The sequence below is a fragment of the Bos grunniens genome, chromosome 3, assembly GCF_055505025.1.
Source record: "Bos grunniens cultivar Pamir isolate PY7600 chromosome 3, Bosgru_T2T1.0, whole genome shotgun sequence".
Taxonomy (NCBI): domain Eukaryota; kingdom Metazoa; phylum Chordata; class Mammalia; order Artiodactyla; family Bovidae; genus Bos; species Bos grunniens.
This window is the reverse complement of record NC_141167.1, coordinates 102,896,452-102,968,540: the sequence shown is the minus strand read 5'-3', so window position 1 is coordinate 102,968,540 and position 72,089 is coordinate 102,896,452. Positions and strand designations below refer to the sequence as shown.

Genomic DNA, 72,089 nt, shown 5'->3' with positions numbered 1-72,089 from the left:
CAGGCATTGCAGTCTGGAGTTCTTCCACAGGAGTGTAATGAAGACCTTTCTCCTAAAGAAGTCTTAAAGGATGTTAGCTGTGTGCTGTGCTCAGACGCTGAGTCGTGTCCAACTGTTTGCAACCCCATGGACTGTAGCCCACCAGGCTCCTCTGACCATGGGATTCTCCAGGCAAGAGTACTGGAGTGTGTTGCCATTTCCTCCTTCACTGGATCTCCCCAACCCAGGAATCAATCCTGCATCTCTTGGGTCTCCTGCATTGGCAGGCAGATTCTTTACCACTAGGGCCACCTGGGAAGCCCAAAGGATGTTAGAGGCATTGGCAACTGAGTCTGCCACATAGAATAAGAGATAATTCTACACTGCTGGTGAGAGTAAGACTAGAGCCAATAGGCACAAGTTAAAAGGAAGATAATTTTACCCAATTTAAAAAGAAATTCTCTTTCGATTTTAATAGTACCCAGAGTCCACTGCCTTAGGAGGTAGAACCCTCTTCATCACTAACCTTGCCTAAGAAAAGACTGCATGACCATTAGTCAGGATCACTACAGACGAACTTTTACAATGAGATTTGAGTTAGATGATTTCCAAGTTGAACTAGATGATCCAAGTCTATGATTCTATAATGTAAGGGTGCAACCTCCCAGATAACCCAGAAATCTCTACCTTGGTCTTCTTGCCAAGTGGTTTCACAGCCTCTGTCAGAACCTGGTTTAAAAAAAATAAAGCTCTGAGATCTTGTCACTTCTGTGCCTTACTCTCACCTATGGTATAGCTGGATGAGTTTGTGGTGAGTCAGACAAGAAATAAAAGAAATCAAACCTCAGATTTAATCCCTCCGTGTGTCTGAGCACAGAACCAAAGGGCTTTAGAATCACATCAAAGCTGCTCTCCTGAGTGGGATCAATGATTCATGCAGCCATGGTTGTATGCTTGCTCTGAAAACAGTAGAGAGAAAGAATAGTGTCCACACACATTCAAACACCCCTTCACTAGTAGCTCTGTGTTTCAGCTTCTGAAATTTCATCCAACTCTTTTAGAAAACATCTGTACTCCCAACGCTATCAATCTCATCAGAGAGTTAAACTGACATATATATAAACCATATTTTCTAATTCTTCTCTCTTCACTTGTCTTTGAAGTTCAAAGGAAGGACTGGCTACTTTTAGAAAATTTCTTTCAAAAGTAGGTAGGAATTTCCACAAGGCCAGGGGCCATATTCAGGAGACAGAACAGGAGAGAGCTTGAATTAAGATTCAGAAAACTCCTCTTTAGGATTTATTCCTTTTAAGAGAAAACAAACAAAAGCCAAAAGGCTAAAGAGCCATTGCCCCATAGGAATTAATGAGTTTTCATGATAATTTGATTAAATAAAACCTTATAAAGAAGCCAACAAGAAACTAGAGTAAGGGAAAAAAGCTAGATTCCTTGACTTAAATGAGTCTCTACCAGTTCAAAATATCTTGGCCATTGATAAGCAAAAGTCATTCATTTCCTAATTTATTCATTCATCATCAAATATTGAGTACTTACTATGTTCCAAGAATCATCTAGGCACCATGGATACAGTGGTTTAAAAAACATAGAAAACATGGTTCTTGTAGAGTTTACATCCTAATGGAGAGACAATAGGAAATAAATTAGTAAAATTCATATTACATGAGATAATGATAGGTGATAACATGGTGGGGGGAAGGAATGCAGGAAGATAAAGAATGTTGAGTGTCACAATTTAAAATAAGGTGATCAGGGTAGGTCTCCTGAGAAAGTAATATTGGAGCATAGACCTAAATAAGGTAAGGGAAAGAAACTAATGAATATCTGGAGAAGAGCATTCCAGGCAGAGGGAACAGCAGCTGCAAAGGCTCTGAGGCAGCATGTTGCTAAGTATGTTCAGAGAATAGTAAAAGTGATTAGCAAAATAAGTAAGGGGAGAGTCACAGGAGATGAGGTCAAAGAGGTCATTCTGTAGAGTCACTAATCATGTCTGGTAGGCTGAAGGATTTGGGATTTTCCTCAGAGTAAGCTGGAGAGAGCCATCAGATGATTTTTGCCTCAATCCTTTCCCATTTCCTGCACACACCTAGACTTCTCTCTTACGTGTTTGGAGCCTACAGATCTGGACCAGAAGATACCCCACGTCTGTGCAGGCTGTCTTTTAACTCTTGGTCCCTGTGCAATGATCCTGAAGTTCTGTCACCTGGGAGCAACATTCTCAGGGATGTTGCATTTGGTTAACCAGCATGAGCCTACAAATGTGTGCCTGCCTCAGAATCTCAATATCCCACTAAGCCCCTTTTAGGGAGGCAGAGAAGAAACAAAACAGTTTTTAAAGTTAAAACTTTAAGGAGTTTATAATCCAGTTAGAAAATCAAACAAATACACACACACAGACTTTGGGGTGATTGCAAAGCAAACTACTGATGCGTGTAAAATTCAATTATACTACCCTATACCATAACACATGTATAGCTCTCTTACATTCTCCCACATAAAACGTCTATCATTCTTCGAAGTAATTATAACTTTGAATACCTCACAGGCAAGGAAACTAATGAGCTCTAATTAGATCCCTGGAAAGTTCCAAACAATTAACTTTCAGCAGAGCCAGGACTTGAACCCAGATCCATAGAGTCTAAGTCCAGGACTCTGCACTGCTCCACAGCTGGCCATCTTTGATAAACAACTAAATGCATAAGGGACTCTCTAAATAGGAATAATCAGTACCTTATAAAATTAACCAGATCTTTGGAGGAAGAGCTTTGAACCAAGTCTCATATTGATACACGGAATGGACGTGGACTGACATGAAATGGAAAAGGGCAGGAATCCTGGACATCAGGTATAGGTTGAGTAGAGACACAGATAAGCATCTGTGCAGCATTAAATGCAGGAGATAGGAAACAGATTAGGAACCTGCAGGAAGGCTTCCCAGGTGGCGCTAGTGGTAACGAATCTGCCTGTCAATGCAGGAGACATAAGAGATGTGGGTTCATCCCTGGGTTGGGAAGATCTCCTGGAGAAGGGCATAGCAACCCACTCCAGTATTCATGCCTGGAGAACCCTATGGAGAACCCTATGGACAGAGGAACCTGGCGGGCTACAGTCCATAGGGTCGCAAAGAGTCAGACACAACTGAAGCAACTTAGTACTCACATACCTAAGGAAAGGGCCACTTTAGGAAGTGACTGAAGATTATGTAGAAGAGGGGTACTCACTCCTTTCTTCTTGAGCTCTCACACCCTAAGCATCCATAGTCCCCTTCTTTCCAGTTTCTCCCGCTTCTCAGGAAAGTTCTTAGGCTCCCTCATGAGCTTCTCCTCCCTTTTTGTCACCTTTTCTCACCCTTCCTTCCTTATGCCAAGTGCTTCTCAGCCTTAGGGGCCACTTTATCATCAAGAGAGTTCTAAAAAATCATTGGTGTCTAGAGTCCATTCCCAGAAATTCTAATTTTACAGGTCTATGTTGTGATCCCAGGCTATCTGGATTCTTGAAAGTTCCCCCAAGAAAAAGGAACCCTCCTAAACTGTTGATGGGAATGTATATTGGTGAAGCCACAATGGAGTACAGTATGGAGGTTCTTTAAAAAACTAAAAATAGAGCTACCATATGGTCCAGCAATCCCAAACCTGGGCATATATCCAAAGAAATATACATGTCAAAAATATACATGTAACCTAATGCTCATAACTGCACTATTTACAATGGCCAAAGCATGAAAGCAATCTACATGTCCCTAACAGAGGAATGGACAAAGAAGATGTGGCATATAGACATAATGGAATATTACTCAACCTTAAAAAAGAATGAAATAATGCCATTTACAGCAACATGGATGCACCTAGAGATTATCATACTAAGTGAAGTAAATCAGAGAGAAACAAGTATCATATGATATCACTTATATGCGTAACTTTTTAAATGATACAAATGAACTTATATACAAAACAGAAACACTTATAGACATAGAAAACAAATTTATCGTTACCAAAGGGAAACAGAGGGATGGATAAACAGGGAGCTTGAGATTCAAATATACATATTACTGTATATAAAATAGATAAATAATAAGGACCTACTATATAGCACAGGGAACTATACTCAGTATCTTATAATAACCTATAATGGAAAAGAATATATAACAGAATATGTATATACATTAGTGAATCATTTTGTTGTATAGCTGAAACTAATACAGCACTGTAAATCAATTATATTTCAATAAAAACTTTAAAAAAAGTTCCTCCAGAGAGTTTTAATGCACAGCCAAGGGTGAGGACCACTGTCCCACACACTTCCCCAGTCAGTCTCATCTCTCCTTGAGGGGACAGTCATCTCACTTCTGCCAGTGGCTTCCAAGTCTGTATCTCCAGCCGATCTCTCTCCTGAGTTCCAAACCCGTATGTCTTATCATCTCTTGGACTTCTTTGTCCCAGTGTTTCACAGGCACCTCAAACTCCATGTGCTCAGAATGAAACTCTTCCTTTCACGTCCCTCTCCCTGGAAACAGGCCCACTCTCTGTCCATCTGCTCAAGCCAAAAACCCAGACCTTCTCCTGATTCTTTCCTCTTCCTCACCTACTATATCCAATGTGTCAGCAAGACTTATGGATTTCTACTTCTTAAAATTTTTCTGATTCAAATGTTTTCTTCAGCCCCACTATAAATACCTTTGGTCAGGCCTCCATTTCTCATCTAGTTTACTGTGATGGACACTTAAATGACTTTCCTATCTCCTATCTAGCCCTCTTCCAATCTATCCTCAATGCTTCTGCCATAGTGACCTCTCTAAAATGCAAATCTGTGTATGTCATCATGTCATCTCCTGCCTAAAATACAATAATGGTTCTCCATAGTCCATGGGATAAAGTGTAAATTCCTTACCTTGGCCTACAGAGTCTTTCCTGATCTCCCCTGCTTAACCTTCCCAACCTCACCTCTATCCCTCCCTATCTCACACCCTACACCCAACTTGTCCCACAGGATTGGGCACAAGCTGCACCTTCTCTAAGCTGCCCTCCTTGAGCCCACTGTCTGGGTGAGGTGCCCCTTCCATGTGTTCTCATGACAACTCTATCATAACCTTTATTATCCTGGATTAAAATAATGGGTTGACCTGCATGACTTCCTGACCACAAGGTAATTTCCTCAAGGGCCAGGCCATGTACTATTTCTCTTTGTATCCCCAGTTCTTTGCACGTCACAAGTATATAATTAAGGCTTTTGAATGAATGATGGATGGATGGAGAAGGTCAGCTGGCAAGGAGAACTGAACAACTGACTGACAACTGTATATTTAGCAATAGGCAGCCACTATAAGCTGTTCAATCAAAAAAGTACATAACGAAAATAGTATTTGAAGAAGAATATTTTGATAATAGATTATATGGTATAGATTGGTCATCAGATGGAGAGATATTGGGCAAATCACTAAACCTCATGAATATCAGCATCTTCATCTAAAAAACTGTAATATTATTACCTGTGGTGCCTATGTCATAAGGCTGTTTCAAGCATAAGACAAAATTAAATCTGTGAAAACTTTCTAAAGGCATAAATCACTATGAAATATAAGAAACTAAAATTATGTGAATATCAGAAAGTGTGACCACCAGAGTTTTTCGTAAAACCCAAAGGGGTAGAGCATAGTGGGAAAGTACACTGTCATGTTTCCTTGAGCAGGTCACTTGGCCTCTCTATGCCTTGTTTTCCTCACTTGCAAAATATGAATACCACACTCAAGGGTTTATTGTGTTATTTTTGTATCTGGTAGAAAGCATGACAAACGGAAGGCATTCCATAAATTATAGTTTCCCTTCCTAACCATTCTACACTTATACCTGTAAGATATTATCCCCAGGCTCTGACACGGACTAGAGCCCAGAGAAAAGGAGGTTAAGTGGAGAGCTGTACTTACAAAGACTTGTACTAGGACTCAAGTAGAAAAGAGAGAGGTGGGAAATTCTTTGCTACCGAGTGAGAACCACAGGAGATGGCTAAATGGTGCCTTAGATAAACGAAGTACATCAAAGACTCACAGTGGATGGGTGAAGGCAACAAAAAAGCTTTGGAACCCAATTTGCAAGCAGGCAACGTCATGGGAGGAAATGGGCTGGATGGTGTAGGGTCTGGAAGTGAGGTTAGGGGAGGAGAACCTCTCACTCACATCCCTCCAACTCTCTTGTGCTCATGAGTCATCCTGTGGCCTCAGGCCAGTCCTTCCAAGTTCTGCCTCCATCTGTCCTCAGGAAAAAATGGGCATTGTAAAAATATAAGCACAGCAAAAAGCTGAAAAGGTTCAGACTCCTCACAGCAAAAGGCCACTGAGATGCCAGATCTGATGATCTCAGTAAAAGAACAGCTTAAGGCACCTGTCCTAGACTTCCTGAGCACACAGTTAAAAAAAGCCAACCACAGGATGAATATCCAGCAAATGTGTCTGAACTTCAGCAAGCAGGTGTCTGACAAGGTTTAATGAAAAGATTTTACCTGAATCCTGACACACTGTAGAAATATATAAAATAACCAGACTGAATATCCCACAGTAATAAAAGCTGATTATCAATTGACAGACAAGGTACAAATAGCACAAACCTCACAACATTTCACAGTGTTTCCAAGGAAGGCAATGTTCCATGTAACACTTTGTGAAAATAGGAGTCTGGTGAAGGCCCTTGGGAAGTTCTACATACTAGGTAGTTCCACACACAGGGCTTTTTCCTGACCTCACTTCTTTCTTCCTGGCTCTGCTCACAGGATTCTATATTTAGATGTCAAGCGAGGGAAAAGAACATGAAGGTCCTTAAAAATTCTCTTGGTTTTTATTTTTTTTCTGTAAGTTCAAAGCTCTTCACCATTTATGATCTCACTTGGTCTACCACCCTCATCCCCAGGAAGGAGGGAGGAAGTAGGAGTCATTATCCTAATTTTATAGACAGACACCCAGGGCCCAGAGACTTTGACTCACCTAAGGTCATAGAGAAGACAAATGTCTGAGCTGGGCCCACAACAGGGACTCTACACAGCTCCCAATTTACCATGTAAGCAACCATAATCTACCTAAAAATTAACTTTTCCTAAAGAAGACACTGGGGTTTCCCCAGTGGCCCAAGGGTAAAGAATGTAGGAGATTCAGGAGATGAGGGTTCAATCCCTGGGTTGGGAAGATCCCCTGGAGAAGTGCATGGCAACCCCCTCCAGTATTCTTGCAGGGAAAATCCCATGGACAGAGGAGTCTGACAGGCTATGATCCATGGAGTCACAAGGAATCAGACACAACTGAAGCAAATGAGCACAAAGATAACACATTCTTACACCCTGACACTATTATGTACGAAAAAGATACAAATGCACAGTTCTGGAGAGAAATTTGGTGGAGATAATGAGGCCATTCTTAGTATGCTAAAAAATTATTGGTATAAATGATTTTAAGATACTGCTCATAATATCTACTTGATACAATCTACTTGATCTATGCTCCCAAGACCTCTATAGTAACTATCACCCAAACATATAACCTATAATCAAAACTCTCTTATTACATTACAGGTGGCATAATGACCACGGCCAAAAAGAAAAGTTCAGTTCAGAAGATGTCTGGTTCATTTCCTGGTCTTGGGTACAAGGTCATGTCTAGAAGGCTTATGCGTTAAGGAAGATAGTTCACCTGTTTCCCATGAATATTCTGAAGGGAGTATTTCCTCTCCTCCCTTAACTCCACAGGACAAAATGAACCCCCATGAAGAGACACATAAAGAAGGAAGGGAATGTTGTGCTGCCTGTCTGAATGGAATATGCTGGAGAATCTCTCAACTCGAGTTTCCACAGGGATATTCTACGGAATGTCACTACCAAGAGGATAGGTCAAGGGGAAAAATTGGAGTTGACGGCCCATGAGTTTCAGATACAGTTACACTGGAGTCCTCCTTTGGAAACTCACAATACACATGAGGCTTTGAGAAGCGCTGCTGTATAAGAATAATAAATAAATAACTTCTTTCAATTTGCTTAACCCCTGGTTCCTAAGTTTAGTTAATGATAGCACCTTAAGTACCTAAATACTCGAAACCAGTACTTTGACTAATCAAAAGGTATCATAATGCCATATCCAAGCAAAAGACAGCTATCTTGAGCTTTCCATGTGGGCTGTAATCAGCATGATCTTAACCACCTACCACCTGGACCCTTCTCTAAGTGCCTGGAACTTGGAATCATGCATTTAAGACTAACTTCTTCTCATAGAGAACAGAAGAAAAGTTAACACATTAAAAAAGGGAGAACCTCAGAAGGCAAATAGGAATGACTGGAGCTTTTCTACTTTTGATTCATCAAATTCTGGCCACAAAAAAACAAAATTCACCCTGGAGACAAACCACATTTCAAAGACTATATCCTACTATCAATACCTTCCAGACCCCCAAGGTATTATTTCATGAGCTCTAAATTTCCATGGTTTCCACATCAACAGATTGGCCCAAAGGAGCAGACCACATCTGACCAAACCAACAAGTTGAAAGCCCAGCTCAGTCACTGAGTGATGTCTGGCAGAGAACTTAACCTTGACATGGCCCTGTTTCTATATCTGAAAAGTGGAGACAGCAGCCCTTTCATCAGAATAGGCTGGATGGGGGACACCTCATAAAAAGAAGACTGTAAAATCCTTTGCAATACATTCAGTGTCCCATAAAATCTTAATAATTATAATCAAGCTGTGTCTAGAAGTCTGCAAGGTCTGCACATGACAAGTAGTAGTCACTGCTCTGGTATCTGATAACACGACATTCTCACCCCCAGTGCCTCCTTTAGCTGCACAAACTGGTCTCGGCCAAGTCTGGCTTCTTCATACCAAGGTTGCAAGTGAAAAACATGGCTGAAGCCAAGTCATCTTGGTCTAATCAGCATCACGTTTCACTGGAGACAAGATTTTCCCAGCCTCCTATCACAGATCATGAACTTCTGTATAACTATGGCTGAGGAGACCGCCTGCATGAAAACTGACCCCCCACTGCAGAGGACTTCCCCACTGTACAGCATGTGTTCGTCCTAATCACATCACAGGGGACAAACTGTCAGCTGAACTATGTTGGAGATGGTAAAGAGATCTTATAACTGGCACTTTCCATATCAAAGTGCTGTAGCCTCCACACTGGCAGCAAAGGACTAAAGGAATACTACTGATGGTACAGAGTATGGGTATCCATACAGAATCCAGGTAGATTGGGACTCAAATTCCAGCTCTGACACTTGCCAACTTCTTTGACCTCAGGTAAGTCGCCTAACATCTCAAAGTCTCAGTTTCCCCATCTATAAAATGAAAATAATCATGTTTACTACACAGGATTGGTTAAGAACTAACTAACAGACAGCAGTTACTATCACATATGGTTTCCAGTGATGGTGACGGTGATGATGGTGATGATCACAAAAACGAAAACAGACTCTCACCATTCTGTCACTGCCTCCACTACAATTCCCCCCACTGAATTGGAGATGTAGGACAGAGGTATCACTACTTCATGTTTGTGTTCTCAGCACCTGGACCAATGCTTAATAAATTTGATTTAGACTTTTGTTTTTATTTTCATGACTCTTGGAGGTGGATCAAAAAAGATCTTACTACGATTTATGTCCAAGAGTGATCTGCCTATGTTTTCCTCTACAAGTGTTATAGTATTACATTTAGGCCTTACATTTAGGTTTTTAATCCCATTTTGAGTTTATTTTTGTGTCTGGTGTTAGGGAGTGTTCTAATTTCATTCTTTTACATGTAGCTCTATAATGGCATGGGGCTTTCCTTGTGGCTCAGCTGGCAAAGAATCTACCTGCTATGCATGGCACCTGGGTTGGGAAGATCCCCTGGAGAAGGAAAAGGCTACCCACTCCAGTATTCTGGCCTGGAGAATTCCAAAGACTATACAGTCCATGGGGTCGCAAAGAGTCAGACACGACTGAGAGACTTTCCCTCACTCACTCTATAATGGCATACATGGGGAAAAAATCTAAAGGAGAGTGAATATATGTATATGTAAAACTGATTCACTTTGCTGTACACCTGAAACTAACACAACATTGTAAATCAACTGGAGTACAATTTAAAAATTGTTTTAATTTTGATTAGACTGATTTGATTATATGATGCTGAATGCAGAAGATTAGGCTAAAAGATGACAGATGCTTGGATTAAAAAGATGAGACTTCCTTCATGAATTATTGTCTACATATGGGCAAAACCAGTCCACTTAGCCTGCCTAGGCTGGTGCCCCAGGGAGTTTTCCTCACTGAAGCAAATTCTGCTTGTTCAAGTCTTCGTTTGAATAATAATAGCAGAGGAAGCTCAAAGTGACTCAGGTGGTACTCCTGGAATTCTTTTTAAGATATAGATATGAAACCAGTCCCTTGGCAAAAATAATTTCTTTTTCACAACCTTTGGTTTCAATATTCAAAAGAAATCACTGCCCAGCCCAAGGTAGGAAGAACTAGGATCTTCATTTTAATGTCACTGCTCTTGCCCTCCTCATCCTTACTCCCACCACTTGTGTCCTGACAATCCAGCCACCTATTCCATACACAGAGCAAGGTTTAAAAAATAATAAAATTGTGTCCTTTCTCCTATCAATGGTCCATTGAGACTTCTCTCACATACTCCTTTTCTACCCACCCTCTTCTTCCTAATCTGCCATCAAAAAGTGACTTCTTCTGGACTCTTATAGGATTATTTTCTGATCATGGAATTTTTATATCATCTTATGTATAACTATTTCAATTCAAGTATTCACTATTTCAGTCAACAAATACTTCCTGAGTACTTGCTTTATATAAAGCACTGGGAATACAGCAGCAAACAAAACAGATATGTAGGTTCACGGAAACTACATCCTACTATGTTCAACTCTTTCCTCAGTGAATTGATGGATGGATGGTTAAAACAAACGTCTCTCTATAAGGTCACTCCTTGAAAGGACCAAGGAGACACAGCCCTTTATCTCCACCATAGTGGAGAGTACTCTCCACGATAGTCGACAGCTCAGCCATCTTTTCTTAAAATATACTTTGCCCACTCCTATTCCCCAGCTTTCCTCACATTGCCTGTAATGCCTCCCACTTGACCTGCCTGATACCCACTCAACTTATGCTGAATAAGCCCCATCTCCTCCCAGAACCCCTCTCAAACTGATTCTTTAGCCAGCAGTGGTACCTTCCTTCTTTAACCTGTAGAATGCTTATGTATTATAATCAGACTTTACAATTACTTCATATTCTCTAAATGCCCAGGATGGTACCTTTGCCAGTGCTATAATGCTCCCTTTAACCTAGTGTAGTACCTTCCATTTAACAGGAAGTTCAGTGAAAGTTTTGATTAGCTGAATAGTAAGAGACTGTGGGGGGCTTTCTAGGTGGCATTAGTGGTAAAGAACCCACCTGCCAATGCAGGAAACATAAGTGACGCAGGTTCCAAAAGATCCCTTGGCGGAGCACACGGCAACCCACTCCAGTATTCTTGCCTGGAGAATCCCATGGACAGAGGAGTCTGACAGCTATGGTCCATATTCACAAAGAGTTGGACCTGACTGAAGCTACTTAGCACGCATGCACACAGACACTGTGGATATTCATGGGACAGGCTGGGGTATCTGAATCACAATCACTATTCTAGGACTTGTAGTCAGAGACATTCAAAAATGTACGCACCCTGGAATGTACAAAAGGGACCCCAAGATCTAATATTGAAATATACTGGCAATGAAAAAGAAGATTATATTAATGTCAGAAAAACTAACTTGTGCCCTATGAGAGGTTGTAACCTTTTCACGTTTATAACACCTATAGAGGAAGATCACTGCAGATGGTGACTGCAGCCATGAAATTAAAAGACACTTGCTCCTTGGAAGAAAAGCTATGACCAACCTAGACAGCATATTAAAAAGCAGAGACATTACTTTGCCAACAAAGGTCCATTTAGTCAAAGCTATGGTTTTTCCAGTAGTCACGTATGGATGTGAGAGTTGGACTATAAAGAAAGCTGAGTACAGAAGAATTGATGCTTTGGAACTGTGGTGTTGGAGAAGACTCTTGAAAATCCCTTGGACTGCACAAAGATCCAACAAGTCCATCCTGAAGGAAATCAGTCCTGAATATTCACTGGAAGGACTGATGCTAAAGCTGAAGCTCCAATACTTTGGCCATCTGATGTGAAGAGCTGACTCATTGGAAAAGACCCTGATGCTGGGAAGGATGGAGGACAAGAGGAGAAGGGAACAACAGAGGATGAGACGGTTGGATGGTATCACCAACTTAATGGACATGAGTTTGAGCAAGTTCCGGGAGTTGGTGATGGACAGGGAAGCTTGGTATGCTGCAGTCCATGAGGTCACAAAGAGTCGGACGCAACTGAGCAACTGAATTGATAGAGGAAGTGATTCAATTCAAAGACCCAAGTTGTGTTGCCAGAAGCACTTTTCTTGTAATTTGGGAAATGCTCTCAAACAATGTGGTTATAGATGAGACTTTATTGAAGAACCCTCAGCTGAAAGCTGACAGCAAGTCAGCTGAGCCCAGGGGTAGATGGAGCTTAGTCAGTCACGCAGAGAAGCAGCATCCACTCTCCATCTGCAGATAAGGAAAAGCCTCAAAGAAAAATACTTGAAAATTTCCAATTACATTTGACAGAATAGCTAAAAAGCTTATGTACAATCACTTTAGTGAGTTTTAAGGCTTTAAAACTTCATTTAGTTTCACTGCACTTAAAAAAAATCTCTGAATATTCTGTCAGGTGACCTTCCCTGGTGGCTTAAAGAATCCGGAGATTCTTTAGACGATAAAGAATCCACCTGCAAGGCAGAAGGCCCAGGTTTGATCCCTGGGTCAGGAAGATTCCCTGGGGAAGGGAATGGCTACCCACTCCAGTATACTTGCCTGGAGAACCCCATGGATAGAAGAGCCTGGTGGGCTACAGTCCGTGGGGTCACAAACAGTCAGACATGACTGAGCAATAAGCATGCATGCATTCTATCAGGTACAACATAAAATGAGTAAAGAAAATATACTCTTGTTTCTAGAAACATTGACTCCTAGGAGTTCTCCTATGTCTGCTCTTGTTTATCTTAGAATAAATTTTTAAATTTCTGATATTATTCTGCTTTTTATCTTCTCTTTGTTTCATCTCTTTTCTATCGGAATTAAACTTTTGTTTTTCTTTTTAATGTATTTATATTTTAAATAGGTAACACATTTACATGCTCAAATATCAAAATGTATAAGAAAATACACAGTAAAAAGACACTTCCCCACCTCTCTCCCTACAGGTAACCACTGTTATTGTTTTTTTGTATGTCCTTTGGAGAAAAATTTTTAGCATACAGTAGCTGCAAATACAAGCAAATATTACCTCATCTTTGGAATTAAACCTTTCATACCACAATATGTCCCACTCCATCGGGGCAGGGTTGGAGTACCTTCTGGGAGGAAGTGTCTTGCACCATGCCTGGCATAGAATTAGGGATGCTATTATATAGGAAGCACTCAGTAAATGCTTGTGGATCTAAAGAGGCTACTGCAGGAAGAACAGAGAAATGCACACACAGCCTGACTTCTGTTCCTCCACTAATGTTATGAACTCACTCAGATTCTCACTTAAAGCAAGGGGACAAGGACCTTACCTTGTGCCCCCCTCCCGAAGTCCCTTCAACCCAATCCTATTTCTCTACCAGAGTGGTTTTGAGTATGGGATGGAGAAAAGGAATTTTTTAAAGGAGAAGACACAAAGAAATGAGGAAAGGAAAACAACTAAAAAAAGGATGCAGGAGAGGAAGGGGAAGGTGGAATTCAGAGAAGCATGAGCCCCTTTGAAAGGGAAGGGTCAGATGAAACCCACTAAAAATTCTGATCATCACCTGAACCCCATTCCATCCCCATTCCATCACCATCCTTCTGTCAGACATAAGCTGTGATTCAGGACACTGAAACACTCGAGATTAGGACTCAATAAATTTATCATGACACAGTGATTACTGAACACCAGCACCTGGAGAAAACATTCCAAGCCAGACTGGCAGTGCCTGTGCTGACAGTGCTCTTTTCCACATCTGAGAGGCCATGACTTTTAGTCCCACGACCTAAGACATCTGCTGAGTGTGAAGCCTCAACTCCTAATCTCCTTTATGTTATGCTTTGCTGTCAGAAACAAAACCTCTCCCTCAAAATAATTTTTTAAGTTCTCTAGACTTATATCCTCTTATCTCATCCCAAAGAGTGACTTACCATTTTATCAGAAACACATCTAAGTCCCAGAATAGAGAATGTCATATAGTATCTCTGCCTTTGAGGAACTATGGCCCTTCTTTCACATGGTAGCTGTGAACGTTTTTATAACAGATATCAGAAAGTTTCCACAGTCCGATCAAAAACATCTGCTTCCTTCATGCAGAGTGTGTTCACCATATTACAAAAATTAAGTTTGTATTTCCCATTCAGTATGTCTTTTGACAAATTCCAAAGCTCTGTCCTGCTGGTTAAGACAAAGATACAATTCTGCAATCTATGGCCAGCATGATGACAAAGAAAGCCAGGAACCCTCCGCTCCTCTGGGTGCCATCAGGAGTGGGCCCAAGGTGGAAGTGCTCTCTCTGGGCACTCACACCCCGTCACCATGTAAGGCATGATGTAAGATGAAAGCATCTGCTGACTCTCAGAGGTGTAATTATCACCAGGGTGGGGGTATAATTAAAGTACGGATAATTTACCTTGAAGAAGATAAAAATTAAGAATTATTAACGATCATAATTAGCCCTGTTATATCTAAGAATCACAAAATGCTTTACAAGCTGTAATTACCACAGCTCCCCCTCTGAGGAAGGGATTCATATCAGCTCCTTGTTTAACAGGGGGTGAAGTGATGGGCACGGGGGGAAGGCCGAAAGGGGTGGCGTAATGCTTCTCTGTCATCTGTCCTGTAAAGTGGCGAAACTTGAGAGAGGCCCCAGAAGGGCTGACTCCCATTATGGTATATGCCCTCATCCCCAAGCCACCACCCCAACTGCCAGAACTCCATCTCAAATCAAGCCACTCATCTCATTCTGACTTGCTGGCCATTTAAACTGCTGTAATGCAATAAAACTGTTCCATATCAGCCAGGATTTTACTAAACACTTAGAGGAAATAATAGATACTGCATTGCCTTCAAGGAACTTAAAACCTAATGAAGAAGACAAAACAAGCACCCATTAAATTAGAGAAAAGTATGGAAATTACACATTAACTAGTGCTAGGTTATATGATGCTGACTAAGCATGCTCTGGAAAAAATTTTCAATTGTAAGATCATTATGTATAAAGGTCAAGCAAGGTTTTGGGAGTAGATGGAACTTGTGTGGGGCCTCAAAGAAAATATATTAGGTTTTGGACTGGCAGAGGTGGGGTTCCAGGGGATAGGTCATTGAATAAAAAGAAACAACAGGAAAATTTGAAAGGTTTAACATATAATTTTAAAGAAAAAGTCTTCACTGAAAAAATGTTTATAGAACTTACCAATGAAACTTACTTTCTTTAAAGCCATCTAAAATTATCCTACTTAGATATTTTCCCAGAATCCACATCATGGCTCACACTGGGTTTTGGAGACGCCCATTAGACTGAGGATGACAGTAGAATTTTCACTGTTTTACCTAAATTTTCATTTTGGTGATTTCTCCAATAAGGCCAAGACAGAACTTGGTTCTGCTAGAATGCCACAGAATGTCAAATACATTATCTACTTTTTCTGGGTTGAGAAAATGGGTTCTGTGGTCTCTATCTCTGGAAAAACCTAAGACCATCTCAGTTCTCTGTCTGTTACTCCAACAGAGCTCCACATCCAAAGATTTTAGCATAGATGAGGCTTCGTGATTGATCTAATAATTATAAAGCATCTGAGTGATATAAGTTTATAATCTCTTTTCAATTCTTCTTAAAGAGTTCAAATCTCAAAGCCAAGAAACAGTACAACACTGCAGCTGCGCTCTGAACTTACCATCATTAACCCTTGATAAAAAGGAACATTTTTGCAGAACTGAGCACAGGCACTTGGATCATTCTTGGGCCAGTCACTGACATTCTCTGACCTCTCAGTCTCCAGTCTATAAAATAAATATAAAGAGACTTTTTGCCTACAAAGAATATAGAGATCTTCAGGTGATTTAAAAAAAATTTTTTTAATGAATCACAATGAGTGACATTGCCACATTTCAAGGATTCCAAGTTGGTCTTTAAAAAAAAATAAAATGAATGAATAAGTTAGGAATTGATAATTTTCTACATTCTCTGACATTTACCAACCTTTTAAGGAATGAGAAAGCAAAGAAAATCATTTCCTATCTAAGCATTATGTCAGGAGGTCCTTTTAAAATAATATTGTAAACTAATGACACTCTTAAATACAAGAACATTATATAACAATGAGGATCACTTCATTAGAATATCAAATTTGATTTTACAATTTAGCGTTTGAACCTGTTTACAGTGTTTCTGATAATGGACTGAGAACAGCAAGGAAGAGAGGCTAGTTCTCTTAGGTGTGTTCAGGTTTTTAAATATTTTCTCTCACATTGTACTGACTTTAAACAAAGTAGGTAAGAGAGCCACTGAACTGAGAAGGGAATGGCAATCCACTCCAGTATGCTTTCCTGGAGAATCCCATGGACAGAGGAGCCTGGAAGGCTATGGTCCATGGGGTCGAAAAGAGTCGGACTGAGTGACTGAACTGAACTGAAGAGAGCCACCACTGAATTTAAGATTTAGATTCATTCAGAGTGGTGAAGAGTTTTTTCTGTTACTGTGAATACAATTGCAACAACTTTCTCAAGGATGTTCAGAAGCATCTTCCTTTTGGGTTTGCTTCTATATTTGTTTCTTCTTGTTCAACTATTTTAGATGATTGATGTGTGAGTTGCTCAGTCATGTCCGACTCTTTGCAACCCCACAGAAGATAGCCCACCAGGCTCCTCTGTCTATGCGATTCTCCAGGCAAGAATACTGGAGTGGATCAAACCCGGGTCTCTTGCATTGCAAGCAGATTCTTTACCATCTGAGCTACAGGAAAGATCCACTAGATGATTAATATTTTCCCTTTATTCTCTTAGAACCTAATAAATGTCCAGTCCTTTTTTGAGTGTATTGACTATAGAAGTGTAATGAAATCATACAAATGCATCCCACCACCTGGGCTGAGGTCCCGTAACAGATCACACAAGCAGATAAAAACAGAATCAGACATAAGGCAAGGTTTGTCAAGGGAACTCCTTGAAAGACACCCATAAAAAGGGCTATTACCCTCTGTGAGATACAGAGGTTCTGTGATGGTTTGTGGTTACAGTGTATATAGTGCTCATGATGATTCCATCTTAGAATTCAAAGATTAAGAGAACTCTGCTGCTGCTGCTGCTAAGTCACGTCAGTCGTGTCCGACTCTGTGCGACCCCATAGATGGAAGCCCACCAGGCTCCTCTGTCCCTGGGATTCTCCAGGCAAGAACACTGGAGTGGGTTGCCATTTCCTTCTCCAATGCATGAAAGTGAAAAGTGAAAGTGAAGTTGCTCAGTCGTGTCCAACTCTTAGCGGCCCCATGGACTGTAGCCTATCAGGCTCCTCCATCCATGGGATTTCCCAGGCAAGAGTACTGGAGTGGGGTGCCACTGCCTTCTCCGAAAAGAACTCTATAAAACCCTAAATAGAAGTCAAAAAGAGATATCTTCATTCTTCACTAAGGAGCTGCTACAGCAAGTTTGCTGAGTCCAAGAAGTGGTGACAGTTCTAAGAGAACCTTTAGATCACAGACATTGATGCTGAAGTCCTTAAGGATGAAAAATTGAACCAGGCTTACAACTGTCTTCCCATTGCCAATCAATTCCACTTTCCTCTTCACCCCACTTCCAGGATAGCAACAAGGGAAGGGATGAATTGAATTCAAGATCACTATCATTCAGACCAACTTGAACATTAAAATACAGCCATCAGGACTCAGGTCCCAAATCTTCATATCCCATTGGAGGATCCTACAAAGTCTCATCAAAATTCAAAAAACCTATACTTGCCTCTGTTGGACAAAGGAAGAGAGAGAAATGCCAAAAACCACTGAATCATTTAATAGTCTCCATAAACCTATTACAAACCAAAGTTTCATACTGTCTGAAATGTAAGGGTGAGAGTCAACCAGGGATAAAATTCAGGTTCTTACAATAAAACAATGCTGATATTTGCAAATGATCGCCAGAGTTGAGAAACCCCTGACAAACATAATGGGTCAGAATGACTGATTACCTTAATGTGCTTCCACGAGAGCCAGACTTAAGTGTTTAGGTGTCATAATCATCAGTAACTGGGGCTGAACAAGATGACTATATCTACAATAATGCATTACACCAGCTCTTTTCCTCCAGGGGCATCAATATGCTAATGAAAACAGAAATGAGCAAATTTCATTTAGATAGAATATCACTAATAATAACATTTCACAGATTTAAAGTTCTCTTATGAACAATTTGATGAAAACATATTTTTAAGTACCCTTAAAAATTATTTACTAAGGACATGATCTCCAATCTGTAGGAAAATCATAAGACTAAAGAATATAGATGCAAATGTTTTCCCACCAGCATTTTTAGAGAAGAAATTAAAACTAGTTCCTTACAAACTCTTGTTGACCTGGAATGGTCTCAGGCAGTTCCCCATGGACTGTCATATCCCGGAAAGAAATCATCTGGGTCTCATTAGTTTATGCCAAAATTTCTGTTTAACCTCAGCCTAGAATTTATATCTTTTATAAAGTAAATGGTTTACAGGTCACTACTTTGTAATGAAATTGCAATTAACTAAGATTCTGAACATGAATTTATTTAATTTTAACAATTAAGGAAAAATAGAGATTCTGCCAAATATTCTATCCTTTCATGTTAGGTGGAGCCAGTACTCTGTCAGGAAGAAAGGTCTGTGAACCTCGTGCCAAAGAGCTACGTGAGCAAACAGCAAGATAAACAAGTCATTCGTGGAGACAGAGGTGGAGCTGGGCTTGGTTAGAAATGAATCAGGCCATCCCACAGAGTGGGTGTCTCCTTTCTAAGTTGTTCTTCAGGGCACAATTAAAACCTCTATAAAAGGCCCAGCTCCCAGCTGTTCAGTACACCTGCCAGCAGTGTCAGCGAGCACTTGACCTCTTCCTCTGGTGAAGTGGGTAAGTCCCATTCGGTGGGATCATGTTCTTCTGTACGATTCTTCATTTTCCAGATGTTGTAGATGTTGGGGGGGGTTAAGGAGGGTCTATGTGACAGTTAGCATCAGTATCTTACAGATATACCTGCTCCTACTGCTGCTAAGTCACTTTAGTCGTGTCCGACTCTGTGCGACCCCATAGACAGCAGCCCACTAGGCTCCCCCATCCCTGGGATTCTCCAGGCAAGAACACTGGAGTGGGTTGCCATTTCCTTCTCCAATGCATGAAAGGGAAAAGTGAAAGTGAAGTTGCTCAGTTGTGCCTGACTCTTAGTGACCCCATGGACTGCAGCCTACCAGGCTCCTCCGTCCATGGGAGGAGGAGATATACCGACAGATATACCTAATTCCTACTAACTCCATGCCATCTTTCTATGGAGCACTTAACTCTATAGGTTTGTTTGGACATTAGGGGTTGGAGGATGGTCATATATGACTGATGTGGCTCATCTTCCTAAAAAAAGTTTGCCAGCCCTCAGTTCTCCTCTTTATATTGCTTCTACCCAATATGGACTATGCTCATGTGGTTATGGTACCTGAGGTATTGAAGTTGAGAAGCAACTAAAGAAGCCAGCTTTCCAGGTTCAGTCTGACTCATCAAATCTGGCAGCCAATCAGAAAGCACCTAACAGAAACTTACAATGATTGAATACTTGTAATACATAAGAATTAAGGCTAATAATATGAACTTTGTTTTCTGCATTGATATATCTAAATATTACAATACCACCTTTGACTAGGAAGTAGTACTTAAGAGCTGGTGACTTACAAATTATACTTCTAGATCTCTAAAGGACTATATACAGTTAGGAACTAATCCACATCCCCTTTTTATTGTTCCAGTTTTGCTGCTACAATTAGGTTTACTTATCCATTTTAAGATCCTTCACTTTTTGGTTTTCACGTAGCCGCTTTGCTCAGTCTTAGAGGAAAATTCTTGAGTAGCAACCTATCAAATCTAAATATCTACAATCTTCAGTCTGATTTGAAAAACACTAGGGAATAGGAAGAAAGAGAAAGGATATGGATAATACAAACTGGGTAGAAAATCAAAAGCTAACTACAGGATAGCCTGAGATGCGTGCCTGGCTTGAAATTTTTCAGAATCTCTTCCCTTTTATAAGCACTACATGAAAGTGAATGTCAGTCAGTCGTGTCCAAAGCCTTGTGATCCCATGAACTGTAGCCTGACTGGCTCCTTTTCCATGTAACTCTCCAGGCAAGAGTACTGGAATGGGTTGCCATTTCCTTCTCCAGGGGATCTTCCCCACCCAGGGATCGAACCAGGGTCTCCTGTGTTGCAGGCAGATTCTTTACCAACTGAGCCATATTCAAAGATTTTAAAATGCTTTGAAAGTCCCAGTTGAAAATACTTTGGTAAAGTCAAATTATTTAGGGATCTGCCTGAAACTGTGGAGAAAGCCTCCCCAAGATCAGAAACAGAGTTTTATTCTGAATCCAATTTTATTGTTCTAGGTTTACTTGAATTTGAAGGAAGAAAAAAATGTCTCCACTTCTGAGAAGCATCTTTAATATCACTAAAATTTTCAATCAATATGCCTCACATGATTGTGATGGGACAACACTAAGCAAGAAAGACCTGAAGAATCTACTTGAGAGGGAATTTGGAGATATCCTTCGGGTAAGAAATAACAAGAAAAGGAAATTTCTCTACTGATTTAGAGCTATGAAATTTCTTCTCAGGAGAGACCAGAGCAAGGAATGGTGACTTTATATTCATTTATAGCCATGACAGTTCTACACCATATTCCCCATTCATGTCTGAGTCTGAAGGTAATTAATTAGTTACTTAATTATTTAATCAGGCTCTTCTCTAGTAAAATGGCATTTCTGCAAATGTTTTGTTCTGTTTTCAAACATGGGATAAAAATCAAATCAGCATACTGGCTATTTCAGACAGAAATGGCTGCTGCAAATCTTCATACATTTCCACTGCTTTCTCTCTTGAGGATGAATTCATTCTTATTTATCCAGCTATAACTTGTATTCTTTTGATCAGCATTAAATTATAAGACGCAAAAATTTCCAATGAATGTATGCTTTAAAATTAGGTTGTTCACGTTTTACATGCGGACAAGACTCCATACAACTGAGTGTTTCTCTAATTGTTCTTAATGTCTTTTGAGTACCAACATATTATAAAATATGCAGTGTGTGTGTGGAAGTTTACTACCTGTAAATAGTACATTGTAAAAGTTTTGATTTCTTTTTCAGAGACCACACGACCCAGAAACGGTAGACCTGGTCCTGGAACTTCAGGATCGCGACCGTGACGGGCTAATCGATTTCCATGAATTCCTCGCGATCGTTTTCAAAGTGGCTGCAGCTTGTTATTATGCTCTCGGCCAGGCCTCGGGGCTAAATGAGAAGGAAGCCAAGTGTGAGGGAAAGGGAAACCCGTTACAAGATCGCAGGAGGGAAGACCAAAGGAGATTCGAGCCCCAAAACAGACAACAAGAAGAACGCAGGCTGAAGAGGCAGGAACTGGAGGAGCTCGCTGAGGAAGAGGAGCTGAGGGAGCAGCAAGTAAGACGTGAGCAGAGGCTGCAAAGGAGAAAACAAGAAGAGTGTGGTGAGGAGGAAGAGCTGCAGCAAAGGCCCAAGGGTCGGGAGCCAGAGGAGCTTCTGAGCCGAGAGCAAAGTTTCGAGAGGCAGGAGCAACGGGAACGACAGCGCCTCCAGGTGGAACAGCAACAGCGGCAAAGAGGAGAGCTGCGGGAGCGCCAGGAAGAAGTGCAGCTCCAAAGGCGGGAGACTCAGGAGCTCCAGAGGGAGCGTCTGGAGGAAGAGCAGCAACTGCAAAAGCAGAGGCGCGGGCGCGAGGAGCGGCTCTTGGAGCAGGAGAGGCGGGAGCAGGAGCTGCGGCGCAAGGAGCAGGAGCTGCTCGAGAGACAGCAGGAGCAGCAGATCCGCGAGGAGGTGCAGAGCCTTCAAGAAGACCAGGAGAGGCAACGACGCAAGGAAGAGCAGCGCTACGACCAGAACTGGAAGTGGCAACTAGAGGAGGAAAGCCAGAGACGCCGCTACACACTGTACGCCAAGCCAGCTCAACGGGAGCAGGTGAGGGAGGAAGGGCAGCTGCGGCTTGAAGAGGAGCAGCTGCAGCGGGAGAAGAGGCGCCAGGAGCGAGAAAGGCAGTATCGGGAAGTGGAGCTGCAGAGGGAGGAAGAGCGACTAAAGCAGGAGGAGGAGCAGGTGCAGAGAGAGGAGCAGCTTCAGAGAGAGAAACGCGAGAAGAGGCGCCAGGAGCCCCAGAAGCAGTATCTAGAGAAAGTGGAGCTGCAGGAGGAGGAGCAGCTGCAGAGAGAGGTACGAGAGAAGAGGCGCCAGGAGCGCGAGAGGCAGTACCTCGAGAAGGAGGAGCTGCAGCGGCAGGAAGAGCGATTGCAGAGAGAGAAGGAGCAGCTGCTGAGGGAGGAACGCGAGAAGAGGCGCCAGGAGCGCGAGAGGCAGTATCTAGAGAAAGTGGAGCTGCAGGAAGAGGAGCAGCTGCAGAGAGAGGAACACCAGAAGAGGCGCCAGGAGCGTGAGAGGCAGTATCTCGAGAAGGAGGAGCTGCAGCGGCAGGAAGAGCGACTGCAGAGAGAGAAGGAGCAGCTGCAGAGAGAGGAACGCGAGAAGAGGCGCCAGGTGCTCGAGAGGAAGTATCTCGAGGAGGAGGAGCTGCAGCGGGAGGAAGACCGACTGCTGAGAGAGAAGCAGCTGCTGAGAGAGGAACGTGAGAAGAGGCTTCAGGGGCGCGAGAGACAGTATCTAGAGAAGGTGGAGCTGCAGCGGGAAGAGGAGCAGCTGCAGAGAGAGAAGAGGCGCCAAGAGCGGGAAACACAATATCGGGAAGAGGAGCTGCTGCGGGAGGAAGAGCGACTGCACAGAGAGGAGCAGCAGCTGCAGAGAGAGGAATGTGAGAAAAGGAGGCGCCAGGAGCTCGAGAGACAGCTAGAGGAGGAGGAGCTGCAGCGCCTGGACAGGAAGAGGCAATTCCGGGATGAGGATCAGCACCAAAATGAAGTTCGTAATAACAGGGTTTACGCCAAACACCGAGAGAACAAAGAAAAGAGCTGGCCACTGGATGATTCCCGGGTGCAGCAGAGTCAATTCCAGCAGGATCGGCGCCCCCTGCAGGATGAACAAGAAGAGAAAAGAGAACGCGAACAAGAGAGGAGGAGCCGGCAAAAGCGTGACAGGCAATTCCCAGCTGAACAACTGCTGGAGCGAGAGCAGCAAAAGGAAACCGAAAGGCGAGATAGGAAATTCCGAGAGGAAGAACAGCTGCTGAAAGGGGAAAGAGAGGAGAAAATACGCTATCTGGAAGAAGACAGAAAGTTCCGCCGCCTGGAAGGCGAGCAACAGCTACGCCAGGAGCGAGATAGAAAATTCCGCGAGGAAGAACAACTGAGCCGCCAGGAACGAGACAGAAAATTCCGTGAGGAAGAGCATCTCCTGCAGGAAAGGGAAGAACAGCTGCGCCGCCAGGAACGCGACAGAAAGTTCCGCGAAGAGGAACAGCAGCTGCGCCTCCTGGAACGCGAGCAACAGCTACGCCAAGAACGAAACAGAAAATTCCGCGAAGAACAGCTCCTGAGAGAAAGGGAAGAACAGCTGCGCCGCCAGGAACGCGACAGAAAGTTCCGTGAGGAGGAACAGCTCCTGCAGGAAAGAAAAGAACTGCGCCGTCAGGAACGCGACAGAAAGTTCCGTGAGGAGGAACAGCTCCTGCAAGAACGGGAAGAACAGCTGCGCCGCCAGGAGCGCGACAGAAAGTTCCGTGAGGAGGAACAGCTCCTGCAGGAAAGAGAAGAACTGCGCCGCCAGGAGCGCGACAGAAAGTTCCGTGAGGAGGAACAGCTCCTGCAGGAAAGAGAACTGCGCCGCCAGGAGCGCGAGCCACAACTTCGCCAGGAACGCGACAGAAAGTTCCATGAGGAGGAACAGCTCCTGCAGGAAAGGGAACAACAGTTGCGCCGCCAGGAACGCGACAGAAAGTTCCGTGAGGAGGAACAGCTCCTGCAAGAAAAGGAAAAGCTGCGCCGCCAGGAGCGCGACAGAAAGTTCCGTGAGGAGGAACAGCTCCTGCAAGAAAGGGAAGAACAGCTGCGCCGCCAGGAGCGCGACAGAAAGTTCCGTGAGGAAGAACAGCTCCTGCAGCAAAGAGAAGAACTGCGCCGCCAGGAGCGCGAGCCACAACTTCGCCGGGAACGTGACAGAACGTTCCGTGAGGAGGAACAGCTCCTGCAAGAACGGGAAGAACAGCTGCGCCGCCAGGAGCGCGACAGAAAGTTCCGTGAGGAGGAACAGCTCCTGCAGGAAAGAGAACTGCGCCGCCAGGAGCGCGAGCCACAACTTCGCCAGGAACGCGACAGAAAGTTCCGTGAGGAGGAACAGCTCCTGCAAGAAAAGGAAAAGCTGCGCCGCCAGGAGCGCGACAGAAAGTTCCGTGAGGAGGAACAGCTCCTGCAAGAAAGGGAAGAACAGCTGCGCCGCCAGGAGCGCGACAGAAAGTTCCGTGAGGAAGAACAGCTCCTGCAGCAAAGAGAAGAACTGCGCCGCCAGGAGCGCGAGCCACAACTTCGCCGGGAACGTGACAGAACGTTCCGTGAGGAGGAACAGCTCCTGCAAGAACGGGAAGAACAGCTGCGCCGCCAGGAGCGCGACAGAAAGTTCCGTGAGGAGGAACAGCTCCTGCAAGAAAGGGAAGAACAGCTGCGCCGCCAGGAGCGCGACAGAAAGTTCCGTGAGGAAGAACAGCTCCTGCAGCAAAGAGAAGGACTGCGCCGCCAGGAGCGCGAGCCACAACTTCGCCAGGAGCGCGACAGAAAGTTCCGTGAGGAAGAACAACTCCTGCAGCAGAGAGAAGAACTGCGCAGCCAGGAGCGCGACAGAAAGTTCCAAGAAGAAGAACAGCTCCTCAGAGAAAGGGAAGAACAGCAGCTGCGCCGTCAGGAACTTGAGGGGGTCTTCTCCCAGGAGGAACAACTGAGGCGCGCCGAGCAAGAGGAAGAACAGCGACGTCAGAGGCAGAGAGACAGGAAGTTCCTCGAGGAAGAGCAGAGCCTCCAGCGCGAGCGAGAGGAAGAGAAGCGCCGCGTCCAGGAGCAGGACAGGAAGTTCCTCGAGCAAGAAGAGCAGCTGCACCGCGAGGAGCAGGAAGAGCTGAGGCGCCGGCAGCAGCTAGACCAGCAGTACCGGGCGGAGGAGCAGTTTGCTAGGGAGGAGAAGAGGCGTCGTCAGGAACAAGAATTGAGGCAAGAAGAGCAGAGACGCCGCCAGGAGCAGGAGAGGAAATTCCGGGAAGAAGAACAGCTCCGCCGCCAGCAGCAGGAGGAGCAGAGGCTTCGCCAAGAGCGCGACGTGCAGCAGAGCCGCCGCCAAGTGTGGGAGGAAGACAAGGGCCGCCGGCAGGTCCTGGAGGCTGGCAAGCGGCAGTTTGCCAGTGCCCCAGTGCGCTCCAGTCCGCTCTACGAGTACATCCAAGAGCAGAGATCCCAGTACCGCCCTTAAAGAGATGCTGCCAAATCCCGACACCTGCCGAAGCTTCGAGCAAAGGAAAATGAGAATCACTGAGTACCAAATGACTCTGGTTGTGGGAAAACTCTGGTGTTAGAATAACTCTTTTTTACAAAATCTTAATCTGTACTTTTTCATGTGCTTTGTACTTCTGCCTTTTATTCTTTCTTAAATAGTTCTTTAGGATGTCTTTGCTCTTTGGTGCAGATGTGGTGTGCATTTTTAAAAACCATAAAAGCCATTTAATTTGTTTAAGGAATTTTGTTTGGGGAACACGTTCATTCATTGCTTTCAGAAGTAACAAAGATAGTATGTCCATTTGAGATTCAAAAGAATGGGTCAGCTTTTTTATTGACCCATCTTGTAGAGAGCTCAGATATTTTTTATGTTCAAGTTGATATTTCTTTCTGGGCCTAAATTATGTTAATATTTATCTCCAAATAGCGTCCCACTTTTTGTGGCATAATTAGCACAGATTCTGCAAGGGGACTGAATTTTTTCAAAAACCCCTGAATAGTGCAGGAGGAATGGCTTCTCCAGAAAGAGTCACTGAATTCAGCCCATAATTGGAAGAAATATATATAAGACTTGGAATTAGATTTCTTTTACATTTAACTCCATAAATACTTAAAATATCATGAAGCAAAAGCAAGGTGTTTCTCAAACAACTCCAGAGCTCAAACTTTAAAACCATGTCTGCTGTAGTCTGTAGCATTCAGTTCCTTTCCCCCAGTGTTGGATGAGCTTGAGAATATTACTGCCTTTGTTAATTTTAGCTGAGAAGGGACCTGCTCAGGATCCTGTAAACATCTGTCTTGCTCTAGAGCCAACAAGAGATCACAGAGCATTTGGGGGTGGGGAAAAGGGAAGTTTTGTGGACAGAAGGGCAAGTCCCTAGAGGCCCTTTGACAAGCCCTGTCAGCCCACAATCCTTTGAGCCCTACTGATACTACCTTGGAGACATGTTAAAATTATTGGACTGTGTAAAAAATAATAATAATAAATATTTTGGCAATTATTTTTGTCTGTTTTAACTGTGCATCAAACCATAACTCAAGATTTAATGGTCTGGGAACTGACGTAACTTTCCAGTCATTTAAGGGTTTTGTTTACTATTAATTGATGTCTAGTTGTGAAAAAGAAAAAAAAAAAACCTCTATTCTCCACAACCATTTTTTTGACTATTAGAGTGAATGCTATATTATTTCCACCAAGTTAGGATTCTTTTTCCAAGTATTTTTATTCTTGACTCTGCAGCTGTCTTTGTCCTTTTAAAATGGAGCAGGGCCCTATGGCCCTTCCCCCCGCCCCACCCCCATGTCCTGCCTTTTGCTTGTGGAAAACTTTGGTCAAAGAAGTTTAATCAGAGAAATGAGAACACATAGAAACAAAGGACAACAGTCAAAGGAGACCAAATAATAATAAGGTAGTTATTAGGTGAGTTTTCATTCCAAGCCAAAGAAAGGCAATGCCAAAGAATGTTCAGACTACCGCACAATTGCACTCATCTCACATGCCAGCAAAGTAATGCTCAAAATTCTCCAAGCCAGGCTTCAGTTCAGTTCAGTTCAGTTGCTCAGGCATGTCCGACTTATTGTGACCCCATGAATCACAGCATGCCAGGCCTCCCTGTCCATCACCAACTCCTAGAGTCCACCCAAACCCGTGTCCATCGAGTCGGTGATGCCATCCAGCCATCTCATCCTCTGTTGTCCCCTTCTCCTCCTGCCTCCAGTCCTTCCCAGCATTAGCGTCTTTCCCAGTGAGTCACCTCTTCACACAAAGTGGCCAAAGTATTGGAGTTTCAGCTTCAGCATCAGTCCTTCCAATGAACAACCAGGACTGATCTTTAGGATGGACTGGTTGGATCTTCTTGCAGTCCAATGGACTCTCAAGAGTCTTCTCCAACACCACAGTTCAAAAGCATCAATTCTTCAGTGCTCAGCTTTCTTCACCGTCCAACTCTCACATCCATACATGACCACAGGAAAAACCATAGCCTTGACTAGATGAACCTTTGTTCACAAAGTAATGTCTCTGCTTTTGAATATGCTATCTAGGTTGGTCATAACTTTCCTTCCAAGGAGTAAGTGTCTTTTCATTTCATGGCTGCAGTCACCATCTGCAGTGATTTTGGAGCCCAGAAAAATAAAGTCTGACACTGTTTCCACTGTTTCCCCATCTATTTCCCATGAAGTAATGGGACCAGATACCATGATCTTCGTTTTCTGAATGTTGAACTTTAAGCCAACTTTTTCACTCTCCTCCTTCACTTTCATCAAAAGGCTTTTTAGTTCCTCTTCACTTTCTGCCATAAGGGTGGTGTCATCTGCATATCTAAGGTTATTGATATTTCTCCCAGCAATCTTGATTCCAGCTTGTGCTTCTTCCAGCCCAGCGTCTCTCATGATGTACTCTGCATATAAGTTAAATAAGCAGGGTGACAATACTTGACATGCTCCTTTTCCTATTTGGAACCAGTCTGTTGTTCCATGTCCAGTTCTAACTGTTGCTTCCTGACCTGCATACAGGTTTCTCAAGAGACAGGTCAGATGGTCTGCTATTCCCATCTCTTTCAGAATTTTCCACAGTTTATTGTGATCCACACAGTCAAAGGCTTTGGCATAGTCAATAAAGCAGAACTAGATGTTTTTCTGGAACTCTCTTGCTTTTTCCATGATCCAGCGGATGTTGGCAATTTGATCTCTGGTTCCTCTGCCTTTTCTAAAACCAGCTTGAACATTTGGAAGTTCACGGTTCATGTATTGCTGAAGCCTGGCTTGGAGAATTTTGAGCATTACTTTACTAGCATGTGAGATGAATGCAATTGTGCAGTAGTTCGAGCATTCTTTGGCATTGCCTTTGGGATTGGAATGAAAACTGACCTTTTCCAGTCCTGTGGCCACTGCTGAGTTGAACCAAGAACTTCCACATGTTCAAGCTGGATTTAGAAAAGGCAGAGGAACCAGAGATCAAATTGCCAACATTAATTGAATCATAGAAAAAGCAAGAGAGTTCCAGAAAAACATCTGCTTTATTGACTATGCCAAAGCCTTTGACTGTGTGGATCACAATAAACTGTGGAAAATTCTTAAAAAGATGGGAATACCAGACCACCTGACCTGCCTCCTGAGAAATCTATATGGAGGTCAAGAAGCAACAGTTAGAACTGGACATGGAACAACAGACTGGTTCCAAATCCAGAAAGGAGTATGTCAAGGCTGTGTATTGTCACCCTGTTTATTTAACTTGATGCAGAGTACATCATGAGAAATGCTGGGCTGGAGGAAGCACAAGCTGGAATCAAGATTGCTGGGAGAAATATCAATAACCTCAGATATGCAAATGACACCACCCTTATGGCAGAAAGCGAAGGAGAACTAAAGAGCCTCTTGATGAAAGTGAAAGAGGAGAGTGAAAAAGCTGGCTTAAAACTCAATATTCAGAAAATTAAGATCATGGCATCTTGTCCCATCACTTCATGGCAGATAGATGAGGAAACAATTGAAATAGTAAGAGACTTTATTTTTCTGGGCTCCAAAATCACTGCAGATGGTGACTGCAGCCATGAAATTAAAAGATTCTTGCTCCTTGGAAGAAAAGCTATGACCAACCTAGACAGCATATTAAAAAGCAGAGACATTATTTTGCCAACAAAGGTCCATCTAGTCAAAGCTATGGTTTTTCCAGTAGTCATGTATGAATCTGAGAGTTGGACTATAAAGAAAGCTGAGCGCCGAAGAATTAATGCTTTTTAACACTGGTGTGGAGAAGGCAATGGCACCCCACTCCAGTACTCTTGCCTGGAAAATCCCATGGATGGAGGAGCCTGGTAGGCTGCGGTCCATGCAGTTGTGAAGAGTCAGACAGGACTGAGCGACTTCACTTTCACTTTTCCCTTTCATGCATTGGAGAAGGAAATGGCAACCCACTCCAGTGTTCTTGCCTGGAGAATCCCAGGGACGGGGGAGCCTGGTGGGCTGCCATCTATGGGGTCGCACAGAGTCGGACACGACTGAAGCAACTTAGCAGCAGCAGCAGCAAATCTGGTGTTGAAGAAGACTCTTGAGAGTCGCTTGAACTGCAGGGAGATCAAACCAGTCCATCCTAAAGAAAATCAGTCCTGAATATTTATTGGAATGACTGATGCTGAAGCTGAAGCTTCAATACTTTGGCCAATTGATGCGAAGAACTGACTCGTTGGAAAAGGGCCTGATGCGGGGAAAGACTGAAGGCGGGAGGAAAAGGGTACAACAGAGGATGAGATGGTTGGATGGCATCACTCACTTGATGAATATAAGTTTGAGTAACCTCCCGGAGTTGGTGATGGACAGGGAAGCCTGGCGTGCTACAGTCCATGGGGTCACAAAGAGTCAGACACGACTGAGTGACTGAACTGAAGCATAGTCAAGGATCTTTAATTCCTTCTCAAGAGTTTTAGATAATATTCTGAGCCATATCCTGTGAGCGGTCTATAGATACCAAAATCCCCACCAGGTAGAGAGGTTAACTACATGATGACCAGAGTTTAGCCATGACATAAGCTGCCACAATTCTGACAACTGGCCTCAAAGAAATGGACATAAATGGATCCTGGAATTGAAGATAACTGTATCTAAAACAACCAGCATGATGCTGGTCAGACCATCAATGCCAATTTGAAGATGACTGTCAGAGATGACTGTGCTGTTCTGCGTATACTGCCCTCACCCCTCACTTCTGTCTATAAAAGCTCTTGCCCCAGTGGTTGCCAGTGGGGGCAGTCGGCCTTTGGACAGACGTCCACCACCCCCCCTGCCAGTTGCCAGAATCTGAAAAAAAGCACACTTTGCTTTCTACCAACCTGGCCTGTTTATTGGCTTTTAAGCAGCAAGCAGCCATATCTCACATACTTTTTAGTAACACTTTCTGGTGGCGACTCACCGCTCATGATAAATAATGGTACTTCCAGTATTTGTTAATATTTGCTTCTAAGAACACAGCAGCTTCTTGGTCTCTGACATCTGACAAGCCAATAGAAGAAAATGGCCTGAAACTTCAGCTCGGCAATACAAAAATTAAATGACCTCTTGATTTAAGCAACACAATCCATGAGGTGACTTAGTCAGAAGGTGCTTAATAATAATCAGGCCAAAAGCATCAGACTATCATCTAACACCCCTGTTCCACCTGCTGGAATCTATATTTAATAGTCACACCTTGGTAACTAGGAATAAATCCAAGAAGGCCCTGATGTAAGATAGTATCATTTCTAATTTTGAGGGTCATGGTTGAGAAGATTTTCTAAGATAGACACAACATTTTGGTCAATGGTGGAGACAAGAAAGCTAAGCCTATGGCTCCTGAGTATCATTCTGATAGAGTAAGGTGGCACTTTTTTCAAGGAGCAAGAGCTTCTCTCTCACTTTAACACAAATAGCAGATGCCCACTAAAGACAAATCTTAGGAATCCCCTGGTTCTATCTTGGAGTTCCATCTCTTTCAAATGCTTTCTAACTGCAAAAGTACTTTCCTCTTAAGTGTATGCTTTTACTTACTAAGAATCTTCACAGAAACCCTGGAAAGAGCCTCACTGGCTTTCCCCAGGGTCCTCTCAGTAGGCACTCATTCCAGAGCCTCCTTACAAATCCCAACCCCAGGATGCTTCTGAAATACACACTCATTATCTAAGTGACAGTTCAACATAATAACCATGATAAAAATAATCAAAGTCCTTCACACTTCTTGCAGCACTTCACAAGATGAGGAAAGAGCCAATTTCCAAAGAAGAAAGTATTGTTTCATCACAATTATAATAGCATGTACTTTAAAAAAAAAAAAAAAAATCAGCCAGCCTATGCCCTGTGGCTCTTATTTTAGCATGCTGGCAGGAGAACATGCTGGCAGGCAACCCTCCTGCTCCACCAGGATAATGTACATGCATGGGAAGAACCTTGAGGCTTTTGGGAAATTGGCTGCTTAACTGATAGCTTAAGGTGAACAGCTTCAGATTCCTGAACTCCGAAGAAGATTTAACTTCTCTACCAGGGACCAGGGACCAGGCTTGATCACTCAAGAGCTTTTGTATAGCAAAGTTTTATTAAAGTATAAAAAGGGACAGAGAAAGCTTCTGACACAGATATCAGAAGGGGGATGGAGAATGCCCCCCTCACTAGCGTTAGCTAAAGGAGTTATATACTTTTTAACTAGTTATTACAATAAATCAAAAGAATGTCTTAAGGTTGTAAAGATCTTACTAGACCCACTCCCATAATTTACATTTTAAGATAACAGGATTAGCCAGAAGGTTTTCAGGAAGGAGAAACTGTCCTCAAGCAGAATACATTGTTTTTACATAATCCTTAGTACAGAGTTTAAACTGAGTTGTTTGTTGTGTAATCATCAGTTCCTGGCTCAAAGAAAAACAACGTTTTAAGTGACTAAGACTAAGGAATGTAGAGAAAAAAGATGTTTGTCCTTTCCTCCTCCTTGAGAATTCCAGACCCCTATCTCCACTTTGAGAGCCCCAGACCCCTTTCTCCTCCTCTCAGGGACCCCGGACTTCTTATCAACCTGCCTAGGAATTGACTCTTTTATTAACTATAAACTGGGAGCTCTGTTAACATCACCTTGGCTGATGCTAGAAAATGGGGTTGAGGGTTTATTATGCTGTGTGATGGAAAAGTTGGTCTCCATGTTTTATGAATTATGTCCCCCCACCAAAGTTTCAAATGATGAAGTCCTAAGCTTCAGTGCCTTAGAATGTAACCATATTTGGATAGATAGTGTTTAAATGGTAATCAAATTAAAATGAGGTCAATAGGTGAGGCCTTAATCCAATATGAATATTGAGTGTCCTTATAAGAAGGGGGAAAATGGACACAGACAAAGGGAAAATGATGTATAGACACAGAAAGAAGATAGCCATTTACAAGCCAAGGATAGAAGCAAGGAACAGATCCTTCCCTTACGGCTCTCAGAAGAAATCAACTCGACTAACACCTTAACTTTTACTTCTAGCCTCCATAACTTTGAGGAAATAAATTTCTGTTGGTTAAGCCACCCAGAATTTGGCACTTTGTGATAACAGCCCTAGAAAACTAATATACCATGGAAAGTGAGATTATGTTTCTAGGGAAATCTACCTATATTGTGATAATCTGTATTCTTTGACATTGTACAGGTACAACCAGGTCCTGGTTGCTCAAAGACACTCTTTTTTAATTAAATCTCCCATAGTTTATATGGTACAGTGGAACAACTGCTACAAGGAATCAGAAGCCTAGGGTTCATTCAGTTATTAATTGGACAAATATTTAGCGAGCATTTCCTATGTGCCAGGCATCCTAAGCAATATGCATACAGTGGTGAAGTAGTCATTCTGGTCTGTTTCTTCACTTTACTATCCATGTGTTCTTTTGAAAGCCACTTAAGTTGTCTGGGCCTCCACTGTTTCATATTCCAAATTATGAGACTGAAATAGCCACCACCAAGGTTATTCTCAGGACTAAAAAAACTACTTTTATTCTAACATTTGGCTTATTCAGCTGCAACTCTCAGAGTAACTCAAATAATCCCTCATCCCAACATCTACCTTTAGCTAACAGAAAACAGGGAAAAGAATTAACTGATGAAGGTGATCATCAGACCCTAATTTCAGCATCAAAGGTCTTTTCTTTCTAGCCAGTCAGAACTGATCTCTCATTTGTTTCCCATATTCCTCCAGAGCACCTTATTATCATCCCAGGTTTATTCAATGAGGGAGAAGACTCTAAACCTACCCCCGTTTTCTGTGACCCTAGTATTACCCAAAATTATTGCCCCTCTCGTTTATGAAATTTACATATGCATTTAATTAATCCCACTCTTTTCTGAGAAAACAAAGTCCTGGAACTTGGTTCCACTCAAACTAAAAGTCAGTGGCCATTAGTTAAATATAAAGCCATCTGTGCTCCATCTTTTGCACTAACTGCACATTGCTAATATTTTCATTCAGTCATATTAATTATGAGTTTGTTCAGCAAGTGTGCTGGGACTGTAATCTGCTGAAGATTGTGATCTGTGTAATATGTAATAAGCGCTTGTTTACTTGTTAGTAAAAGAGCTGACAGTCACATGCAATAATCTGGAACTAACCCAAGAGGTAGATTTCTGAGTGAAGTGAAGTCGCTCAGTCATGTTGGGCTATTTGCGACCCTATGGACTGTAGCCTACCAGGTTCCACCATCCATGGGATTTTCCAGGCAAGAATACTGGAGTGGGTTGCCATTTCCTTCTCCAGGAGATCTTCCTGACCCAGGGATTGAACCCAGGTCTCCCGGATGGTAGGCATTGTAGACAGACGCTTTACCGTCTGAGCCACCAGGGAAGATTTCTGAGTAGGTTATCATTTTCTGAACCCTCAGGGCATCAATGGCAAGCACTCAAATCACCAAAATTTTTAAAAGTCTAATTTCCGTTTGTCATCACTCCCCCTTTTTAAAAAAAATTGGCATTTTCTGAAAGATAAAGTCTGAGGTCTTCAGCTTGGCCTTAAGGCTCTCCACATTCTAGAGATAAGCCACCTTTTATACTCTGACCCCCACAACACTCCAAGAGCTAACCATGTGTTAAACCAGACTAGACTATTTGTCATAATTAGGACATCCTATAACTGTCCTTACTTTAGAGACTTATTAGCATAATTTTATCTATTTGGAATGCCTGTCTCCTTTCTGTCTACCTCGATAATTTCTATTCAGTTTAAATTAAGATAATTTCAACTCAAGTTTAGTCCCACCTTTTCCCTAAATCTTTCCTTATCTCCCCAACATACATGATCTCTCTCTTCATTGATTATAAGACTTTTTATATTTACTCCTCATTTATTGATTATAATAGTCTACTTTAGTTGGCTTTATACTTGCTTCATCTGCCAAATTGAAAATATCTTGAAAACAGAGACTACAACTTGGAATTCTTTATTTTGTATATTCTTTCCATAACAGACAAAAAGTGATAGAGTTCTATGAGATGCTGACAAAATATGTGGACTGTCTTGCTAGAAAAATAAACACTCTCAAAATTTTGCCTAGAATTTCAAAAGTTCCTGGGGCCTATGAAGCCTTCTGAACTGCATGCAAAGAAACTTGGTTCAAGGAGCTTTGAGAACTAGATGTATAATGTAGGCATTCAGTAACTATTTGGTAAATGAATGAATTAATATAACCTTAATAGCTCTTTTTGTCCAAGACCTCTTATCCCCATCTAACACGTCATCTCTCCCTTCTGAATATTGAAGCCCTAAGTCCTTTCTTATATATTGAAAATTCCTCAGTGTTGAGCATTATAGAATTTCATGATTCTTCCCCCTCAATTTTTTCTGATTTTGTTTAGTAATTGGAATAAGCTCTAGTTTCAGTATCTGTCAGTGACCCTAGTGGGGTAAGAATGCACGGGTAGGTCAAGGAAAAGGCAGATGGTGGTCTCATGGTGCTGGGGGTGGGGTAGGGGGATGTAGTGAGAAGCAATGGTGAGATTCCCATTCCAGGCTTTGGCTGGTTTTCTCATAAGCATTTGAATTCAAATACAACTCATCAGCATGAGGATTATTTTCATTTTGAAAGCCTCCTTCTCTGGTATACAAATCAACTTTATTCCTCTTATTACCATTACTTTGAATCTATTTCTTATCAAATAATAACCCTGACCTTATTATGCTGAGTGCCTGTACCTCCCTTTTTCCCTGGAGCACCTTACAAAGTGTCCTCACATTAGTTTTCATGAGTTGGTCATGACCAAGCCAATCCCCAGGTTTCATTTCTGACCATGGGTGAGGAGAGAGGATGGTTAGAAGTGGGAGAAGGACACAAGTGTCAAACATTCTGCTCTAAGTGCTAAGGTCAGAAAAACACAGTTTATGAAAACAGCAATATCTTCTTACTCTGTTTAGAAGGATCAAGAAAAGCTTTCCCAAGGGAACTTGATGTTTAAGCTGGAACTTGAGAATAGTTAGGAATCTATCGCACAAAGAGGAAAAGAAATAGCTTTCCAGATAGAGTGAAATTCTTATTCAAAGACTGGAGGCAAAAGAGAGTACTATGGGTTCAAGAAAGTCAAATTAAATCTGACTAGAACTTAGAATATCAGCGATAAATGGTAAGAGATAAGGCTAGAAAGGTTACAAGGGCTTGGTAAGCCATATTATATTTATCTTGAGAACAACAAAATATTATTGTCTTTTTAAGCAGGGGAATGATGAACCAGATTGACAGTTTATAAGAATCATTCTGGCTCACATCTTTTTAACCCCAGTCCCATTCCTCACAGAAAAAAGTCTCTTAAATATATTTTTAAGATTTTTCTTGCAGTAATCTCTTGCATAAAATTTATCGGTTTTAAATGATATTTCCACTATGAGAGGTGATGATTTAAATGATTTCACTACCTTTCTTCTCCTCTCCCTTTGTCATTATTTAATATTTTCATTATTCTAATTCCTGTTACCTTTCCAATAAAAGTATGAGTTTTTTCTAGCAACTTTTGACAGTATCACTTACACTTTTACATTTCTGGTGTTGGTTATGTTTGTCGCTCAGTCATGTCCAACTCTTTGCGACCCCATGTACTATAGCCCACCAGGCTTCTCTGTCCATGGGATTCTCCAGGCAAGAATGCTGGAGTGGGTTGCCATTTCCTTCTCCAGGGGATCTTCTGGACCCAAGGATCAAACTCCAGTCTCCTGCATTGCACGCAGATTCTTTACCGTCTGAGCCAACAGGGAAGCCCACCCTTAACAATAACTGGGTCTGCTAACCACAACCAAGTATATCATGCCTTTTACATATACAGACTCTAACACTTGGGAATGTCTACATTGTTATGTTAAGCACACAGGCATAGTAGCAAGTTTGCCTGAAAGCAAAAACTGGGTTTACCACTTACTAGCTTCGTAGCCTTGGGCAAGATACTGGACCTTTCTTTTTCTCCCCCTTGGTGTTCTAAAATTTCCAAGGATATATGTAGATGAATATATCCTTTAAGATCTGAAGTCTCTATAAAATCTTTTCATTCCTTGACACATTAATCTTTTTTTATGTCTTATCTTTCTGAGGTTCCTATTAGTTGATAGTGGAATCTCCTGAGTTGATTATGTATATTTCTTTTCTTCCACTGTTTACATTTCTTTTTTTATTTCCATGCTTTATATTCTAAAACTGTATTGTTAAATATGGTAGTCATGAGCCAAATGTGACCATTTGTGTTTAAATTTAAAATTATGAAATAAAATCTAAAATTTAGTTTCCCAGTCACACGAGTCATATTTTGAGCTACATGTAACTAGTGGCTATCAAATTGTACAGTGAAAATATCTAAAGTTCTGTTAGATGATGCTATTCTAGAAGTTTTTGTCAACTCGGATTCTTTTTTTAATTCTATTGCTTTTTGTTCATCTAAAGAGTTATAATTAATCTAAAATACTTTTTATACTCTTATTTTTGTTTTCTGATTGGTATTCAGAACATCCTAATCTAGTTTCATTTAGTCTCTTACGAGATATTAATGAGCATTTTTAACTTCTCTTTCACTTCCTGAATTGTTATCTATTTCCTCTGGGGTCAGTTTGTCTGTTTATTTCTTTCTTTCTCTTTTGTGCTACTAATTTATTCATGGCTTCCCTTGTAGTTCAGCTGGTAAAGAATCCACCTGCAATGTGGGATACCTGGGTTCAATCCCTGGGTTGGGAAGATCCCCTGGAAAAGGTAATGGGATTTATTCATATCCCTAAATGTTCTTCTTACCCCTTTATATCAGTAAAATCTTCTGATTTCCATAAGTAGGTCTGTTTACACACCAACTCTCTTGAATGGAAATTTATGGCAGGATAGAGGAGAAGCCTATCAATTTGCAAGTAAATGGGATCAGGCTGCACTCAGTCCCACCCCTCAGTATGAATGACAAGGTTTTCCTGGAGCATTAATTTTTGTACTAGACACTTTAGTACATTTAGTCTATTGAGTCAACAGATACTGACAAAGCATCTACTATAGTCCAGATACTCTTAAAGCTTCTAGAGATAAAGTGGAAAAGTAGATATAGAGTCCTGCCCTCAAGGAGTCTACATTTATGGAAGTTTGTTCAGTTTCTTTTTTTTTTTTTTTTTTTAAACCAAGTCCAAATGAGGTGAGCGTCAACCGGGTGCCTCCCCGTCAGAGGCACGGGATGCTAATGACCTCATTAAGATTCAGATAACGAGTGCCCTGTTCAGTTTCTTTAGAGACCAGTCATGTAGGATTTTGCTAGGAAGATAGAGCAATATATGACCAAATGTCTATGCTCTATGTTCTAAATTGGAGGAAGGGTATGGGAATGACTGCTGAGACATAAGTTCCTTACATAAACATTCAATTGCTTTCCTGTTTAAAGCCCTACTTCTTACCCCCCGGAAAAGGTAATGGCACCCCACTCCAGTACTCTTGCCTGGAAAATCCCATGAATGGAGGAGCCTGGTAGGCTGCAGCCCATGGGGTCAATAAGAGTCGGACACGACTGAGCGACTTCACTTTCACTTTCACTTCTTACCCCCACCTCCTTTATTCCTACTAATTTCGAGTGCAGAGCTTCCCCAGGTTCGGACAGTCAGATTTGCCTTCACCTCCATCACTGCTTCAAAATACATTCTGGGGAAGGAGAGTAGCTAAGATGGTGGAAGACCCTGAGCTCACCTTCTTCCACTGGCACACCAAAATTGCAACTATTTATAGAACAATTGGTGAGAATGACACGATAGGCAACTGACAAACAGGAGAATAATCAGAACTGCAGAGGTTCTCTCCAAGGAGCAAATGGTCTCAGCCCCATGTCAGGCTTCCTAGCCCCAGAGTCCTGAACCAGGAAAATGAGGCCCCAGAGCATAGGGCTTTAAGACTAGCAGGGCTTACTTTCAGGAGAGCCAGACAACTGTGAGAAATAGATAATTCACTGCTAATAACCACATCCCAAATTTTACATGCTCCAGGACCCACAGCAGAAGCAGTAATTTGAAATGACCCTAGATCAGACCCTCCTGCTGGTCTTAGAGAGCCTCCCAGAGAGGCAGGAGGCAACTGGAGCACAGCCTGGGCACATAGACACTGGCAGCAGCCATTTGGAGGAGCTTGTTCTAACACAGAGACACTGGTGCTGAGAAGCACTATCTTGGAATCCTCCCTCTAGCTTATTAGCTCCGAGATCCAGCCCCACTTATCAGCCTGTTGGCACCAGTGCTGAGACCCCTTGGCCAGCCTCATTTGTCAGTGGGCCAGCACTAGCTCTGGAACATCCTGACCCAACAGCCAGGATGGTCTCAGGAACCGGCCCCACTCACCAGCAAGCTGCTGACACTGGATCTAGGAACCCTGGCCTCACAGCTACCCACTTCAGAACCTGGCTCTACCAACCAGTGGGTTCTATAGCCAGCTGCCTCATGACACACTTCCAACCAGCTTATGGCAGCCTTCACACAAGACAGGGCCAACCAGACCAAGGACCTGCCACAGCTACCAGACCACCCATAGCAGTTAGCCTGTCACACCAGAAGGATCCATGCAGCCCACATAGGGACACCCCTGAGCACATAGCTCTGATGACCAGAGGGGAGTGTGCTTCTGGACACATAGGACATTTCCTGCAAAAGGCTGCTTCTCCACCATCAGCAAACATAACCAACCTACCAAACACAGAGACAAAAACAGATAAAATTTAGACAAAATGAGGCAACAGAAGAATATATTTCCAAAGAAGGAACAAGATAAAGCCTTAGAAGAAGAACTAAGTGAAGTAGAGATAAAGAGTTCAAGTAATGATCATGAAGATGTTCAAAGAACTTGGGAGAAGACTAGATGAACACTGTGAGAAGTTAGAGGTTTTTAATAGAGTTAAAAAATATAAAAAGAACAAGGATAAAGAATACAGTAACTGATCATCTCTGTTTGCATCTGCATTGCTGCAAATGACATTATTTTGTTCTTATCAACTATACTTCATTAAAAAAATTTTTAATTCAATAACTAAAATAAAAAACACACTAGAAGGAGTTGCTGCTAAGTCACTTCAGTTGTGTCCGACTCTGTGAGACCACATAGACGGGAGCCCACCAGGCTCCCTCGTCCCCAGGATTCTCCAGGCAAGAACACTGGAGTGGGTTGCCATTTCCTTTTCCAATGCATGAAAGTGAAAAGTGAAAGTGAAGTTGCTCAGTCGTGTCCGACTCTTAGTGACCCCGTGGACTGCAGCCCACCAGGCTCCTCCACCCATGGGATTTTCCAGGCAAGAGTACTGGAGTGGGGTGCCATCGCCTTCTCCACTAGAAGGAGTTAACAGTAGATTAAATGATACAGAAGAACAGATGAGTGAACTGGAAGACAGAGCACTGAAAATCACTAAGCAGAAGGAAAGAATAAAAAGTAAAAAGAAATGAGGACAGTTTAAGACACCTCAGGGACAACATCAAGCATACTAACATTCAAATGTAGGAGTCCCAGAAGGAAAAGAGGGAGAGAAAGGGGTAGAAAAATTATTTGAAGACAAAATATCTGAAACTTTCCTAACTTGGGAAAAGAAAATAGATATCCAGGTCCAAGGAAGCACAGAGAGTCCCAGACACAATCAACCCAAAGAGGACCACACCAAGACAAGGCATACCCAATCTTGATTTTCCAAATAGAAACTGTAACCTAAAACCATAAACATTTAGAGTTGGAAGAGTTCTGTGTCCTTCACTGTAAACCACTTCAGCCTCACCTCTTCCTTTGGCAGGATTTCTCCCAAAACTAGGTCAGTGGATTATGATAATACCTCTATTTAAATAGGTCTAGTGACAGCGATCTCATTACTTTATAGGCAGCCTACACCACTGTCAGACAACTATCCCTTAAAAAGTTCTTATGAATTAAGGTTGCTTTTTTTAAATGTTGTTTTATATTGGAGTGTAGTTGATTAGGGGCTTTCCTGGTGATGCAGTGCTAAAGAATCTGCCTGCTATTCAGGAGACCTGGGTTTGATCCCTGGGTCAGGAAGATCCCCTGGAGGAGGGCATGGCAACCCACTCCAGTACTCTTGCCTAGGGAATCCCATGGACAGAGGAGCCTGGTGGGCTGCAGTCCACAGGGTCACACAGAGTCCAACACAACTGAAGCAACTAAGCAGCAGGCACAGCGTAGTTGATTAAAAATGTTGTGTTAGTTTCAGGTGTACAGCAAATTGATTCAGTTATACATACACATATATTTATTCTTTCTCACATTCTTTTCCATTTAGGTAACTTCAGAATATTAAGCAGATTTCCCTATACAGTATACAGTAGGTCCTTGTTGGCTACCCACTTTAAATATAGCAGTGTGTACATGTCAATAAAGTCTGCTTTGTAGAAAGTTTCCACCACTGATTCTAGTTCTATTCCCTGGCATTACACAAAATAAGGAACTCAAGATAATGGAGACAGCACAGGCTCAGAGAAATTTAGTTGAGAAGGGCTTCAACTCTGATTCAGGCTTTGCAATTTACTTGGTACGTGACCATACGCAAGTTACTTAACAACTAAGAGTTTAACTTCCTTATCTGTTAAAAGAGGATAATGACTACCAAAAGGACAATGAGGATTACGTAAGACAGCCCATGTAAGCACCTGACAGGTCGTAAGTGTTCAGTAAACATTAGTTCCTTTCTGTCCCTCCCCATTTCTCATCCCTATGAAAATTCTTCAAAAATTTCAAAACAGTTCTACTTCCTCCCCCAAGTCTTCAATCCAGCCTTGAACATACTGTTTCCTTGAATCCTTTTTCATGAGGCTGGCTCGTGAACTCCAGGACAGGGAGATAAAACTTACTCAATTTAAAATACCCCAGTGGCTGGCAGAGTGTCTGAGAAAGCGTTGGTACTCAGGGGATTCTGACGGATCAGAATTAAGATGACCTTTGCATGATATCCCAGTTCTCAGTAGAACTCTTCTCCCTTTTAGGGGAGAATGCTAAGAAATACTTCTTATAGGTAGAAGCTATCAGCGTGGATTTTTTTCACCCCAACATCCTTGCCATGTTTATGTTTAACATTCTCCCTTGTACTTGTCTTGTTTATCAAGAAAATCAGAACAAGGTTTTGCTCAATATCAATGCTTGCCTTAGCCTCAATCTTCTCTTATAATTATCTCTATCTCCACCTTTCCATTATCTTGGTCTTTGTCCTTTACACTTGTTTACATGAATCTATTTCTAAAAACCTTTTGCAAGCAGAAAAGAATTTTTAAAACATCCTCTATTCTAAGTATCAAAAAAGCTGAACCCAATTCTCCTGTTAATTAAGTAGTTTCCACTAAGAGGGATGCAGATCTAGGAGGTAATCCCAAATTTGCCAGCTTAGCATCTTAGGCTGTTTCCTACCTGTCCTCAGCTTGATGGTTTCTGTCTCCCTTTCCCTTTAACACAAAGAACACAGTAATATGGATGCTCATTTCTAAGTTCCTTGGATTGTAAAAGTGCCTTTAAAGAGTAGATATCAATCACATTTTTAAAATAGCACATCTTAGGTAAGCAAAATTCTACACACTCAGATTTTTTTCTAACGCCGCCTTTGGGCAAGGAGAGCAGAACATAGAAACAGCTAATTCAACTGGTATCTCCACTTTTGTCATATGCTGAACTGGAGCCTCTATTTTTAAACACATGATTGACACTCATATGTCCAGGCTAGGTCAAATACAGTCCATCCTGTGGGCAGAAAGAGGAATCATGACTTCTGAAGTCCCTGCCAGTCCTGTGATTTGTCAAACAGAAATGTAATTGTGTCTTTAGGTTAAGAAAAATAGCCAACAACCACCTCAAAGATTCCCCAAAACTATAACCTGCAAAAGTCAATAAATGAAACAAGATAATACCCTTTCCCCTTCCTTCAGATGAGTCTAAAACCATTACTTAACTGAAGGTGCTTAAAGAAGAAAATAAAAATAAAACAATCCGAGAGTAGAGAAGGAGGGAAGACTGGGTTTGGTGGTGATGAATCAGGGCTTTAGACCCAGAGGCTGTCTCCTTCCTAACTGTGCAATTAGAGACTCAATAAAAGGTTTGAGCACCTCCTGTCAGCTCACAGCCGCTGCCCCACATTCCACTTGCTCTCACTCGAGAACAAGGTAAGTCTCAGAGACTATCTGCTTGACCATATTTAGAATCTCGGCTGCTATTCTTGTGTGAGATTGTATGAGAATGTATGAGAATTTTAGAAAAAAATACACTCTTAACTCTAGGTTGATGATTATTAATAATAATAATTAAATTATTAATAATAATAATAAAATTTCATTTTAAAAACCTATAAACTATTTGTATGACATAGGTATGAATACAATTTAATAAGACACAGGACTCAGACCTATATTAAAATATAGGGTCATTTAAATGATGGATAATGACTAAGGGGTTGAGACTCTGTTTTACCAGTGAATTCATGGAGCCACATCTTCTTGGTAAAAGCATGTTGCTTGGCCTGCATAAATGGAGGCTGATTTTCTGTGTTACTTCTCTTTCCTCTGGAAGTTTTTCCTAACTTAAAAGTTATACTTTCCTAAAATGAGGAGCTAGATTGAGCCAAGAGCAGAGGAAAACAGGTGGCCAGACTCAGATGATGCTGAAATGATTAGTACCACTCTGTTGGCTTCATTTGTACATTTTAGTACTTACATTTGAGTTCTTTTTCTACTCTCCTTTTACAATAAAGCTTTCCCTGAACACATGAGTGTCTCTATTTTCTGCAGGGTAGGGAGAAGTATCTCTTCTAATATTTATCTGTGCAAAAATCCTATCTCACCACATTATCTGGCACAAATTTTAAGATAAAGAATAGAATAAACGATGTCAGTGGAGCTGGGGGAGGGACAGAAGGAAGGGAGATCTGGTATCTCCTTCCTGAGAGATCTATCCTAGGAAGTGAGTTTTGTTTGTTCTTTCTCACAGTCTCCTGAGTTTGTAAAGATGCCTCAGCTCCTGAGAGACATCCTCTGTGTAATTGAGACATTCCACAAGTACGCCAGGGAGGATGCAGCGATGCTGACCTGCACAGAGCTGAAACAGCTCATCCAGAGCGAATTTGAGGACATTTTTCAGGTGAAGTGCTCATGGAGCTATGGAAATTCTTCTCCATTTGCCATTTCTCCAAAATACAAGCAAGATGGGCATATGTAATCCCTCCCCATTTTACATTTGGTTACCAGCTCTCAGTACTCATTGACTTTTGAATAAATTTTTTTTCAATCTCATTTCCCTACTCTGTGCAATTGCTTGGTCATGAATTCTAGGGGGAAATGAGGTTTTCATCACTGGGACTATTGCTTCTGTAAAGTAGGCATCTGAGAGGAGTCCTGAGCTTAGATGCATCTACATGCAACTCACAATTGATATGAATGCTCCTTCTTAAAGATAGTTCTCTAATCAAAAATGGTAACCAGAACCAACAAAGTCTTACCTTCTTTGGGGAGGGTCTTACCTTCTTTGGGGAGGGTCTTCCCAGGTGGTGCTAGAGATAAAGAATCCACCTGCCAATGCAGGAGACACAAGGGATGTGGGTTCGATCCCTGGGTAAGAAAGATCCCCTGGAGTAGGAAATGGCACCTCACTCCAGTATTCTTGCCTGGAAAATTCCAAAGGAGCCTGGCTACAGTCCATGGCATTACAAAGAATCAGACATGACTGAGCACACACACACACACACACATTTGGAGAAAATTTCCCAAGTTCATGAGGAATAGAATAAAAAAAGAGGGTTCTTAGAAAACATGCAGACACTCAGGGCACTTGACCACATATAAATAGGCTGATTTTTCACTGTGTTTCCATGCAGCCATGTGCCATCCATGCTGTGGAGAGAAACTTGAATCTTCTGAATATTGACAGTAATGGCGCCATCAGCTTTGATGAATTTGTTCTTGCAATCTTCAGCTTTTTGAATGTCTGTTACCTTGACACACAGTCATTACTAAGACAAGTATCTAAACCAGAGGGGATGCCACAGGATATGGGTCTTCAGGTGACAAATGGAACTGACCAGTGGACAGAAGGAACTTCACAAACTCAAGACAAAGTGGTGCTTCCTTCAGGAACGGCATCATCAACTCATCTCAGCCTCGAAGAGAGAGCAGTTGAACACAATAGGGTGGACCCACAGGGACATACCACAGCTCACAAACTACCAGTAGAAACGTCTGAACACAGTGACTCTAAGAACCAACATCTGAAAGGAGATGAACAGAGCCAGAAAGTGGACCAAGATGTATCAGCAACAGGTGACAGTAGAACCCAACGTGAGACAAGTAAGCCAATGGCAGGATCAGAACAGATCAGCAGTCACACAAAGGGGGAGGGACAGAATAAGGAGATTCTCCAGAAGGGAGATATACTAGCCAGGAAACAAAGTGGCACTGAGACAGGAGGACGGTTTGGAGAACAGGAAGGGAGCTTGGGAATCCTGCATTCTCCACTGGAAGAAACCACACAGAGGCCTGGTGGATCATCTGAGGATCAGGAAGTTGCAGGGGAGAAGGGTGTTAAGGGACACCCTAAATCACAAGAACCATCAGTACAGGGAAAAGATGAGCCCAGTTCAGAACATGCCGACCTGCCAAAACAAGCTGCTGCTCGGAAACCATCTCAGACACAGAAATCAGCTGCTGCCAAGGATGAGAGTAGAACAGCTGAGACTCCAGAACCACCCATACAAGAAAAAGAATATGAAACAAGGGACTTGTCAGTCCAAGGTGAGAACAGAAATGTTTCAGAAACACCCATGGTTAGAGTTGAAAGGAAGGGTGTAAGAGGTCCAGAGGTCCATCAAACAGTAGGGCAGAAACAAATTAAGGAAAAAACTCAGCCACCAGCTCTGGAAGAGCCAACAGAAGATAAGAAGTATCATGAACTCCAGGAATCATCAAAAGAAAAGAATGCTGGAGAAGATTCTGAGACACATGAGTTAAACTTAGAAGGAGGAGAACAGAAAGATTCCGAAAGTGAAGGAGCCATCAGCCCAGGAGAAGAGGAAAGACATGCTGAGGAAGGCACAGCAGAAGCACTTGTGAACAGTAAAAATGCCCCTGAAGCAGAAGGGACACCAGGAACAAGAGAAAGAATATGGGAGTTGACAACACTTGAGAACCAATCTGGAGAAAAAAATAAGATGATCACCAAAATTCATGACAAGCTGGTCAAGGAAGATGACGGCTACCAGGGGGAAGGTTCTGAGTCAGTGGCCACACAGAATGATGAGAGGTCTCCTGAAACCCCCAACAGCCTGACTGCAGAGGATGGTGACAGCAACTCAGAGACAAGTGATCTGTTTGTGCAAGGGGATTCCCAAAGTCAAACAAACCCATTCAGAGGGTCTGTGCAAGGAAGTGACAGTAATAACCCAGAAACTCAGAAACACTTAGCACTGAGTGAGGAAAAGAGAGTTCAGGAGGCAGCAGTGCTGGCAGTCAGAGGAGAGGATGAGCAGGTCACAGAGGAATATGCACAGGAGCACGAGGGTCAGGGCTCAGCGACAACAGGCCGAGGCCCAGCTGTGGAGCCCAGGGGACACCTCGACACGCAGGTGTTCATAGTGAGAGATGAAAACACAAAGTCCCTGGAGCCAGGGATCCCAGATGCCCCAAATGCAGGCATCACCAACCAGCTTTCCGTAAGGCAACTCCCTACAAAGAAAGACAGTAGAAAAGAGCTAAAGGACCAGAGCCCAAGTACCAAAAAAGAGGAAGATGGAGCCCTAGAAGCCCAGGAGGATTTAGTAAAAAGTCTGGATGAGAACAATGCAGTCACCCAAAAGACATGCCCTGTAACACTGGAGGAGGAGACTGAAAGCCCCCAACAGCTGACAGGAGAACAAAGTCTCTCTACGAAAGAACATGATGCTTCAGTCTCTGAGTCAGGCCTTGAAGAGAGGATGCAGAGAGACCAAGAGCTCTGTTTGGTGGAGAGAGGTGCAGAACATTCTAGTCCCCTGTACGAGGCCCTGCAGGAGAAGATGCTGCAGCAAACACACGTAACCCAAGGGGAGCATCAAAATCAAGCTCAGACAGCCAGTGTAGCAAGCCCAGAGATCCGCAGAAACCAGTCGAGTGCATCCCTCACCAATGACAGCTCAGATGGTCTTGTCTTTTTTATTGACAGACAAGCACTACAAAAGTACATCAGGGAGTTTCTGCCTGATGAGGATCCTACTGGTGTACAGCAAATATCAGCTCCCCAGGCCTTGGAAGATAAGCAGGGTTGCCCTCAAAGAGAGGAACTAGAACCACAAAAGGAAGCAAGCACTCCAAAGCAATGAATCATCATCATCCCAGGAGAAGTTCCAAGAAACCTCATACATCGAAATAGGCCCCAGACTTCTTCCCTCCCAGTCACTCTCAATGCTCATACTCACACATTCAGATGAAGATTAATAATCCCTTAAATCCCCTTCCTAAATTTCTGCTGCTGATGTTGTTTAGTCTCTAAGTCATGTCTGAGTCTTTTGCGAACCCATGGACTATAGCCTGCAAGGCTCCTCTGTCCATGGGATTTTCCAGGCAAGAATATTGCAGTGGGTTGCCATTTCCTTCTCCAGGAGATCTTCCCGACCCAGGGACTGAACCCAAGTCTCCTGCATTGGCAGGTGGATTCTTTACTACTGTGCCACCAGGGAAGTCCTCCTAAATTTCTACAAGAGAAAATTATAAAATATTCATCAGCAGAAGCTACCAGCAAAGAAATGGCATACCAAACAAACATTGTACCACGTGAAGCTACTTCCAAGAGCAAAAACAGACTTTCTCATGAAACCATTTATCACAATTTACCTGTTTACTAAAAACAGAAAAATCTTTTCCAAATCTTTAATAAACATCAAGTTCTTCAATTGATTCACTGATTTTTTTATAATGTGACAGTAGAAAGTATGAGGCTGCACTACTGTCTTATAATTATAAAATATCTTTAATTCATAGATGTATTATTGTGCATCATGACATTTCCTACATAAATTTCAAGTTTATCTAAAAATTTTATCCCTCAAATAATCCTTTATCACCATAACTTAAAATAATTATGATTTCCTAACACCCAATTAAACTAGATTGCTGACTCTTTCCTCATGTCCAAGTGCAACTAAATCTATGCCATAGATTCACTCATTCATTTACTTATTGAGCAAATTCATTAAATTCTATTCTTCAACATATTCTTTTCATAGTTTCTGCCTCAAATAAGCAATCAGAATAATTATGAAGAAGAGAGAGAATACAAATCCAAAATACACTTGATTCCGTAAGATGTTCTTGTAACCACTGCTACTGCTAAGTCACTTCAGTCAAATGCTTATCCATATGGTTTTCTGAGGGCATTGTATTAAAATTAACAATTAAATAACCGGATGAGCAATATCTTTTGTTGGTTCATTTTTTCCTTTCGTTCTCCACCTAGCCTTGGAGGCACTGATCAGAAACAAAAACAAACAGTGATTTCTGTTTTTTTAAATGACTAATTAAAGGATTATGCTCACAGAGCTTAGTAATGACCTAAGAAAGGAATAAAATAGTCATCATATAACATTTCCTGTGGCAATAACACCCCATCTCCATTGCATTCCATTCTTTCGAGGCTCAATTTTCTTGCATTTCAACTCATATTTCTTCTGGAATCTATAATTTCCCTAAATTTCTTCCCCTTCCAACATTTTCAGATCTTTTCATTCTACCTTCAAATATGAATGAATATCCCTACATGAAAAAATATCCCTTAAATGAAAAACAGACTCAAGACAATTCACAAAAATGAAAAATGTATCCTAGAGCATAAAGTAATCAGCTCTTTTGGCAAACAACTTGGCAATATACATCTGGGACCACAAAAATGACAAAGGTCATGAATAATATATTAATCAAAGATGCTATACTGATGACCAATAAATGTATGAAATCTTCACTAGACTGCAAAAAATGTAAATTTAATAGCTTTTTTGCTTATCAAATTAGTATAGGTTGTTTGTCTGTTTGTTTGTTTTTAATAACCACACAGAGAAACTGAGAGTGTGGGGAAACAGAAACTCTGAAATACAGCTGATAGATGTATAAATAAGCACAACCTTCCCAGAAAGAAATTCAATAATATGCATAAAATATTTTAAATATGTCTCAGCATTGTAAGAAAATAATCATACAGGTCAATAAAAATTTATCTACAAAGATATGTTATAGCACATTTTGTATGTGTGTGTGTTTAGTAGCTCAGTCATGTCTAACTCTTTGCGACCCCAGCCCAATAGGCTTTTCTGTCCATGGAATTTTTCAGGCAAGAATACTGGGGCAAGTAACTATTTCCTACCCCCAGTTATTTCCCCAGCCTAGGGATCGCATCTCCTGCGACTTCTGCATTGGTAGGAGGATTCTTTACCACTGCACCACCTATAGCAAAAATCAGAAATAACTTAAATATCCATCATTAGAAGGATGATAAATTAACTTATGGGTACTAGATACTGTGGAATGCCAAAAATCATTAATAATTATGAGGTAACATATTATTTAATTAAATGAGGATGGATTAATAAGATACTAAACTTTCAATGATTATAAAATAGTAGATAATGATTCCATTCAAAAACTAATAAATGAATCAACAGGCAGAGCATGAGATCAATATTTTCACAGTAGTTGTCTCTAAGTAGGACAACTACAAAAAATGTTATTTTCTGTTTTGACATTTTGTTCATTTTCCAAGTTTTTAGATAGCCAATTAATAATCTTTAATTATTAAACCTATTATTTTTGTTACTTTTCTTTTTTTCTTCTTTTTTCTCTTCTTTCTTTTTTTTAGCCTCAAGAAAAAATTTAAAGTAGAAAAAGATTTCCTCACAAAGATGTTCAAAACACCATTTTTTACAATAATAAAAAGTAGAAAAAATCAAATTTCTAATAATAGGGGGATAGGTTATATAAATTACTAAATATCCCCTTGATGGTTATTACATAGTCTCTAAAATGTGCATTTATGAAGCATCTGAATTTATACAGAAAACTCCTCATGTGGAAAAACATGACAACATCTGTGCTTTCAGTATAATATCAACTATATTTAAAGATAGTTATATAAGACAGAGAGGAAATATATCTGGATATATACAATGCTCATCTCTTGCTGACAGTTATAATTTATTTTCTTCCCTGTTTCTAAATTTCTCTATTTTTGAATGTTTTATGTACTAGCATATTTTATTTATTCTAATTAAAAAAATCAAAAAAATAATAACAGCTTCTAAACATCCTCTTTTTATTCTAGAGGCAATTTTTTTTTCCCACCATCCTACATCCTTTGAAGATGATACTGCTCTTCTCCCAACAAGCCTAAAGACCTCTAACCTCCATGTTTTTGGCAGTTGACACTAATGATTGCCCCCCTTCCCATGAAATGCTCGCTTCACTGGTCCTTCCTTCCTCTCTTGTGGGTCTTTCGCATCCAGATTGCAGATTCTTTACAGAAATAAGATATTTTCTATTCCTGGACTTTCTCCCTCTAAGAACGTATCCTTGACCCAAGTTACTATTATTTCTTACACACTGATAAGTCTCAGTTCATCGTGTTCAGATTTGACTGCACTCCAACCCAATCTATGCAAGTGCTCACAAGATATAATCCTTGAGATTGCCAACCACTCCCCAATAACCTGGCTTGTCTTCCAGGCAGTATACTTCCACTACAGTATCTCAATAGAGTCTTCCTTAAACTCTGGTGAATGGAACAGCCATGGGCCCTGCCCTCATGAAAGATACAGTCCTGCATAAGACAACTAAATCATAAAGTCCTACAAAGAATTATTCAAAGGCAAGGTGTCTAAGTGAAGTAAGCCAGACAGAGAAAGACAAATATCATGTGACATCACTTATATATGGAATCTAAAAAAATTATACAGATGAATTTACTTACAAAACAGAATAGACTCACAAATGTAGAAAACAAATTTATGGTTACCAATAAAGAAAGAGGGGACAGATAAATTTGGAATTTGGGATTAAGATACACACTATATGATAAACAATAAGGAACTACTGTATAGCAAAGGGAACTTATGTTCAGTATCTTATAATAACCTATAATGGAAAAAATATGAAAAAGAATATATGTATAACTGGATCACTTTGCTGTACACCTTAAACATTGCGAATCAACTGGTGGCTCAGATGGTAAGGAGTCTGCCTGCAATGCAGGAGAGCTGGGTTTGATCTCTGGGTTGGGAAGATCCCCTGGAGAAGGGATGGCTACCCACTCCAGTATTCTTTCCTGGAGAATTCCATGAATAGAGGAGGCTGGCAGGCTGTAGCGCTACATTACATTTAATTAATGTAAAAGTTAGTTAATTTTTAAAATCAAAGGCAAGGTGCTGGTCATATTATTATTTCTATCTCCATGCCTCTGCTGTTGTGGTTTACGTTTCCTGAAACACATGTTCATTTTCTCTTTATTCCTCAATCATACCTGTCCTTAAAATCCTAGACTAAACCTTACTTCTACCACTGATCCTTTAACTACTGTATCACTCATGGCCTGCAAGACCCAGATTAATATTTTAATACTTACTGGCTAGTATTATTAATTGTTTTCTGAGTGTTACTTCCCTAACTAAATAAATTATAAGCCACTAGAGATAAAGAAGAATTCTTATACTCTAATACTCCACGTGTCCTTGGACAACATATTCAATCTCTTGACCTTAGTATCTGCCCATGTAAGATGTCATTATGCCAACTCACAGAGCTGTTGTGAGGGATTTTTTTTTTTAAAAGAGCAGAATTTTGTCAATAAGTAGCAAACAACCTAATTTCTTTTCTAAAAAATGGTGCAAAATGTAAACAGTTACTTCAGAAAAGAAGATATCAAAAAAGCCAGTGAAAAGGTACTGAATCTCATTAGAGTACCAGGTAAGTGAAGGTTAAACCACAGTGAAAACCACTCACACATGCCAATGTCTGAGATTAAAAAGTGATGATATCAAGAGCATGCAAAAAGACAGAGCAACTAGAATTCTCACATCAGTAGCAGGAGAATAAATAAATATAACAATCATTTTGGAGAACTGTAGGGCAATACTGACTAAAGCTGAACATACGCAAACCGTCTGGCCAAGTAATTCCATCCCAAGTATACAACTGAACAGAAATGTACCAAAAGACAAATTCAAAAGTATTCACAGTAGCATCATTTATAACAGCCCCAAAGAGAAGATAAACCAAAGATCCACCAACTAAGAATGAACCAGTAATTTGCACTATATTCACATAAAGGACTATTATACAGTGAGAACAGTAAAAGAACTACAGCCAGTAATGCACAACATAGTGACTATAGTTAATAATACAGTATTGTACATTTGAAAGTTGCTTAGATAGTATATCTTAAAAGTTCTCATCACAAGAAAAAATTTTGTAATTATGTGTGGTGATGGGACTTATGGTGATCAGTTCAGTTCAGTTCAGTCACTCAGTCATGTCCAACTCTTTGCGACCCCATGAACCGCAGCATGCCAGGCCTTCCTGTCCATCACCAACTCGCAGAGTCCACCCAAACCCATGTCCATTGAGTTGGTGATGCCATCCAACCATCTCATCCTCTGTCATCCCCTTCTCCTCCTGCCCTCAACCTTTCCCAGCATCAGGGTCTTTTCAAATGAGTCAGCTCTTCGCATCAGGTGGCCAAAATATTGGAGTTTCAGCTTCAACATCAGTCCTTCCAATGAACACCCAGGGCTGATCTCCTTCAGAATGGACTGGTTGGATCTCCTTGCAGTCCAAGGGACTCTCAAGAGTCTTCTCCAACACCACAGTTCAAAAGCATCAATTCTTCGGCACTCAGCTTTCTTTATAGTCCAACTCTCACATCCATACACGACCACTGGAAAACCCATAGCCTTGACTAGACGAACCTTTGTTGACAAAATAATATCTCTGCTTTTTAATATGCTGTCTAGGTTGGTCATAACTTTCCTTCCAAGGAGTAAGCGTCTTTTAATTTCATGGCTGCAATCACCATCTGCAGTGATTTTGGAGCCCAGAAAAATAAAGTCAGACACTGTTTCCCCTTTTATTTGCCATGAAGTGATGGGACCGGATGCCATAACCTTAGTTTTCTGAATGTTGAGCTTTAAGCCAGCTTTTTAACTCTCCTCTTTCAATTTCATCAAGAGTCTCTTTAGTTCTTCTTCACTTTCTGCCATAAGGGTGGTGTCATCTGCATATCTGAGGTTATTGATATTTCTCCCAGCAATCTTGATTCCAGCTTGTGCTTCCTCCAGCCCAGCGTTTCTCATGATGTACTCTGCATATAAGTTAAATAAGCAGGGTGACAATATACAGCCTTGACGTACTCCTTTTCCTATTTGGAACCAGTCTGTTGTTCCATGTCCAGTTCTAACTGTTGCTTCCTGACCTGCATACAGGTTTCTCAAGAGGCAGGTCATTTTACAATATACAAATATCAAGTCATTATATATATATGAAACTAATATAATGCTAAGTATCAATTATTCCTCAACAACAAAAAATTATTGCAACAGAATTTCTTAAGTTTGGTAATTTTTAATTATATATTTTATTGAAGTATAGTTGATTAACAATGTTTCAGGTGTACAGCAAAGTGAGTCAGTTATACATACACACATATATTATTTTTCAGATTATTTTCCATTATAGGTTACTACAAGATATTGAATACAATCCCCCATGCTATACAGTAAGCCCATGTTGCTTGTTGTGTATCTATTTTATATTTAGTAGTATTTATCTGTTAATCCCATACTCCTAATTTATCTCTATCCACTCTTTCCCCTTTGGTAGCCATAAGGTTGCTTTCTATGTTAGTAAGTCTATTTCTGTTTTATAAATAAGTTCCCTTGTATCATTACTTTAGATTCCACATGTAAGTGATATCATATGCTATTTATCTTTCTCTGTGGGACTTACTTCACTCAGTATGATCTCTAGGTCTATTCATGTTGCTGCAAATCACATTATTTCATTCTTTTTATTGCTAAGTAATATTGCATTACATATATATATATATATATATATATATATATATATATACACACACACATCATCTTCTGTATCCATTCATCTGTCCATGGACATCTAGGTTGCTTCCATGTTTTGGCTAAATAGTGCTGCAATGAACATTGGGATGCATGTATTTTTTTGAATTAGTTTTGGTCTTTTTCTGAATACATGCCCAGGAATGGGGTTGCTGGATCACATGTCACTGTATTTTCAGTTTTTAAAGGAACCTCCATATGGTTCTCCATAGTGGCTACACCAATTTATATTCCCACCAATAGTGTATGAGGATTCCCAAGCATAGAAGAATTTTATAAGCATGATGTCAAGTAAATTAAGGCCAGACACAAACAATTCATACTAAATGACTGTATTTACATAAAGTTCAAATAGTAGGAAAACTAATCTAAGGTACTAGAAGTCAGGATAATGGTACTACTAGAGAGGAGGGAGGGGCTGAATATGGGCAAGAGAGTAACTTCTAGGGCACTGTGTGTGCTCAATCACAGTTGTGTCCAACTCTTTGTGGCCCCATGGCTATAACCCACAAGGCTCATCTGTCCATGGAACTTTCTAGTCAAGAATATTGGATTGGCTGCCACTTCCAACTCCAGTCTAAGGCATTGGTTATGCTCTATTTCTTGATTTGGGTGGTGGTTACATGGGAGTGTCTACTTGTGATAATTCATCAAGTACACACTTATGACTTAGATGTTATACTTCAGTGAGAAGGTTTGTTTGAAAAGCATAAATGGAATAATATGCATGAAAGTGCCCAGCAAACCACCTGCCATTAGTAAGTACTCAATACATGTGTGTTATTTACTATTTGTCATTGGATTCACAGTAGTCCAAATCCATAGGAGGCACTTTGTTCATCTGTGAAGTCTATAATTAATCACCTACTGAACTATGTATACAGGGTACAGAATGATGAGCAAAACAGACATAATTCTTGACCTCAGAGAGTGTAGAGTCTGATAGAGGAAGAGAGTCATTTTAAAAATTGACACAAAACAATGCATAATTTCAAACTGCAATGAGTGCTATAAGAAAAAAATCAATAGGGAGAAGTACTTTAAATTGAGGGGTCTCTGAGAGAGTGGCATACCTTCATGAGTGATTACTGAATCCTAGGACAGCAAGTCTTCCCCACAAAGCACTTGAAAATGTCTCTGTACCAATCAAGGTGCGTTACTCCTACTAGTTATTATGGGAAAGGTCAATAAAAATCCACACTTCTTCCTCAAAATACCAGGAAAGAAGTATCTAAGAAGTGAGGAAAGTGAAAGTGAAAGAAGCTCAGTCGTGTCCAACCCTTTGTGACCCCATGGACTATACAGTCCATGGAATTCTCCAGGTCAGAATACTAGAGTGGGTAGCCTTTCCCTTCTCCAGGGGATATTATCAACCCAGGGTTCGAACCCAGGTCTCCCGCACTGCAGGCTGATTCTTTGCCAGCTGAGCCACAAGGGAGCCCAAAAATACTGGAGTGGGTAGCCTATCCCTTCTCCAGTGGATCTTCCTGACCCAGGAATCGAACTGGGGTCTCCTGCATTGAAGGCAGATTCTTTACCAACTGAGCAATCAGGGAAGCTCAAGAAGTGAGGAAATGAAGGATAAAGGCAGAAAGGCATGTGGTTAAGAATATGGACTCAGGAGTCAGACTATGTCCAGGTAACAATCAACCCTAGGTCTGCCACTTACTTACAGTGTGTTCTTGGGCAAGTTACTTAACCTCTCCATGCTTCTGTTTATGCCTCTGTTAAAAATGTTGCATAGGGACTTCCCTAGTGGTCCCAAGGCTAAGACTCTGGGCTCTCAACACTCTGGGGCCTGGGTTCAATCCCTGGTCAGGGAACTAGATCCCACATGCAATAACTGAGAGTTGACATGCTGGAACTAAAGATCCCACATGCTGCAACCAAGAACTGGTGCAGCAAAATAAATTTTTTTTAAGTTGCGTAAAATATCAGGAAGTTCACCAACTAGTCCTGCACACAGGTTAGGAACTCCTTTCTAGGGATTCCTTACCCTCAGACAAAAAGGTCAGCTCATAGTCTGTAGAAAGGTTGAGTGAGACCAAGCAAAATATAATGACTTTTCCAAGGTCACTTAGCTCCTGTTAGGAAAGGCAATCTTGGCCACACAGTCTTTCAACCTCCACTCAGCTACACAAGAACAGACCTTGGGCCTTGAAACACTTCATTACCAAGAGATAAACAGCCCACAAGCCTGTGCTGGACTTATTATCCTGTGTGGGACCATCTTCCCCTGTTTCAGACTCAATGTATACTCCTTGGTTCTGCTTAAGTATGTTCATCATATGATATCTGGCCCACTGCTATATCTGTCCCCTGCAAGGACAGATACAAGGTTCTTCATTCTGTGGCACAGGAGGGGTACATGTGGACCAATGGCCCTATGTCAGCTGCCACTGGCTTCCTGACCTCCCACCCTGAGCTCCTTCCAAATCTGTGATTTTGGCTCCCTAGGCATAGAATCCTGCCTCCTGAGAAATGTGTATGCAGGTCAAGAAAAATAGAACTGGACATGGAACAACAGACTGGTTCCAAATTGGGAAAGAAGTACGTCAAGGCTATATATTGTCACCCTGCTTTTTTAACTTATATGCAGAGTACCTCATGAGAAATGCCAGGCTGGATGAAGCACAAGCTGGAATCAAGATTGCCGGGAGAAATATCAATAACCTCAGATACGCAGATGACACCACCCTTATGGCAGAAAGCAAAAAGCCTCTTGATGAAAATAAAAGAGGAGAGTGAAAAAGTTGGCTTAAAACTCAACATTCAGAAAACTAAGATCATGGCATGCCATAGTCCCATCACTTCATGGCAAATAGATAGGGAAACAATGGAAACAGTGACAGACTTACTCTGGGGGGCCAAAATCACTGCAGATGGTGACTGCAGCCAAGAAATTGAAAGATGCTTGCTCCTTGGAAGAAAAGCTATGACCAGCCTAAACAGCATATTAAAAAGCAGAGACATTACTTTCCCAACAAAGGTCCGTCTAGTCAAAGCTACAGTTTTTCCAGTAGTCATGTATGGATATGAGAGTTGGACTATAAAGAAAGCTGAGCACCAAAGAATTGATGCTTTGGAACAGTGATGTTGGACAAGACTCTTGAGAATCCCATGGACTGCAAGGAGATCAAACCAGTCAATGTTAAAGAAAATCAGTCCTGAATATTCATTGGAAGGACTGATGCTGAGGCTAAAACTCCAATACTTTGACCACCTGATGTGAAGAACTGACTCACTGGAAAAGACCCTGATGCTGGGAAAGATTGAAGGCAGGAGGAGAAGGGGACGACAGAGGATGAGATGGTTGGATGGCATCACTGACTCGATGGACATGAGTTTGAGCGAGCTCTGGTAGTTGGTAAAGGACAGGGAAGCCTGGCTGCAGTCCTGCAGTCCATGGGGTCGCAAAGAGTCAGACATGACTGAGCAACTGAACTGATGAGGCACAGAATACATCAACTTACTTCATTGTTAAATCCCTGGGAGACCATTCAGGTCTGAATCCATAAATCTAAATGGTACACAAATCAAAACACAGAGTAACCTAAAGATTCAGCACCACCCCAGGACACACCGTGCTGAGTCATGACTGCACCTAGGTGCTGCCAGGAATTGAGGATCCACTGAAGGTGCCCAAGCCTTGAATAGTGGTCCGGAACAAAGCCTTCAATACAGAAGAAGAGCCAGTTTCCCAAAACCAGTCAGAATCACCTTGTAATTAAGTCTAATACCCATTCTACTTGTCCCACTGATCCACAGGAAAGTGCAAGCTGCCTTCAGTCATCCTGACACTAATGACAGACTGCAGTAGCTCAAGGATTCTACTAATTAAGAGAAAAGTGCCCTTATAGACCATCTCCCTGTAGAAATGTGTGGTCTTTATCCAGGTGAGAAGATGGCTTTGGCACCTTGTTTTATGGTAACATCATCCTGCCTGACATCTGTCCTCTGGTTTGTAGTATGAAGCTCCACCACTCTTAGCGTTGCCAAGAACCAGCGTGCTGGGCTCATCCAGGACACTCCTGCCAGCAATGATGTTGGCAGATAATTGTGTTATTGTTCAGTCACTCAGTTGTGTCCGACTCTTTGAGACCCCATGGACTGAAGCATGCCAGGCTTCCCTGTCCTTCACTATCTCCCAGAGTTTGTTCAAACTCATGTCCATTGAGTCAGTGATTTCATCTAACCCATCTCATCCTCTGTTCTCCCCTTCTCCTCCTGCCCTCAATCTTTCCGAGCATCAGAATCTTTTCCAATGAATTGGCTCTTTGCATCAGGTAGCCAAAGTATTGGAGCTTCAGCTTCAACATCAGTCCTTCCCATGAATATTCAGTATTGATTTCCTTTAGAATGGACTGGTTGGATCTCCTTACAGCCCAAGGGACTCTCAAGAGTCTTCTCCAGCACTACAGTTCAAAAGCATCAATTCTTCAGTGCTCAGCCTTCTTTATGGTCAATTGTGAAGCACTAATTCCCACTCCTCAATTAGCACAAATTCTACCCCTGGCCTAAGGTCAATCTCACAAAGGCCATATAAGGAAACCACATTCATCTATGCTTCAGAATTGCCCTCACTGAATTATGTTTTAAAGTCACATGCCCAATTTTTTAATACCCATCAAATAATAACTCCCACTCACATCCTCAATTTTGGTCAAAACTGCAAGAAATAGACACGTGGGGGGAAAAAAATCACTGCTTTGGCTGTCAAAACGCAGTTGAGAATTTTGTCCATTTCATCATGAAGTGAACACCTTTATAAAGTCCCACATGAGATGTATTTTTTTTAGAATTTAAATCTAAGAAATGCTTTATTTTCTCATAAAATGAATGACAGTTTTTGACAGTGGATGACAGTTTACAATCATGAGGACCATATTTTGAAACTGACACCAGAAAGCCTCAAGTATAATAACAGCAATTGCACTGTTGGTGTCTTTGAATTCTTCTTCTTCTTTAGTTCTAATTTTCTACCTTAAAAAATTACTAGTTTATTCTTTATGTGTTTTATTACAAACAGCTTTAAATCTATCTGAGGAAACAGTGGAAACAGTGTCAGACTTTATTTTGGGGGGCTCCAAAATCACTGCAGATGGTGATTGCAGCCATGAAATTAAAAGACGCTTACTCCTTGGAAGGAAAGTTATGACCAACCTAGATAGCATATTCAAAAGCAGAAACATTACTTTGCCAACAAAGGTCCGTCTAGTCAAGGCTATGGTTTTTCCAGTGGTCATGTATAGATGTGAGAGTTGGACTGTGAAGAAAGCTGAGTGCCAATGAATTGATGATTTTGAACTGTGGTGTTGGAGAAGACTCTTGAGAGTCCCTTGGACTGCAAGGAGATCCAACCAGTCCATCCTAAAGGAGATCAGTCCTGGGTGTTCATTGGAAGGACTGACGCTGAAGCTGAAACTCCCGTACTTTGGCCACCTCATGCAAAGAGTTGACTCATTGGAAAAGACCCTGATGCTGGGAGGGACTTGGGGCAGGAGGAGAAGGGGATGACAGAGGATGAGATGGCTGGATGGCATCACCAACTCAATGAACACGGGTTTGGGTGAACTCCAGGAGTTGGTGATGGACAGGGAGGCCTGACATGCTGAGATTCATGGGGCCGCAAAGAGTCGGACACGACTGAGTGACTGAACTGAACTAAAGAGGTTACACAAAAATAAATACACTTAAAAGGGAAGAATAATTTTCTCTCAAAGATTATAAATAGAGAAAAAAGACATACTCATACATATATATATATAGTGATACATATTTCCAATTTTACAACCACTCAGTAACAGGAATATGTTAATCAAAACTTAGATTAGGATGGAGGAAGGAAGATCCAATGACACTGAGACATCAGTCAAAGATGTCACCCTGCTTCAAGCAGGAGCCTGGATTTCACATAAAGGACCCAAATGCAACTTCCAACAGCTAAATCCATTCTGTTCTTAGGGTCAATTCAACCCTAGATGGGGAAACAGTGGGAACAGTGTCAGACTTTATTCTTTTTTGCATGGCATCACCGACTTGATGGAGATGAGTTTGGGTGAACTCTGGGAGTTGGTGATGGACAGGGAGGCCTGGCATGCTGCAATTCATGGGGTCGCAAAGAGTCGGACTGAGCGACTGAACTGAACTGAACCCCACCAGGAGCTGCAATCCTGATCAGTCAGTCAATAAGCAGTTGTTGACTACACACTATGGCTCTGCATTCAACAACTTTCAATCCTTTTGTGGAACAAAAGAGTATGGAAAAACAAATGAATAATTAGTGATGGAATTCAACACCATTTCAAGTGTTGAGTCATTAAAAACAACAAAATTTGGCTTCTAAACCCAAGAAGCTGACAATATAATTCAGGAGATAAGATGTACTCAGGAAACAGCTAGAAAATACTCAGTGATGAAGGTCCAGATAAGGCACCATCATTCAAGTTTTGCCAAGTGCCTTAGCACAGGCCTGGCTACACACAACACAGACAGTTGGTATAGACATCATTAACAAGGGCAAGATCATGATACTTAAAAGCACTGCCATAGTTAGATTTGCTTCATGTAATCAGAAACCCCTAGCCATATTTTTTCTATTTAACCCAGATTTTTAGATCTCACATGGCACTGATTTTTACATAATAATGTCTTTAATAAGAAGGAAAAAAAATCACTAATTTAGTCATTCAATAAATATCTGCTGCATGTATCTACAACCTAGTAGGCACTTTCTAGGTGTTGGGAATAGAGCAATGAGCAAAACAGACCAAGTCATGCCCTCGCGGAGCCTATATTCTAGGCAGAAAAATAGAAAATAAATAAGCAACTATATAGTACGTTAGATGGGATCAGTGTTAGGGAGAGTAGAGAGCAGAGTGGGGGAGTGGGCAGGAAAAATGAGAGTGTTGTCATAAGCACGGGGTTGGGGGGCGGGAGTTGTAGGAGGTGAGGAAGGGAAGCAGACTATGGTCACTAGGGGAACAGAATGCCAGTGGAGGGAACAGTGCATGCTAAGGCCCTGAGATGGGCTTGCCTAGTGTGTTCAAGGAGCAACAAAGAAAGCAATTTGGCAGGAAGAGGGAGCAATACTAGACACAGTGGAAGATGAGGCCAAAGGCAGTGCAGTCTCAATCAACCATATCACCAGGGAATGGTCCCAGGGAGAAAATGGAGTTCAGGCAGAAGGAAAGTCAGCTCATGCTCTCAGGTCAAAGGGAGCACTGTGAACAAAGGCTGGGAGGCAGGGAAGAGCGCAGGGAGCATGTGTAGCCCTGAGAGCCTCGTGTGTGAAGTCAGTCAGATTCCAGATGTGATGTGTAAAATATATGGCTAGTGGTAAGCTGCTATATAGGACGGGGAGCTCAGCTTGGTGCTCTGTGATGACCTAAAGGGGTGGGATGGAGAGGGTGGGAGGAAGGCTCAAGAGGGAGGGAATATATGTATACACACAGCTTCCCTGGTGGCTCAGATGGTAAAGAATCTGCCTGCAATGTGGGAGACCTGGGTTCAATCCCTGGTTTGGGAAGTTTCCCCAGGAGGAGGGCGTGGCAACCCACTCCAATGTTCTTGCCTGGAAAATATCTTGATTTCTTGGGCTTCCCTGGTAGCTCAGATGGTAAAGAATCTGCCTGCAATGTGGGAGACCTGGGTTCAATCCCTGGTTTGGGAAGTTTCCCCAGGAGGAGGGCGTGGCAACCCACTCCAATGTTCTTGCCTGGAAAATATTTTGATTTCTTGGGCTTCCCTGGTAGCTCAGATGGTAAAGAATCTGCCTGCAATGCAAGAAACCCAAGTTCGATCCCTGGGTCGGAAAATTCCCTGGAGAAGAAAATGGCAACTCACTCTAGTATTCTTGCCTAGAGAATTCCATGGATGGAGGAGCCTGAGAGGCTACGGTCCATAGGGTTGCAAAGAGTCAGACACGACTGAGCAACTAACACACACATAGCCAATTCACTTTGTTGTACAGCAGAAACTAATACAACATTGTAAAGCAATTATGGTGGTGGTTTAGTTGCTAAGTCACGTCCAACTCTTGCAACCCCATGGCCTGTAGCCTGCCAGGCTCCTCTGTCCATGGGATTCTCCAGGCAAGAATACTGGATTATACTCCAATTAAAAAATTAAATTTTAAAAGTTTTCAGATGCAAGTAAACATGAGAGAAGTTTGAATGGTGGGCAGGGGCCTGTGATGAGAACCAGACTCAAGCCTTATTTCTCGGGAGCTTTTCAGAAAGCACACAGGCAGGAGTAGCAGCCCCAGCAGTCATCTCCACTGGGACCCGAGAGGGGCTCCTCTCCAGGCACTGCTTGGGAAAAGAAAAAAAAGTAGAAAGAATACAGAATGGTTTGATGAAAAGACAGAATTCTTCTATATGTGTTTGGTGGCACATATTGCCTATAGGAGCAATGAGGGTCCCAAAAATGTTAAGGCTGTTCCTGAAACTTCCAGGAAACATCACAAAGATTTTCCTCTGCTCTCTATAAACCACGAAGAAGAAACTGAGGAAGGCTTCAGAGCCCAAGCTGAGATTAGCTGACTAGGTGCTACCACCTCTAAAGGGACAACTCCTTCCGGGAAAGCAGAACATGGGAACACCGAGAGGCAGGGACGGTGTGGCATAGGGCAGGTGAAGAGGCAACACAAAGGCTCTTTTCATCACAATGCTTCAGTTCTTTGAAGAGAGTCTGAATATATGTTAATTCCTTTGGATTAAGCTTAAAGCTTTAAGTATTGTCAAAATCCAGGAGAGAATAGTTGAGTTTCCCACTGGGTGAGGAGCAGTAGTTTTGAAACAGAGAACCTGATCTGTTCCTAACTTTGTAACTAACTCTACTGCAGTAAAATGCCATATAATCATTTCTCTCAAACAATAAGATTTTAGTTAACTATTCCTCACCAACACACACACACACACACACACACACACAAAACCGTATAGGCTTGCAGGGAGGGGGAGTCAGATCAAACAGAAGATGTCGTTTCTGGTTCAAGAAGCATACAATCTGCTTCAGGAGACAAGGCTAAACCATAGGGGGAAATATGTGGAGACCTGTATCCACATCCTTCTTGGTTTCCTCTATCCATAAAGATGAACAGGCAAATATATATATATGAAAGAAAAACACCAAACTGATCACAGTTTTTACCCCTGAGAAGGGAGAAATAGGGCCAGGAGGAATAGTACTTTCAAATAAGTCTTAGAATGAATAAGTAATGTTTTCAAGAATCAAGAATTTATACATTGTGTTTAAATAAAAATTACTTTGAGCCTTCTACCATGTGAGGACACAGCAAGAAGATGGGCATCCAAAAACCAGGAAGCAGGTCCTCACCAGACACCAAATCTGCCCATGCCTTGATCTTAAGACTTCCCAGTCTCTAGAACTGTCAGAAATAAACTTATGTTGTTTATGAACAAATAAATTTACTTTTAGATCTGCAATGACATCAACATGTTTAAACCATGAAAAATAAAATCATACCCCTTACTGATTTGTTTTAAAATCCTTAACAATCATAGTTTCAGAAATAGGTCCTCAAATATAAGAAGGGTATTAAAAAGCAGAGACATCACTTTGCCAAAGGTCTGTATAATCAAAGCTATGGTTTTTCCAGTAGTCATGTACAGATGTGAGAGTTGGATCATAAAGAAGGCTGAGCACTGAAGAAGTGATGCTTTCAAATTGTGGTGCTGGAGAAGATTCTTGAGAGTCCCTTGGACTACAAGGAGATCAAACCAGTCAGTCCTAAAGGAAATCGACCCTGAATATTCACTGGAAGGACTGATGTTGAAGCTGAAATTCCAGTACTTTGGCCACCTGATGGGAAGAGCTGACTCATTGGAAAAGACCCTAATTCTGGGAAGGACTGAAGGCAAAACAAGAAGGGGACAACAGAGGATGAGATGGTTAGACAGTATCACCGACTCAGTGGACATGAATTTGAGCAAACTCTGGGGGATAGTGGAGAACAGAGGAGGCTGGCGTGCTGTCATCCACGAGGCTGCAAAGAGTCAGACACGACTTAGCGACTGAACAACAACATAAGGAAAGTCAGTTAAATGTACCTATTGTTTGGTCACTGAGTTTATGATCTTCTATCAAGAAAGACCCAAGGATAAGGATTTTCTGGCTTTTCCATTTTCTGATCAAGAAAAGTTTGTCTCAGCTGAGCAAGGGCACATCAGGAATCTCAGCACCCCCCTCATTCTCCCAGTTCATTCCTAATTGTGAACATGTTTGGGGAAGTCTGAAATTCTGTAATTACTGGCCCAAGTGTATTTAAAGGAGCCTCATTTAGATGGAACAAAAGCTTGACATTTCATCATGCCAAACCCCATATTTAACATAATAACTGGGATTTGTATGAGCTTTTCCTCAGAGGAGCTTAAACCACACCACAATACAGCACTCCCTTGAGCCGCAAGGTACCCTGGGGACACACCCAGGAAGTGATGACCACTTGATCTTGCTGCTGAGCTTCAGAGAGATTTCCTAAGTTGTCAGACATAGCATAACAGGCAAGGTTAGAATGGGACCTAGGGTCTCAGGAGGCATTTAGAGACCTCAGTGGCAGGGGGCATGACCATATCACCATAAGGTTGTCACAGGAAGAGCTATGCTTACAACATTGGACCATGGACTCTGGGTCAAAAAATGTTGTCTCCATAGAGGCAGGGTGGGGTAGAATGGAAGGAGCACGGACCCTGGCAGGAAGTAGTCCTGGGCTGAAGACCAGCTCCCCTGCTGTGTGACAGGCTGTCTCCCCCTGGGCACTCAGTAAACGTCACTGTCCTTTCTGATAGCAAGAACCAGATATGTCAGTTAACATGTGCTTTGCTTTTATTTTCCCTGATAGAAAATAATAAATTTTTGATCAAGAGGATGAAAGAGAAGACCAACATGAATGGAGATTTCAAATATTCTGGAATGAATAGGGTGGGAATGGGGAGGTGGAAGAGACAGAAGATAAATAAGGAAAGGAGAAACAACAACAACAACAACAACAACAACAAAAAAACAGAAAAAGATTGAAAGGTTGAAAGGAGGGGAAGCCAAAAGGAAGACAGAAAAGAGACCATCAGAGTATGAGAAAGATGGAGAAAGGAGGAAAGCAAGAAGACTCCAGGCAGGGACTTCCTTGATGGCCCAGTGATTAAGAATCTGCCGCCCACAGTACACTCTTTGACATAAATCACAGCAAGATTCTCTCTGACCCACTTCCTAGATTAATGGAAATAAAAACAAAAATAAACAAAAGGGACATAATAAAACTTAAAAGCTTTAGCACAGCAAACTATAAACAAAATGAAAAGACAACCCTCAGAATGGGAGAAAATAATTGCAAGTGAAGCAACTGGCAAATGGTTACTCTCCAAAATATAAAAGCAGTTCATACATCTCAATATGAGAAAAACAAACAATCTAATCAAAAAATGGGCAGAAGGCCTAAACAGACACTTCTGTAAAGAAAACATACAGATGGTAAATAAACACATGAAAAGATGCTCAACATCACTAATTATTAGAGAAATGCAAATCAAAACTACAATGAGGTATCACCTCACATTGGTCAGAACAGCCAACATCAAAAAATCTACAAACAATAAGTGCTGGAGAGGATGTGGAGAAAAGAGGGAACCTTCTTACACTGTTGGTGGGAATGTAAACTGATACAGCCCTTATTGAAAACAGTACAGAGATTCCTTTAAAAACTAGGAATAAATCTACCACATGACTCAGCAATCCCACTACTGAGCATATACCCTGAAAAGTGTTAGTCACTCAGTCATGTCCGACTCTTTGTGATCCCATGGACTGTAGCCAGCCAGGCTTATCTGACCATGGAATTCTCCAGCAAGAATATTGGAGTGGGTAGTCATTTCCTTCTCTAAAGGATCTTCCTGACACAGAGCCTAAAACTGGATCTTCCCACGTGGCAGGCAGATTCTATACCATCTGAGCCACCAGGGAAGCCCTGAGGAAACCACAATTCTAAAAGGCACACGTATACTATTGTTCATTGCAGCAATATTTACAATAGCCAGGGCATGGAAGCAACTTAGATGTCCATCGACAGATGAATGGATAAAGAAGTTGTGATACATATATACAATGGAATACTACTCAGCCATAAAAAGGAACTAGTTTGAGCCAGTTGTAGTGAGATGGATGAACACAGAGACTCTTAGAGTGAAACAAGTCAGAAAGAGAAAAAACAAATATAGTATATTAATACATATATATGGAATCTAGAAAAATGGTACTAATGAAGCTAGTAGAGAACAGATTTGTGGACACAGCAAGGGAAGATGAGGGTGGAACAAATTGAGAAAGTGGCATTGACATATATACACTACCATGTGTAAAATAGTTAGTGGGAAGTTGCTCAATAACATAGGGAGCCCAGCCTGGCACACTGTGACCTAAAGGGGGAGGATAGAGGGAGGGGAAAGAGGTTCAGGAGGGAAGAGTGTATATATATAATTATGACTGATTTTCTCATTGTTGTAGGACAGAAACCACTGTGAACTTGTAAAGCAATTTTTCCACCAATTAAAAAAATAAAAATTTTTTTTTGAAATAAATAAAATCTGTCTTCCAATGCATGGAACAGGGTTTTTATCCCTGGTCAGGGCACAGCCAATAAATAAATGAATCCACTTTCCAGAATTTCCATTAAAAAAAGAGAGAAAGACAACCCCAGGCATAAGATAATCCAAACTCAGAAGCGAAGGCGGTTAGAGCACATGCAGCAGCACCAGCAGCCCCAAGACCACACACAAAACCCAGAGGCAGCATGCCTGGCTGCCGAAGGCTGACTTGCCAAGAGGGTGGGAAGATGTTTACACAAGGAAGTTCCTTCAAGCGCAAGAAATATTTGTATTACTGTTATTAATCACCTCAACAATGGTAACTCACGGCCACAGGAAGCACGCTCAGCAGATCCCTGCCCTTTACACACACAGGGTCAGCAGCTTCTCCACAGTCATGTGGGGAACATGGCCTGTGTGAGACTGGGGGGTCCAGCCACCCCCTCATCCACCTTCAGTAGCCAGGAAACACCTAGCCCATACCTGGGAGCCCTCTGAATATGGGCATAACGTAGTTTTCTACACACATTCAAAAATAATGAAATATTATTGAGTCAAGTATCTGGAATGCCTCTTTACAAAAACCTTGTTTGCTTTATTTTGCTTTAATTAAAAAATATACTTTCAGCATTCCCAGAAATAAATTGCCCAGTATGTGCATGCTTAGTCACTCAGTCAAGTCTGATGCTTTGCAACCCTATGGACTATAGCCTGCCAGGCTCCTCTGCCCATGGATTCTCCAGGCAAGAATACTGGAGTGGGTTGCCCTGCCCTCCTGCAGGGGATCTTCTTAATCCAGAGATCAAACCCACATCTCTTTATGTCTCCTGCGTTGGCAGGTGGGTTCTTTACCGCTAATGCCACCTGGGAAATCCCTGAGCCATGAGGGAAGCCCCCAAATTGCCCAGGGCTGCAGGCATATTCACCTGCAAGGAGATCAAACTAGTCAATCCTAAAGGAAATCAGTGCTGAATATTCATTGGAAGGACTGATGCTGAAGCTGAAGCTCCAGTACCTTGGCCACCGACTCATTAGAAAAGACCCTGATGCCTGATGCTGGGAAAGATTGAAGGCAGGAGGATGAGATGGTTGGATGTCATCACTGACTCAATGGACATGAGTTTGAGCAAGCTCCAAGAGTCAGTGCTAGACAGGGAAGCCTGGCATGCTGCAGTCCATGGGGTCACAAAGAGTCGAACATAACTGAGCAACTGATCTAAATTGAACAGGCATATTCAAGGGAGAAGCTGAGTAGAACTGACATTTCATGTTTTTGCTACAGACTTTGTGAAAAAACTCAAAATGTCTTTATTACACACAACACAGGAAGTCACGTAAGGGACTTAAACAAACCAAATTGCAGGTAAAACAATTTAGGGTCTAAGCCTGTGATTCATTATGTTACTGTGGAAAACAACACACAACCTCTTGTGTTCTCAGTATGTCCTTCTGTGAAATGGAGATGAAAGTGCTCTTGGAGCTATTCTCACCATCAGTGTAGCTAGCAAAAAGGGAACTATTATGTTCACCGGAAAATACATTCACCTGTACTTACTTTAACTGATTTTATAGTTCTTATCAGCCTGTCATATCCACAAGATGGAGGTTTCTTTAATGCAGTTTACCTTGTGGTTGCTGGGCTTCCCAGGTGGCTAAGTAGTAAAGAATCCATCTTCCAATGCAGGAGCCGCAGGAGATACAAGTTCAGTCCCTAGGTTGGGAAGATCCTCTGGAGGAGAAAATGGCAACCCACTCCAGTGTTCTTGCCAGGATAATCCCTTGGACAGAGGAGACTGGTGGGCTACAGTCCATGGGGTCACAAAGAGTTGGGAGTGACTGAGCACACACACACATACACACACACACACACACACACACAAACACACACACACCCTGTAGCTGTTAAGACTAATGAGGACTAGCTGTTTCTAAGAGAAGTCTACATAATTTCTGCAATAAAGATAAGCAGAAATTCTTTTTATTGTCATAAAAGATTCTATGAGAGGACATCCACCTACACATAATTTCTTTAGAAACTAAGGAGCAATTTGTAAGCTGGTGAAATTGAAAATAATTTTTAATAATAATGAAAAAAATCCTTCCTTCCAGCTTATGATCGTTAAAGTGAATGAGTGAGTGTTGTGTGCTCAGTAGTATCCAGCTCTTTGAGACCCCATGGACTGTAGCCTGCCAGACTCCTCTGTTCATGGGATTTTCCAGGCAAGAACACTGGAGTGGGTTGCCATTTGCTTCTCCAAGTTAAAGTGAATAGAACCTAAAGAAAAGGGTCCCAGGTTTGCAAAATTCCATAAAAGCAGTGAAAGCACAACAGACCACCAACACTGTAGCTCACAGATTCTCTCCTGGGTCCAACATTATGCTGCTATGATCATCAAAAATAAGTGTATTCTCTTCAGTCCACCTTATGCTTTGATGGCAGATGAACACAGAGAGAGGGGTCATGAGGAGCAGAGTCAGCAGCATAGGGAACAGGCCAGGTGGCAGTTCAGATAGACAGTATTTGTGTTTATCACCACATGGCAGCAAGCATCGAATGTAATCGGACACTTCAGTCTCAACAAAGCCAAATCAAATGTACTGTTGCAAACTGTGCAAGAGGCCTTGTTTGGGATTGAAATGGTTCAGATTAAGAATGCATGTATTTTATTTCATCAGGAGATGAAGCCACTGTTGACTCACAGGATTTTTCTGGAGACCAGTTCAGCACATTGACAGCACATTCTGATGAGGCTATGGTCACACAGTGGGTGTGAGATGGAGCTGTCCCTCAGGGGCCAGGCTGTACAGAGAGAGAATGCAAAACAGGAGTGGTGTTCAAGGAAATGCTGAGATAAAAGGCCTGCTGGAGAAGAAACAGGTGGAATGGGGTTTGGTTGGCCATGAATCAGTCCATTATACACCTGGGGCATTGTCTGCAAAAGACATCTAGGTAAAAGGTGCGATTAAAAACCCCTATATAAGCACTGGGATCCCTAAACCCAGTATCACAAGCTCTCAGCCTGAGTCCTCCATTTCTCTTGGCAACTCAGGTAAGTCCTTCAAGAAAATAATCTATTTCTGTTTTTCTAAGAGTTTGCTTTTCTTTGTACTCTCACATAGACAAACTGTGCTGTTGTAGTTTTGCCTTTCTAGAGAATTCTATGACACTGCCAACAAAGACATGTTCTTATTAGAATGAGAGGGACAAAATCTTAGTGTACGCTGCTAAAAAGCTAATATTTTGAGACTATTCCTCTATTGTCTTCAAGAAGGGTGACATCTGATGGACAGTACCTATCTTGGTCTCCAACCACTGCTTGGTGCCCACTATTGGGCTTGAATGTGACAACCCTGTATCTCCTCTTCTAGCCACTGTGTCCCTTGAGAAAAGAAACTGTTTCTTATTAATCTCACATTTCTAGAAAACACCACAGCAGTGGCACAAAATAAACAGTTAACAAATGCTTGTTGAAATGGTTAATTCATCACTATCGATATCATAAAATCTTCTGGCTGCCAAAGGACCTCAGAGGTCAGGTAGTCATTGACTCTTGAAGTTGCATCAGAGTCAGCCAGGAACAGTTTAAACGTAGACTCCAGGGTCCCACTACTTACCTACTGAGTCACTATTTTTGGAGGGAAGACCTGGAGTCTTTATGTCTCTAAAGATCCCCCCTGGTGATGGTTTCTTTTAAATTTCTGTGTCGGGTCTTAGCTATGGGATCTAGTTCCCTGACCAGGGATCCAACCCCAGTTCCCTGCACTGGGAGTTTGGAGTCATAGCCACTGGACCAGCAGGAAAGTCCCTCCTATTGGTGAATTTAAAGTACAGCAAAGTGTAGGAACCATAGACCTAGTCCAACAAATGCCTTAAACTAGGAATTATTCATCTGTTTATATATTCATTCATAGAACACTTATTGAACTTCTACTACATTCTGTGGTTGTTGTTCAGTTGCTAAGTCATATCTGACTCTTTACAACCCCAAGGACTGCAGCACACCAAGCTCTCCTGTCCTTCACTGTCTCCTGGAATATTCCTAGATTCATGTCCGTTGAGTCAGTGATGCTATCTAACCATCTCATCTTCTGCTACTCACTTCTCCTTTTGCCTTCAATCTTTCCCAGCATCAGGGTCTTTCCCAGTGAGTCAGCTTTTCACATCAGGTGGCCAAAATATTGGAGCTTCAGCTTCAGCATAAGTTTGTCCAGTGAATATTCAGGACTGATTCCTTTAGGATTGAGTGGTTAAATCTCCTTGCTGTCCAAGGGACTTTCAGGACTCTTCTCTAGCACCACAATTCAAAGGCATCAAATCTTTAGCACTCAGCCTTATTTGCGGTCCTAGTCTCACATCCGTACATGACTACTGGAAAAACCATAGCTTTGACTATATAGACCTCTGTTGGCAAAGTGATGCCTCTGCTTTTTAATACTCTATGTTTGTCATAGCTTTTCTGCCAAGGAGCAAGCATCTTCTAATTTCATGGCTGCAGTCACCATCCGCAGTGATATTGTAAGCGAAAGTGTTAGTCGATCAGTAATGTCTGACTCTACCACCCCATGGACTGTAGCCCACCAGTTTCCTCTGTCCGTAGAATTCTCCAGGCAAGAATACTGTGGTGGGTTGCTATTCCCTTCTCCGGGGAATCTTCCTGACCCAGGTATCAAACCTAGGTCTCCTGCATTGCAGGCTGATTCTTTACCATCTGAGCCATCAGGGAAGCCTAGAACTTTTGGAGCCCAAGAAAATAACTGTCACTGCCTCCACTTTTTCCCCTTCTATCTGCCATGAAGTGATGGGCCTGGATGCCATGATCTTAGTTTTTTGAATGTTGAGTTTTAAGCCTCTCTTCTTTAACCCTCATCAAGAGGCTCTTTAGTTCCTCTTCACTTTCTGACATTAGACTGATATGATGTGCATATTTGAGTTTGTTCATATTTCTCCCAGCAATCTTGATTCCAGCTTGTGATCCGTCCAGCCTAGCATTTTGCATGATGTACTCCACATATAAGTTAAATGAGCAGAGTGACAGTATACTGCTTTGTACTCCTTTCCAATTTTGAACCAGTCATTTGTTCCAAGTCTGGTTCTGTTACTTCTTGACCAGCATACAGGTTTCTCAGAAGACAGGTAAGGTAGTCTGGTATTCCCATCTTTTTAAGAATTTTCCAGTTTGTTGTGATCCACACAATCAAAAGCTTTAGTGTAGTCAATGAAGCCAAAGCGGATGTTTTTCTGAAACTCCCTTGCTTTCTCCTTGAGCCAACAAATGTTGGCAATTTGATCTCTGGTTCTTCTGACTCTTCGAAACCCAGCTTGTACACCTGGGAGTTCTTGGGCCATGCATTGCTGAAGTCTAGCTTGAAGGATTTTGAGCATTACCTTGCTAGCATATGAAATGAGCCCAATTGTACCACAGTTTGAAATTCTTTGGCATTGCCCTTCTTTGGGATTGGAGTGAAAACGGACCTTTTCCAGTCCTGTGGCCACTGCTGAATTTTTGCTGCCATATTGAGTACAGCACTTCAACAGCATCATCTTTTAGGATTTGAAACTGGAATTCCATCACCTCCACTAGCTTTGTTTGTAGGAACGCTTTCTAAGGCCCACTAGACTTCACATTCCAGGATGTCTGGCTCT

General features: G+C 41.8%; 2 protein-coding genes across 2 annotated transcripts; both read left to right on the top strand.

The window, feature by feature from the left end:
* The first annotated feature begins 19,145 nt into the window (after positions 1-19,145).
* On the top strand, positions 19,146-26,778 carry TCHH (trichohyalin). Its single transcript, XM_086392738.1, has 3 exons — positions 19,146-19,197; positions 20,712-20,877; positions 21,471-26,778. Exons 2-3 carry the CDS (start codon positions 20,740-20,742, stop codon positions 25,752-25,754), a joined length of 4,422 nt encoding a protein of 1,473 aa, XP_086248864.1. The 5' UTR covers positions 19,146-19,197; positions 20,712-20,739; the 3' UTR covers positions 25,755-26,778.
* A 16,047-nt stretch (positions 26,779-42,825) lies between these two features.
* On the top strand, positions 42,826-48,142 carry TCHHL1 (trichohyalin like 1). Its single transcript, XM_086394492.1, has 3 exons — positions 42,826-42,879; positions 43,700-43,849; positions 44,583-48,142. Exons 2-3 carry the CDS (start codon positions 43,718-43,720, stop codon positions 47,055-47,057), a joined length of 2,607 nt encoding a protein of 868 aa, XP_086250618.1. The 5' UTR covers positions 42,826-42,879; positions 43,700-43,717; the 3' UTR covers positions 47,058-48,142.
* The last annotated feature ends 23,947 nt before the right edge of the window (positions 48,143-72,089 follow it).

Coding starts and splice junctions, on each gene's coding strand:
- TCHHL1 (XM_086394492.1), top strand. CDS start 43,718: ATGCCTCAGCTCCTGAGAGACATCCTCTGTGTAATTGAGACATTCCAC. Junction 43,850..44,582: donor AATTTGAGGACATTTTTCAG/GTGAAGTGCTCA, acceptor GTTTCCATGCAG/CCATGTGCCATCCATGCTGT.
- TCHH (XM_086392738.1), top strand. CDS start 20,740: ATGTCTCCACTTCTGAGAAGCATCTTTAATATCACTAAAATTTTCAAT. Junction 20,878..21,470: donor AATTTGGAGATATCCTTCGG/GTAAGAAATAAC, acceptor TTTCTTTTTCAG/AGACCACACGACCCAGAAAC.